At 40.1% G+C, this 72,089-nt stretch overlaps 3 protein-coding genes across 5 annotated transcripts; 2 read left to right on the top strand and 1 right to left on the bottom strand.

Annotated features, from left to right (window-relative positions):
- The first annotated feature begins 40,275 nt into the window (after window positions 1–40,275).
- On the top strand, window positions 40,276–47,214 carry LARP1A (LA RNA-binding protein). 2 transcript variants are annotated; one of them, XM_078588993.1, is made up of 17 exons: window positions 40,276–40,935; window positions 41,674–42,160; window positions 42,240–42,429; window positions 42,513–42,603; window positions 42,678–42,749; window positions 42,830–42,938; window positions 43,115–43,180; window positions 43,401–43,563; window positions 43,675–43,744; window positions 44,712–44,816; window positions 44,900–45,219; window positions 45,302–45,442; window positions 45,505–45,568; window positions 45,906–46,051; window positions 46,153–46,257; window positions 46,783–46,942; window positions 47,017–47,214. In XM_078588993.1, the coding sequence occupies exons 1-16, from the start codon at window positions 40,621–40,623 to the stop codon at window positions 46,925–46,927; spliced, it is 2,589 nt and encodes an 862-aa protein (XP_078445119.1). In that variant the 5' UTR covers window positions 40,276–40,620; the 3' UTR covers window positions 46,928–46,942; window positions 47,017–47,214. The 2 variants fall into 2 exon arrangements, with proteins under 2 accessions (XP_078445119.1, XP_078445118.1); XM_078588992.1 differs by having other exon boundaries at window positions 42,830–43,037.
- A 1,384-nt stretch (window positions 47,215–48,598) lies between these two features.
- LOC144714479 (NF-kappa-B inhibitor-like protein) lies at window positions 48,599–51,452 on the bottom strand. The gene is made up of 9 exons (XM_078589230.1): window positions 51,263–51,452; window positions 51,000–51,166; window positions 50,810–50,923; window positions 50,631–50,687; window positions 50,252–50,332; window positions 49,761–49,795; window positions 49,560–49,649; window positions 49,311–49,467; window positions 48,599–48,775 (listed from the first exon to the last, which is right to left on the bottom strand). The coding sequence occupies exons 1-9, from the start codon at window positions 51,435–51,437 to the stop codon at window positions 48,668–48,670; spliced, it is 984 nt and encodes a 327-aa protein (XP_078445356.1). The 5' UTR covers window positions 51,438–51,452; the 3' UTR covers window positions 48,599–48,667.
- A 325-nt stretch (window positions 51,453–51,777) lies between these two features.
- On the top strand, window positions 51,778–55,538 carry HIT3 (HIS triad family protein 3). Of its 2 annotated transcripts, none has more exons than XM_078589415.1 (6): window positions 51,778–51,902; window positions 53,378–53,441; window positions 54,755–54,812; window positions 54,895–54,984; window positions 55,093–55,213; window positions 55,315–55,538. In XM_078589415.1, exons 2-6 carry the CDS (start codon window positions 53,386–53,388, stop codon window positions 55,380–55,382), a joined length of 393 nt encoding a protein of 130 aa, XP_078445541.1. In that variant the 5' UTR covers window positions 51,778–51,902; window positions 53,378–53,385; the 3' UTR covers window positions 55,383–55,538. The 2 variants fall into 2 exon arrangements, with proteins under 2 accessions (XP_078445541.1, XP_078445540.1); XM_078589414.1 differs by having other exon boundaries at window positions 51,803–51,993.
- The last annotated feature ends 16,551 nt before the right edge of the window (window positions 55,539–72,089 follow it).

The following is a 72,089-nucleotide window of genomic DNA, read 5'->3' as shown; positions in this document are numbered from 1 at the left end:
AAAGGATGAAGTGAAAAGTTCACTATGACATGGTTCAATGTTAACGCACAGTCAATGAGCTGTTAGCTATTGAGGTAGCATGAACGAAGAACCTAAGGCCATGTAAGACTACATGATAATTATTTGGGTGTGGAATCCACGAGTCAATTCAAGGCTCACATGGTCAAGGGATCTTTTGTATATGAAAATATGCTGAAGATGATTGAAATGACAAGACGCTGATATCTACTAGGAGAATGGTTCTCCGTTCAGTTTATTGTTGATCTCGTCATTCAATTCCTTCATGACTCGAACTTAAATTGCTTAAGAATGTCAAAGGTGAACCTTTAGAAGGTAACATCCCAAGACACCTTATTTGGTATGACCAATTGGAAGGTGTTCCGTGTTCTTGAGAAGGACAAAGGAACAAAGCATGTTAAAGTGTCCCAATTACACAAGGATATAAGCAACAAAAAATATTTATTCCACGGTCTGAAAGGTCACTAGAAGAGTAACTATACGTAGTAACTCATTAAGATTGCTCAGAGCAAGTTGAAGCATATGGATGTTTTAATTGCTTAACATGTGGAAGAAAGTTGAGAAAAATAAAACATAAAGTTGAGGTTTCAAAGTATCGTAAAGGTTATGATGATCACTATTTGGATAGTGAACCTCAATTTTCACTTTGGAGATATGGTGTCTTTGGAAGATAATCATGTTCCTATCATGAATAAGAGCATCACATCTGTTATGAAGAGATTTGGATATTCCCTAACTATTGAGAACAATTGTTGTTCTATTTATTTCAGAAATAATTTGATCGCATTGGCAAAGATAGAAAGGGAATATTTCTAGTGAATGATTCTCAATATTATCTCAAAGTGATATTTCTCTTAACAAGAGCAAGAACTATGTGAAGAAAACTCATCTTTATGAGCATAAATAGCATTGGCAAAAGGTATAAAACTTAAGATGCATGAGATGCATAATTAACGCATTTGATTTTGAATCATATGCTAGATGCTAATCGTACCTTTTGGGTAAAGTACCCATGTCTCCTAAATTATGAAGTGGAGAACATGTCAATGATTTGTTGTAGTTGATACATGGGGATGTACGTTTCTACACACCTGAAAGAGTATAATACTTTTCGATGTGATCGAAGAGAATAGTACTTGAGTATGGAGTTCACATAGTTCATGCATGAAGATGTTACTTATCTCAACCTAGTCATCCACATATGAGATGAATGGTTCATCAAAGACATGGATTCACATTGTGTTGGACATAGTGAATTCCATGACGAGCAACTTAAGACTTTTAGTGAGCCCATGTGTACATGTAATCATTGCAATTGCATGAATACTGAACTTGTTAACCATTTAATCTGTGAATTCTATTTCATAAGAGTTGTGGAAATAGAATGAAGCCCAAGTTTACAAATGGGAAGTCTAGCCCATAAGATGAGGCTTGACTCAGATATTATGGAGTTGAGGACTATAAAATATGGTTTTTATGGATATCCAAATTGGAAATTTGGGATACTACTTTTACCATCCTAGGATTTGTTGACTAAGGATTGTCTTGTTGGAAGACACATATCTTCTACGAGAAGATAGTGGGAGCCAAAGTAGTCTCGGAAGGAATTCCTGGTCCATAAATATCATAATCTCATTGGATAAGGAGTTAGTCCTAAACTTGTTCAGAAGTGTACCTAAGAGGTTCATATGTTTGGTAGAGGTGGATAAATAACTCGATCATAATGTTGGACATTGTGATTTTGAGTTTATACTCTACCTAGAGATGGTGATCTCTAACATATGAAGAGGCTATTCTAACTTTTGGAATGAGCGATAACATATGGATTCTGGAATTTGGTTCACACATCTCAACCAAGTTGTGAACTTGGTTGACACTCTAAAGGGTATGGTACCCATTACGAGTAAGTAATCTTTTGATTAAGATTAGGTGGTGATGGAAAGATTGAAATTGTTCAAAGCAAAAGTTCATGGAGTAAGGGTTCACACTAGCTGCCATGATACAGTCCACCAGAATCGTTCTTGCCATAGATGCACACTATGATTACAAATCAAGAAAGGGATGAGGGTGTATATGATACAACCTAAAATCATACATCCAAGTGTGCAAGCTGCCAGAATCCAATTATGGATTGAAACAGACATTCTGAAATTAGAATATGAGTTTTTGATAGAGTGATCAAATCTCAGTCTTTATTGAGAATGAAGAACCAGCCATGCAAGTATACATGATGACCAGTGGGAGCACAAATACGATCATAGTTATCATATTGTTTGTGTAGAGTATATTCTATTCATTGAGAATGATGTAGGAATGTTATACTCTATAAAAGAATGACTGTCAAATATCTTCTCCGTGAAAGAATTTTGGAGAAGTAACCTATGTATTGAGAATACCGATCTATAGAGATAGGTCAATAAGGTAACTACTCTCCAAATCCATAAACATAGATGTCATCTCCAAAAGGAGTTTCGGGATGGGGAACTCTGAGAGAATTTCATTGTGTCATGATAATGAGATTAATCATGCACATTATTCTATGTGCAATGCCTGAAGTGGCATGAGTATGACGGATCATGTTTGACGCAGATCCATTTAATCAGCTGCATTCTCACGCTGATTTTTTGGCCTTCTCTTTTTCAGGGATGTGTCCAATAACAGCATTCCAATCACCGTTACAGAACTCGCAAAGTTGCTGTCTCTGGAACTGCTGTAAGCTTTAGTTATCTAAGCTCCTTATGTTTAAATTCCCTCGGTCAATCAATTGATAATAGAATATCGGATAGCTCCCGTTTTCTGTCAGGAATTTGTCCGGGCCATCATGTGTAGATTCTTTGATAGAATCAGTGTATAAGTAAAATTAATATATTCATTTCTAAATTTATAATATGTCATGTGAAGTGTAAGGGGTATTGCATTTTATTAAATGCCTAAGTGTGTGTTTTAATAAGTGTTTAAAGTTGAATTAAATCAAGTCAACTTGACTTAATAGTTTTACATTAGTCTGTACATTTTTTTGATAAAATTAATTATGCATATGAAGATAAATGACTTCTTATATTTCAAACTATGCAACTCAAATATCATCTGAATGGCTACCATCACATAACTCAAGGCATAGTGTTTGACCATCTGGTCCAACAAACAAATAATTCAGTCAGGCCTCAATACTTTTATGCCATGTTACAAATCAGATCCATAAGTGATGTTCAAATATTTATATTAATTTGACATCAGTTCAAGAATGAAGCATAATGTTCAACATTGCCCTATCCATCTTCCTTACATATGTATATCTAAATTAATGGATTACTTTATAAGAGCTTAAATATATACATGAGTAAACTTAAATATTTTTAAGATGATTTCAGATATCTAAAATTTTTTATGAATTTTAATGTTATTTTCATGAGGAAATGTGGTTATACCTTTTATGTATTATGGAGTGCATGGCAAAGTTTGAATTATACTGATTCTAATTATATCAATTTAATTTTTCTCCATCATATTGAATTGATTTGTTTTTCATAATTTTGAAATAAAAAACTTACCCCTTTCACTTTTGAAACCCATACAGGAAAATCTAACCCTAAATTCGAATTACATCCTCTCCCTCTCTCTCTTGGTGAAAAACCCCACTGCAAAGAGCAATCATCAGATATGGCCTTATGCAGAAATTTGCAATCTTGAGAAAATTTTCAACAGTAAGCTTTTTTGTTTGGTAACATCATCCCAGATGCATAGGATTTGGAATCATGATTTTGGTGCAATTTTGTAGAAGTAAAAAGGAGAAACAAGAGTATGCCTTAGAATTTGCATTGTTAATGGCGTACTCTAAAGATCATCATTTCAAGATTTCTGCTAATATTTTGAATTTTTATTGAACATAAATGCTATTTAATAACATCCATTAAAGTCCAATGGCACTAGGACCGTACCATTTGATGCAGGATTAAGTAAATTACAAGGAGAGAAATTCTATGACCCAAGAATTGTATCATGAGAAACCTTGGTCTAAAGATCATCATTTGGAGATTTATGTTAATCTCTATTTGGGTTTTATAAAATATAAGAGTTATTTCTAACATTCATTCATACCACATGATATAAATCATACAATTTGATATAAAATTGAAGAATTTAGAGGTGAATAAAGTTGAGTGCTGAAAAATCACAACGAAAAAATAACCAAATTGCAAGAAAATTTAAGGGAGGGTAACTCAAAGAATCATCACAAAATTCACTCTGATTACTTTTCATGGTATCTTGAATATGTGGATAATTTTTCATAATTTTGATGCAGTATTTTTAAAGTTACAAGCAAGAGGAGGAACATCTAGAAGTCGTCAGATGAGATGTGAAACAAAGAATTCTTAATTTCCAAACATCTTAAAGTTGTCTGCATATTTGTGAGTATTTCTGTGAACTTAGAGAAAGATTTGTGGACTGAAGAAGATAAAGCTTAAGCGATTGAGTCAAAGGAGATCAGGAATCATAACTTTGTGGAAGACTTTGGAGGTTGAGGAACACAGAGCTTCACTAATATGTAATTTAATAAATATTTTTTTTATGCTTTGTTTCCAATTTATTTTCTTGGGGGGCTAAATGCAGGGAGATGTCGTAGACGTCATCCCGAGGGTACCAAGTTGATGCTCGGATACCAGGGTGATAGCGGACGCCGTCAAAGACGTCGTTTGTCAGGCATGGATCTACGGAGATGGGATCACGTAATGCGAAGACTCCTAGGCGGATATACGTGCAGGCTCCGACTCGTGGGGTTTGCCAAGCTACGTGCTTTGGGGTGGGAGACCGATGACGGTAATGGTGACCTCCTGACCCTCATCGGAATGACGATGGTGTCTATGGCGCTGAACAGACTGAGTATGAGAGTGCTCTCACGTAACGGACGAGCTCGGCCCATAAGTAAGGGAACGCTTGGTAGGTTCTCTCGTGTCTGTTTATCCTCTCATCTATTCTATCCTGAGCGCGGTGGAGTGCAATCGAAAGATATATGACAACAGATAAATTAACTCAGCGAGCTAGGGAAGCGAGGTACCTCCTTGGTCATATCATCCCGTTGTCAAAATATTCGTCGGTGCAGTAGCCGGTGCGGGCAGGTTTGGCGGAGTCGTGCCGGGCACGGGCATGGCGTAGCTCGATCGACAGGCAGCGAAGAGGCGGCGTACAAGATGTGAAGCTGAGGAGAGAAGGCGGGTTGGGGAGCGGGGCCCGCGACTCGACACTGCAGGTGATAGCGCGGTACCGCACGAGCAGCTCGGCGCGGCGAGAGCGCGCATGCGGTGCAAGTGACCCGTTGCAACAGGCAGTGTGCGGGAAACTCAGCATGGCGGGCGGCGCGCAGGCGACTTTGCATGACGGGTAGCAGCGCGGCAGCAGGCAAAGCGTGGTGGCTTGGCGCATCAAGAATGCCCGGACAGCGCAAATGGAACGGCTTGGACATAGTTGTGCAACGGGCAGCATGCAAGCAAATCAACACGATGGTGGTGGGGATGACGACGGCGGCTAGCGGCGGTGTCGTCGCCGGAAGTGGCGGAGGCGGCAGCAGCACCAGCGGTGGCAGCGGCGAATGGCATCGGTCTCGTCGGGCGGTAGCGGAGGTAGTGGTAGCAGCGGCGGGCGGCAATGGCTGGCGGCAGCGGCAGTGGGCACCCTCCCCTCTCCCTTCTCCTGTCTTCCTCTTCTCCCTAACTCTCTTCTCTTCTTCTCCCTCTTCTTCTTCCCGATGGGGATTCTTTCCAAAAATTCAACTTGAGTTGAGTTTTAGGGCACCCATCCATCCCTTATATAGGATGGTAATAGGCCCCAACAAGCGGGGCCCAATAAACATGGGGCCCCCCTTAAAAACCAAAAACAAAGACTAAATTTAAAAACAAAAGTTCAAAAAGGGTCGTGTGAGTGGATATGGCCATACGAGTGATGAAGTGCCTTCGCCTTCCTCTTGGCATGCCGATCTGGCGGGGCTCGAGCCGGTGGTTGTCGCTGGTGACAGCATGGGCTTCGGCGTCGTCCTTAATGGAGTGGGATCTCCTGCTCCATCAGGGTCATTCACACAATCTTTGTTAGGGTCATCACCTTGAGCTGGAGACCCCAAACATCATTAAGAAATATCATAAATTGTATATAAAATTTTGAGTCTAACCTATCATTTATCTCATTTCTAGATAGATAAACCATATTTTACATTACTAGATTAGAGTGCCTAAAATTTGTAGAACATAATTTTCCCCCCTATTAGGTCATGCCTTGGCCACTTAAACTAACATAATGAGTTGAGATATATAATTTGAAGGTTAGTATTTTCTTTATATCTTGTTATATGTCAGCCATACATGGATACCCTCAAACTAATACAGAAAATATGGTATACGACAGGGGGTTATATTTTATGAAGGCTTATGATATTCGCTCATCATATCACAGGTTTCTGGTTGATTCTCATTTTTGCCAGTTTATTTTTCCCACGGATATGTTTTTACCATGACATATATCTAGATATATCTAACATTAGAAATAACACACATATTCATTTGATGAGAATGTTTTTCTGTGTAAATAAAAATGATGAGAATACGTCCCTTTAATTAATATTGAAGAACACGATATCACATTTCTTGATATCATTGTAATAAAAAATATAAAACCCTCTCATTTTTCATCAGATGATGGTGTGGATATTACATTATTATATTATAGATTGATGTACCTTCAATCGAAATCGAAATCAATTAAATGTATCATTGGTCAACATTTACCAATGATACATTTAATTTATTGAACTGAGTGCATAAAATATATTAAGGTTTAATTGACATATGTCAAGTTGGTCAACACAAAATCTTTAGCTAATGTTTAAATGATTCTTCCTTAACTAATAAGTTTTATACAGTTTTATTCATGGAGCAGATTTAATTTTTTATTGCTTAACTCAGATCAAGATGCATCTCAACTTGTAAGTACCTTAGACTTTATAAGATGAAGCATTATAAAGTATTATCTTGCAAATGATAACGAATTATAAAATAATAATGATGTTCTGTAACCTTGGAAAATAACTAATATTAGCATTTTTTATTTGCAACAACGATATCATGATTTCATCACTTCATACTAGTGGTCTTTTTTCCATAAAGTCCTCCTTTTTGATGAAGTTTTCAGCATCAAATTGTAGTGACTGAAAATATGTCTCAAGAGAGAATGGGAGAAATAGATTAAAACCATGACCATTGATTCTCAAGCATTAAAATTAATTATATTAATAAAAATAAAATATTTTTATTCTAGTATTAATAAAATACTTTCTGGTCTATTCCTTGGCTAAGAATGATAATTTTATTTGCATGTTGGATTGACTTTCAACACTTCTGCATAATTATCAAATTCCCTTAATTTCACTTAACCTATTATATATCTACATAAAATATGGTATCTTCTCTCAACTTTTTACTCAACTTTTATAATTCACAAAATATGGTATCTTCTCTCAACTTTTTACTCAACTTTTATAATTCACAAAATATGGTATCTTCTCTCGAGCATTATGTATATTATATTTCAAAAATAATATATTTGAGTAAATATATTTATTGATGCTGTATTTTATGAAAATATGGAATTAAGTTCTCCACACTGATCATAACCTGAAAGTGTCATTTTATTTGATTTATAGGCACACACATTCATGAAATTAGAGCATTTGAAGAGAATTTATTATCATGTAAAAGTTGACAAATGATTAATATACACAAAAATTCAGAGAGAGACACAAGCATCTTATATAGAAGAAAAAATATTATACTCTCCCTCTCCCTTGAGGTATTGACTGAGTCGTGTAAAACAGGCGCCATTTGTTAAAAATTTAGCAATTAAATTTCAGCAGTCTATTATCATGTCTACTTCTGAAATTACAATTGAATTCCTACTTCAAAAAAAGGGAGCCAATAATTAGATTTATTCACTGTTGGAAGCTTTGGGACTTCTCTGCATTATGTCAAAATCATTTGTTCCAAAGATAATGTGGTGAGCCCTCAAGCAATCATGTTTCTGCCACCTTCTAGGGTGAGAAATTCCCAGGCCAGCACCAGCAAGGAACGGTGATGATGGAACATGACGGGCAGGATCGTCGAGGAGGATACTTTGAAACAACTAGATTTCACTTTTGGCGTTAACTGTAATATATTTATTGAACATTTCACTTTTCAGCATTCCTCTGTTCATTTTCCATCACGGATGAATAACGGAACGGGACAGATGACAGAGTTGTGGCGATGAAGAAACCTGGACAGATGATGATTCGGACAAGAGGAATTGTCTTGGACGGACGACTGAACCTACTATCTTCAGGCGCCATCCCATATGTCTGGAAGCGTCATTTACCATCCATCCAACATCTGAATAAACACCATAAAATAGTTCGCCAAAGTTTAGTGACTAAACTATTCCACTCAAAGACCATGACTGTTTCTAAAAAGTCAGCATTATACCGTGTGACAGCGACCATCTTGTACGGTATAGCCACATTAATGTCATGTACGTCTTACTCGCTTTCGCTGACTGTTTGACTTTTAGAGAGAGATAGAGATTGATCTAGAGATAGAGGGAGATAGATCTAGAAATAGATGGAGAGAGAGAGAGAGAGAGAGAGAGAGAGAGAGTAAACGCGTTAAGGAAGAAGGGAGTTGACTGCTGATTTGGAATCTTCTCTACCCGTTGAGAAAACTTAACAAGTACGTCAGATGGGATGACCGCGTATTTCCTTGTTTTCCGACGCTGAACAACGTCCCCTTCACACGCGGTGACGCGCTTTCTCCCTCTTCTTCTTAAGCTCTCCCCACCCAACCCCCCATTCCCCAACACCGCAAAGTCAAGACAGAGATACGATAGCGAGAAGTTACAAAAAAGAAGAAGAGAGAAGAGAAGCGATAGATAGAAGAGAGAGAAGAGTGGGTAGATAGAAGAGAGGAAGATATAAGAAGAGAGAGTGGATAGAAGAAGTGAGAACAAAGGAAGACAGAAGAAGAGAGAGCAGATAGAAGAAGAGAGAAGAGAGGAAGATAGAAAAAGAGAGAAGGGAGGAAGATAGAATAAGAGAGAAGAGAGGAAGAGAGAAGAAGAGAGAAGGGAGGAGGATAGAAGAAGAGAGAAGGGAGGAAGATAGAAGAAGAGAGAAGAGAGGAAGATAGAAGAAGAGAGAAGAGAGGAAGATAGAAGAAGAGAGAAGAGAAGAAGATAGAAAAGAGAGAAGGTAGAGAGAAGAGAGAAGATAGATAGAAGGGAGAGAGAGGTGAAGAAGAGAGAAGAGAGAGAGAGAGATGGAAGGAGAGTTTAACGGGGGGGACTGTTGGTTCTACTGGCCAATAACGGGAGAAGAAGAGGAGTTGACAGCAAGCCTACCGGCGTCGTCTCTCTCCCTCGGCCACGCTCCTTCCACTTCAACGAGCTATTCCTCCTCCTCGACAGAAGCAGGGAGAGAGCTCCGCTCACCGCCGGTGAAGATAACGAAGAAAAAAACGCGGTCACCGGGGAAGAGATCAAGGGCAGCCTTCTTCACCACCGACCCACAGAACTTCGCCGAGCTGGTCCAGCAGGTGACGGGATCCCACAGCCCGCCGCCGGCGCCGCCGCCGCCGAAGGCCGGCAGACTGGCGGCGCCGCCGCCTCCGCCGCCGTTCGACTGCGTCGTCCCTACGCTCGACACGTCAGCGCTGTGGCTCGAGTCGAGGGCCCAGTCTTGGGCTGTCGACGCGGCTGAGAGGATGCTCTTCGGTGACGTGGGCTCTTGGGATAATGCTGGACGTGGCTCTCAGATTGCCCCAGGATCTGAATCGTACGGCTGGGATTGAATCAGTGGTCTGGTTTGATTTGTGTATGGATAGAGGTGATGGGTTTCTCTGGAGGGGGGAAGGGGATTTTAGGGTTTGGCTTGCCCGGATGACGAGGACGAGTGGTTGGCGTTTTGTTGATGAGGGTATCGTGATTTTTAAAACCGGTTTCGTAAAATTACTTGTTGACATTGGCGAGCGCCGTTAGACGTGATCTCTGGTATGTCAATATTGCCGTTAACTGTTACCTCGGTGAGGGTAGATGACGTTGACGTGAAAATGAGCTGGCGGTATGGATTGATGTGTGAATGGATGGATGATGGGACTTGTAGAGGTGTTGGGGTTTCTATGTGGGGGGGGTCTTTTGGGGTTTGGGTTGCTCGGATGACGATGAAGAGTGGTTGTCATTTTGTTGATGAGGGTATCAAGATTTTTTTTAACATTAGTTGTTGACATTGGCAAGCGCCGTTAGACATGATCTCTGGTATGTCAATATAGCCATTAACTGTTACCTCGGTGAGGGTAGATGAAGTTGACGTGAAAATGAGCTAGTGGTATGGATTGATGTGTGAATGGATGGATGATGGGGATGTAGAGGTGATGGGGTTTCTTTGTGGGGGGGCTTTAGGGTTTGGCTTGCCCAGATGACGATGATGAGTGGTTGTCATTTTGTTGATGAGGATATTGTGATTTTGTTAACCAGTTTAGAAAAATTAGTTGTTGACATTGAAGTGCGCCGCTAACTGTACCTTGTGATGGTCGTTGACATTGTCATCACAATTGATGTGAGTTGAACCTTGGGAGGATGTGCCATGCATAAGAAGACAGTTGTGGTGGTTGGAGGTGATGATGTAATACGATCGGCCGGGATCGATCGGCTCGTATTACGTCACAGGGATATGGTGAATGAATTCATGAGATGCAAATCGATGAATGAAAACAACGAATGAGCAGTGGAAGTACCAGCGGGTAAAGGTGCAAGCCACGCCGGTCAGTGAGAAGAGAAAATGATCCTAAGATCAAACTCCCAATGACCCGCGAAACCGACTAGACGACTACGGGATGAGGGGCTTCTGACGGCCCTCGAGTGTTCGGCGTCTAAGACGATGATTATCCTATCAACCACAAGAAATCCTATGCTCGACAATAGTGGCTAACCTATCCGATAAGTACTGAATAGTTGGCAGCGGACGCGATAGTGGACGACGAGACTGCAGAACGTAATAATACTGGATTAAACGGAGGGGAGACGAGAGGGTACCTTAATGTCGCTAGTCCACGGCGTAAGAACTTTCCCAAGAAGGCGACGGGGTGCGGACGGTGCCGTTGGAAGCAACAGCTTGGACGTGAACGGCTCCCGGGAACGACGACACCAAATGAGCAAGGTGCTAGGTGGGTGCTCAGCGCTCACGGTGTGAGAGGCGAGGGTCCGCGGCTCGTGTCAACGAGGAGATGGCAGAGGTGTTGTGCAGGGTCGGGCCGAGGGCGCGTGGCGCGTGCACAGGTAGGCGGGCGTGCGGCACGCTCGGACGGGCAGACACACCGCGCGCGCGGCGAGCGTGCGTGCGGCGCTCGCAGGCAGGCGGGCGCGCGGGCGTTTGGCAGCGGGCGCGCGTGACGGTACCTTAGGCAGCCTTGGGTGGGATTCTCAGTGACCCCGTGGAAGGTGAATGTCGATGACAGACCGGCAGCTTTCAGACGCCCTCGGAGTGATCTCGACGATGACTTCTTCTGCTCCCGATGGTGACGACTTCTTGGATCTTGACGTGGGAAACGCGGGCTCTACGCCACGGAGTGATCTCGACGTGGGTGAGGCTAGCCTACGATAAGGGAGACACAAGTTTGAAAACTCTTCAACAAATGACTCCAAAGTGTTCCTTGGGCATACCATCCCCTTATATAGTGAGGATGGGTGCCAAGTGAACGTGGGGGGAGGCCGAACCGTCGCGAGACGTGGTTCGGCCTCTCCTTACAATTTGAAAATACAAATGGAAAATCAAAGGGGAAAGACGAGGATGAGGCCCAACATTGGCCCAATCTGTAAAGTCCAGAAATACAAACAAACAGAAAATAAACGCAGGTAAAAATAAAAGTGGGGTACTTGAACCCCGGGTGGCGAGCGTCGGCGCGAGCTGCTCGGCGTGGTTGCTGTCGTCCCGTCGTGCCGTCTTCCCGATGGTCCTCCATCAGGTGAGGTCCATCAGTTTTCATGATTCATGTACCAAGCCCAGTTTTGAGCTAGGTGTGGTCTCAAGGAAACTAGGGTTTCAATTGTCAGAGAGTGTAGGGTAGCTAGTGATCTGAATTTAGAGAGGTTTTAAGGCATCGGGGGTTCAAGGTATTGGTGGCTGGAGATGTTTCACATGTAAATCTCCCGGTAATATTGTGGGGATTTAAAAGGGACAGGGTAACCTAGGCCATGGAGAACATTCACAAAATATATTAATTGGAATTTGTGTTGAGAGATTGGAATATAGCATAGTGATGGAGAGCGCCAGCATGAGATCGTCGCCACATCTTCGAAGCCATCGTCATCGTCTTCATCGACCCCTGCCAGCTCGTGCCCCGCCCAACCGGCACGCCAAAGCATCAATGAAGACGCCCAGGTTTAAAAACTCCAGATAAAGCACGTCCGCATAAGTGTTTATTGTTTTATTCATTTTTGTATGTGCATTTCATGTTTTTGTATTTGTCATGACAAGTTTGCCGTACTCATCATGTCACGTCTATATCGTCGTGTTTTTGTGTCTGTATCGTCGTATTTGTCCAGGTCGTTTTATTTTCGTGTCACTTTAAATTCCCCTCCGTTTAGTTTATTTGTTGTAAAAGGGGTCCCTTGTTGGGCCCCTTGTTGAACCAGATGTAAAGGACCCATCATGGCCCTCTAAAGCCATGATGAGCCCGACCAGATCTCAGATCTGGAAATTGTTGTGTTGCAGCTACATTCTCGTTTTCAGATCTCACCCCAAAGAAGAAGGAGAGGAAGAGGAGGAAGAAAAAGAAGGGGAGAGGAGAGGAAGGAGGAAGGGGAAGGGAGAAACTAAGAGCACACATACCCATCGCCGCGTGCCTTCCCCTCGCACTCTCCCGTTGGATGCTTCTTGAAGTGGCCGCGTCGCTGCCGTCCAAACGGATATGTCCGGCATGAATCTGTCGCATGTCATGATCAACCACCGCCCCTAAGTGCTGACGTCAAACCAGATCTGCAACCAGTCGTCGTCTTCTATTGGACAATCCGCTGGTTGAGACCCTAGCGCACGCATTTGCCGGGTCCAACGCTCACCGTCCAGGCCATGTAAACGGCCACGTGATGCGACGCATGCACCTCACAATGCAAGAGGAGATAGTACGATGTGCTTGACCGAGCGGTGCACAACGCGATCGCCCGTCCGCGCTGACCCGCAGCCAGTTTGACAGCTAATCCCCGTGGATCCACCAGGGGTTGACCATGCCTAACGGACACCTAACCTTGCTTCTCTATCAGCGGTAGGCTGGCAATCGACTTCATGATGCTACATCTCCCATGGGATGCATTGCATTCGCCCAGCCCAGGCCTCGCCGACCTTACAACCGGGCCGCACGGCCGCACAATAAGACCGCCATCCCAGCCTATCAAAGACAATGTTGATTGTGTTGTCCAAGCCACACCGCCGCTCAACCCGACAGCGCCCATCGCACTGTCGACCCGCATAACCGCGCATCCCGACCGCAGTTATGCTATCCGTAATCACGTCACTCGCCTCACCAAGCTATGCCGTTGTGCCATTAGATTACGCTGCCATGTTAGCCAAAGGATGTGTCGCCCACACCATCGAGCCGCGTCAAGACCCGCATAACCGCACAATCACACCAACTGTACCGCTTGAGCCGCACCGCTGCGCTATCCTGGGCCGTGCCGTTGTGATGCCCCACCCTTTATGACACCTTACCTCCTCCTCACCTCCGCTCCGACTACGCTCTTGTGATGAGCCATCGCCGCCAGTCGAGCTACACCGTTCCGCCCTCCAGCACGAATCCGCCGCACCTGCCCACACCACTCCATGCACCAACGACGAAGATGTCGATGACGAACACCGCCACCGACGAGGTACGCTACTCTCTTACTCATCAATTATATTACGTCTTCCAGTATATTTTCGACTGCACTCCACCGCGCTCGGGTTAGAATAGGTGAGAGTTTATCTATCAAAAACTATGAAGTTGAGTGCATTCTCTAGGTACGGGTCGAGTCTGTCCATTACAAGCGAGCGCCAATGGTGTTATACCGTTCGACGCTGTAATTGCTGTCATCGTTCTGACAAGGGTCGGAAGGTCATCATCAATGTCACTGGTTGCGTACCACACGGCTCAAAACTCAGCGAATCTCCATGAGTTGGGCCTGCACATACACTCCATCTAGGTCATTTGCATTCACGTAGTTATTTTCACCTTAGTGAATTACCCGTCGGATGACACCATGGACGACGTCCGACATCATTTTGGTATCAGAGCATCGACTCGATACATGACCAGCTGATGTCATTGATGACGTCCAGCATCATTTTGGTATCAGAGCATCAACTCGATACATGACTAGACGACGTCATTGACAACATCCGACGTCACATAGGCTAACAACCTTTTCAACTAAATTATGAATAGAAACTCAAAAACCTTATTTATTTAGTTTTCACTAGAATAGAAGGTGAGTTTTTAGGATAAATATGATATATTAACTGTAATTTGGATTTTGATTTAAAAAATTTCAGTGATAGCATTAATGTACCCTTGATTAGCTTGCTAACAACAGCCGATAGACATCAACATCTCATCTAAGGAAAAAAATGGGTGAAGTGGGCAGAAACACCATTAATACAAACATATTCTAAATAAGAATAGAAAAAAGTATTTTGCTATATAACAATATGGATCCTACATGATTTGATTGATGAAATGGAGCGTGTTTGTATATAAAAACAAGATTGATGATATTGTTTGGAAACAACATCAATAATAGAGAGAAAACAAAATAATTGAAGTTTCTCTTGGATATTTTGTTGAGACATTTGAGTACCGCGAAGACAAACAACCTTTTCAACTGAATTAAGATTAGTAACTCAAAAGCTTTATAAATTTTGTTAGATTTGCGATGGAGGGCGAGTTTTTTTAGGATAAATTGGATGTATTAATTATGTAGGGGTTGTGATGATACATCAAGAATGACATCAAATGAATTTCAACTCTCAAGTTGACAAATTCAGTGGAAGATCAAGATGATAAGAGAAAGGAATATAGATAATAGGTGTGAAAGGTACAATATAACATAATTAATATTACATTCCATATTTTGATATTTGTGTCTTCCTTCTATTCAAAATTTGGTTGTTGATAGCCGTTGAGAGGGGATCATGATAATTATTCTAGAACATTACCTGAGAAAAATAATTTGTGGAATCATCCACAAATTATTTGTATATATATGGCTGATAAAGTTTTGCTTAAACCGAGTAAATGAGCTTGAGGTGTTCTCAATCGACGAAGCCGCCAAGGTGTTCTCAATCGGTGAAGCCTCTCTAAGGGGTTCTCAATCGGCGAAGCCTCTAAAGACAAAGGTGTTCTCAATCGGCGAAGCCGCCAAGGTGTTCTCAATCGACGAAGCCTCTCTAAGGGTTCTCAATCGGCGAAGCCTCTAAAGACAAAGGTGTTCTCACTTGGCGAAGCCTCCTAGGTGTTCTCAATCGGCGAAGCCTCAAAGGTGTTCTCAAACGGAGAAGCCTCCATTGCCTTAGCTGAGGTGTTCTCAATCAGCGAAGCCTCCTTGGACTAAGCTGAGGAGTTCTCAATCGGCGAAGCCTCCAAGTACTGAGCTAAGGATTTCTCAATCGGCAAAGCCTCACAGCCAAGACTTGCTCTGTCATTTTATTTTCATTATAATTTTAAATTTTATAATATATATTACTTATTATTTTAACTTTTATAATTATATATATTAACTTTTACACTAATACTCTAACTACTATGCGCCATTCTATATATAAATGGCTGATTTTGTAAATAAATGTCTGATTTTAGACTTGCGTTTATACTATGTCTAAAATCCTGATTTTATAAATAAATGCCTAAACGAGCGGGTTGCGAAGTCGATTCAGATTCATGTTACGAATTCAATGAAGATTCAAATTCAGGACAAAAAGAAGCATTTACCTATTACAGAGATGGTGCGATTTGACTTTTTTTAGCTATCAGTCTTACTAGAAAGAAAATATTTTATGTAAATAAAATGCCTTCTGAAGGTGCAGTTAATCTTGGAGAGAAAACAATGCCTTCTGTCGTCTTTCTGTAAAATATTTGTTAAATAATTTCAGAGAGAATTTATGAAATACTTTCAATAAATATTTCATGTACAATATTATTCGGTTTTTTATCATGTTTCAGCTTGATTAAGTCATTGTATGAATCACTTGATTGGTAATTATGATGCTTATTTATATTAAATGATACATATATGGGCTTACTCTATATAAAATGTTAGTTTTTGAGTTTTTTATTGGGATTTTAAGGGGGATGACTAGGAGGAGGCATTGGAGGTCAAGGATGATATATATATATATATATGCATCATACTTTTTTAGCAATTTTTTATGCATTGGAAAGGTTGAAGTATATGATATCCTATGCAAGGATTATCTAGAAAAAATAGAGATAAAATTCAAAACAAACATTCATGAGATCACACGAACCTTGTTGCCACTTCTCCCAAAGGCCAAGGTGTGCTCTTTCTCCAAGAATATAGATCACCTTGGAACTCTCTCTCACACTCCTTGTAGAAAAAGAATGGATCAAAGAAATATGATGCACTAGGCCTCTAACAACAAGTTTGGAGCAAAGACGGGAGAAGAGAATAAATAGAAGTACCTTATATCTCCCAAACATTGGATTTAATTCCCTAGGTTTGGAGGGTTAGGATTTCTTGATTACCAGCCAGGACCCCTTTTTCCATCTTTGCAGATTTGAAAATAGGCCTTTCAGATTCAAATTGTGGGTTAGCTCCACAACTCTTATCTTTAGTTATCCTGGTCTTTAAGGAGGTTTGAACGGGCTTCAAGAGTGGGCTTCTTGTGTATTGGGCCTCTTCTTCCTATCTATTAGATGGCTTAGATTTCTCCAGGCCTCCCATTTGTATCACAAATCCACCATTATATTTACCTAAGTCATGTTTTTTCAAATAAAACTCCAAGAAGATGAGAGAAATCAACTTGACTCTAAGGAGTCAAATGGGGTTAGTCTAAAATAATCAATAATATATAGAGAGAGCTTAGGAAAATAAATCATAATTTTTTATTTTATCCTTAAATGGTGAATAATGCTAGTACAAATCTAAAAATATTTGGTAAAAGACAAGTATACAACTATAATTTATTGATGAAATTTGATGTTATCAACCATAAATGCATTTGACTTGAATTTCAATATTATAACATTTCAAAACTCACATCACTCTTGGAATCTGAATAATCACATACGACCAAAATTTAAAGATGGTACTGATTAGCCTTCAGACCTAGCACCAACTTTGTCATTTGTATAGACAAAATTATCTTCCTACTGCTCAAGGAGGCAAAGAGGATCGATTCTAGGAGTCTCAGCATGAGTCATGTTTTCGTAGTGCATGCCTTTCGGTTGGGCCGAGAGTCAAGGATGTGAACCAACAATCTTTTGGCGTGAATTAGGGAGAACCTTAGGAGCCTACAAGGGTATAAAAACCCCAAGGGAGCCTAGGGTTGGGTCAACTAGTTCTGTCATGTTTTATGAGTCAGATTGAGAGGGTTTGTCAAGTCACTTGGTAAGGTTGATCTGATAAGTCAGTTACCATGTACATATAATCTTTCATCTGTTCAGGACTCCAAAATGATTACCGTGATCAGTTAACTATCAAACCTTAACCAATCTTTTTAGTTAGCCCTAATGTCTAGAAAAGAAAATGAGAACACATTTGATATTTCTACTATCTGGTTAGGGTTTTAACTGGATCATTTTCCTTGAGTTAATCTTGTCTTATACAAGAGTGATTGATCCCATCTTGACCACAAAATCACCTTCGCCGCTTGTTGCTACATCTAAGCTTGGAAAAATTAGAATCTAATGGTTAGAGATTGGTAGGTTCCAGATGTAGAAAATGTTCCAGCTGGTTCTCGACCATCCTTGAACCAAAAATAAGTCCTTTTGAGTCATAAAGACTCAAAATATTTCTATTACAAATCTTTTATTCATTACATCACTAATAATTGATAAGTTCAAAAAATATGTGTTTATATATCGTTGTTTAAGGGTTTTATGAACTTAATCAATAAATTATATATCCCTTAGTGTTTAAGTAAGGGGTCGAACCCTAGGGAGGATATAGGGAAAATTCACTTTTTATCAACGTAGGGTTTAGATTCCAATTTTGGTGAGGATGCTATCCTTTTTACCCAAAATGAAAATTATGCTTGAAGAGGTATGCAACCTCATATTTTTAGCTCAAAACATATCAATTAACGGAGATTAATTTTATGAATTTATCTATCAATAAGCTTTGGATGTAAGGTTAGTTAACAATTTTTAGTAATAATCACTAAGTAATCTCTGAATTGTTAACTAATTAGACAGTGGAATTAATATTTTTTAGTAAATTCCAATGGAAAATGATAGTGCAATTGGTATGATTTAGTTGAAGCAATTTTAGTAAATTCAAATTGATTTATGAAATTATCTAGTACAATCCGATTCAACTTCTCACGGATTTGGCATAATAGGAGGGTTTTTTTAATTCAAAATTTGTTTTATCCTAATTACTTCAAAATTGTAGAAATGTCCTAAATTAGCAAATCGTGAATACGATTCCTGATTTGATAATTTAAGAAATATGAGATGAAATTGGATGATTTAAGGGAAGAATATAGTTTGAAATTGTCAATTACCACTCTAGGAATACTAATCGAATAAAAAACAAGGTAAGATTTACAAATAACTATGATTAAAATCGAAATTTAAGGGAAAACGACGAGCATGACTGAACTGAAAATTTGCTTAAATTGAATGTAAAATCTCGGGTAAAATCAAAGAAATAAGGGCCTAGAGATACCAGGATTGATTTTAAATTGATTGGAAAGAATACCGCACAACGAATGACTGAATTTTTCCACAAATTGATGCTTCAATTTGGGGACGAATACGCCACTGGATCTGAAAAATTCTGGTCCAATTTGAGCTCTGAATCGCTCCTGGTGGACTATTGAGACTTCAAGGGAGCTGGCTGTCTTTCCTTGAGCTTCAAATCAAGAACAAAACATGAATTTTTGTTTTCCCTCATTTATCACCACGGAATCAGAAGAACAGCTTCTTCTGATTCCGTTAGATTTTTCATCTATTGCGTGTTGTACGCAGGGTGTGCGACACAATGCAACTGGGCCACGTGGTGAACTGGAGGTCTGTGCATCATGCGCACGGTGGATCGTGCATGTGAAACACATGGGAGAAAAGAGACCATGATATTTAGATCTGTCTTCTGATTGGTCCACGACGTGCCGCACCAGATCAAATTAAGTTGATCGGGATTGGTCCACGTCACGCGGTGTGTGCTACGCATCATGCTGTGCGTGGTGCATGACACGCACGACTGTGCGTGCATGCGTGTCACACACCGATGCCGATCGCGTCTTGTAATTCGTTGGTGTTCTCCTCGGTTTGTTTCCCTGCGCACTCAACACCCTTTTAGCGATTAAACTGGCCCAATAAGGGCCATTTTCAATAAAAAAAGCATTTTATTAACAAAAAAATTAGAATAAATTCTAAAAAATGTTTATTCATGCATAAGAGTATCCATAGTCGTGGGCGTTGGCATAACACGCCATTTCAACATGATCATTGACATATCAAGCTTCACCCCAACAGGGGCAAAATGTAATAAATGATGTAGTATTAATATTTTTTAATATTAATATTGCAGGCGCCACCCAAAGTAGCAGCCAAAGCCGCAACTGCAAGGCGGCACCTGCAGCACAAGTACAGCCCATCCGACCCTCAAAGTAGCACCAAGGTATTATCGGCCAGTGCCCAAGGTAAGTGCGAGTTACGCATTCGCCACACGAGCTTCTTCTGAAGCATGTCTTGGACGTCATGAAGGCGTCTGATCCCTAGATCGCCCTCGTCCGTCGGCCGACAAGCTTCCTCCCAAGAAACCCACTGGTGGTGACTCTCTCCCTCTGGGTGACCGGACCATAAGAATCGAGCGCACAGTCGCTCCACAGAGCAGAGGACTGTGAGGGATAGTGAATGGACCGCGAGGGTATGTAGCGGAATACTCATGAGGGTGTGTCAGATAAGTTGGATGCGTCCTCCAGGGGATAGAAAACTAAGTTTCCATCCCTCAAGTTTATTTCCCAATTTGGCCAATAAGGCATCAAAATAATGATGGCAAGCCTGTCCAAGAATTTCAGGTAAATGCATTTTGGTTTGAGTCCTTTATTGTAATGTGAAAAGAAATATCATCATAACTATGATTATTCAGGTTACTATACTGATGACTCTCAATAAGTCATCAAATATTTAGACTTTTAAGTATCAAAGCATCAAGAATATGTAGTTAATTCATGTGAGTTGTCATGCATATGCATTATTTTATAAAATTACTAACCCCACTTGATTCTTCCAATCAAGTGGATTATATTTGACATTTTTTGGTTAGTAAGTTCAGAAACAGGTTAAGACAACCAAAGGAGGACGACAAGAATCAAGAGGAGTTGGCGAAAATTCAAGAAGAAGAAAATTCCGAAAATGCCCCTGGGGCATGTGTTAAGAGAAACCTATAAATACTCTCTTGAGAGTTCATTTTGAGGTTGTCCAGAATTTCTCTCAAGGAAGCTAGGGCTTGGAGAGAAAGGATTTCTACAGACCCTCCAAGGCTGATGAGCATTGGAGCTGGGAGAGAAGCAAGCTGAGGAGTAGCTGGAGCACAACGATCGTCGCCTTGCCCGAAAGGAGTGACACAAGGTGGCGTGAGCATTTCAGTTTTAGTGCAATCTTCTTCTCCCTTCTAAGACAATCAGAGTTGGGCTGAAGATCACAAGCTGTGTCTTCAGCATTTCCAATTTCTGTTGTTCCTCTGGTTATGCTTGATTTCGAATCTCATAGTTGATTGAATCGTTTTCCATTCTGTTCTAGAAAAAATTCCATCGTTCTCCACATCAGATCGTGAAATCCATCCCTGCAGAACTTCCAAGCAGCTAGCAACCCAGGCAACAGCCTAGGTTGCCAGCAATCCAAGCCGCGGGGAACAACGCCGCACGCAGCAGCGCTGCGTGCAACAGGCCCACCCGCGTGCAGCAGCGCTGCGAGCAGAGCTCGCCCGCGCGTAGCACCGCCGCGAGCAAGCTCGCCCGCGCGCAGCAGCGCTGCAGCAGGCTCACCAGCGCGTTGAGACGCCGCGAGCAGGCTTGCCTGCCCGCAGCAGCGCTCGCTGCAGCGGCTGGCAGCGTGCAAGCAAGCGCGCAAAGTAAGAGCCTGCACGCAGGGTGCTTGCTTATTTTCCCAAGGGGCAAAGATACACTGTCAGCAGATAAATTCTCTGCTAACTGACCTACTTAGTTAAATTCTATAAAGTTTACTTGTAGAAACTAACTGATAACAATTTAACTGAAATATAGAACTGAACTTAGCAGTCTGAGTTTTAATATACTTCGAATTAAAAAAAAGGAAAATACTCTGAATTTACCTGCTCCCTGTGGATCGACACCCCACTTGCCCTAAGGCTGTGAGGTTATAAATTGTGTTAGATAAGCTCAGTCCTCACACGATTAGACCAATAAATACCCCGTAAAAACACCCCAAAACTGAGATTATCATATACCGCTTTGTAAAACTCATTTCATTCCAAAATATTTTCTTTACACACATTCCAAAATATTGTATGTGATCAACTCAATATTTGGGCGTTTAAGTGTACTGATAATTGAGTGAAATAATAATAAGTATAAGATCTCAAATGCTAAAATATGATTATGCATGAATGAGGAAGGGTCTTCACCAAAGGGATTATATCTTAGGAATTAGAAATAGTGTTTAGGGAATGATAATGGATATTTAATGAAACATAGTGAGATGAGAAGTTCATAAATAGAGGTTAAATGTGAAATGTGGAAGGATGGATTAATTGGAGATCATAGAGAGATGAGGGATAAAATGATGAAATGTGATAGGATGAGAAGGATGATAAGGAAGCACGTGGATGTATGTAGTAATTAATGTACATAAATGTTATTTCTAGAATAGGGCGGAAGATGGAAAGAAGATAATGAAGGGGGTACGCTGTGGATGAAATGTTGTTGTATGGATGAATATGAATAGATCTAAATTAACGATGTTGAGAAGAAGAAGAAAATGTTGGATTTTGTGCCTTGGTTCAATCATAAAAAATATGGTTTTCCATGAATGTGGAAGCGATTAATCGATTCACAATTTTTCTTTAAAGCAATACATCACAAGTAATTTTTGGGGAATTTGTTCCACCCTTTTATTTCTCACTCTGAGATTGAAACACACAATCATGTGTCCATCTCCTATTGGCCATCGCATTTTGAAGATATTTTCGCACGTTCATTCTTGGCGCGCCACGTACCCCCTGTCCTGAAATCAAAATAAAGAAAAAAGGATCGAAAAATAATCGCAATACATCTAAAACACACTTACTTGTGAGTTGTTCCTAGTGATGCCCAATCAGAGGTGACGATGCCATTGCACGTGAACACACTTTGTATGCGCCGCCCAAAGATGATTCCTCAAAATGCCGACGGATTCTCATCCGACGGCTGCATGGCCATCCAAAATGCATATTTTGAGTTTTTTTCCTTAAGCCCCTGAAAATATTAACACGCAAAATTTGATGCCGCCCAAAACATATTCATATGCCCATCCGCTTTTTCTCCCCTCCATATTTTCCTGAAAAGACCATTAAAAAATCCTGATTAATTTCATAAAAAACCTGCAAATAATTTAATTAGATCTTTATGCCTGCAATGGGTGATCGAGAGCTGTTTTAAGGGCATAATTGTAATGCAAAAACCCCTCGAACTTTAAAACTTGTATTTTTTGTATAAATATATCCTTTTCTAGAAAATTCCCAAAAATTAATTTTTATTTCTTCCTTGAATAAATTCCCAAAAAACACAATAAAATTGCATAAAATCTAGAAATTTCATTAATTCGTCCCCACATTAATTAACATTAAAATTAATTTTTAAACCTGCCACATTCATTTAAATATAATTATTCCAAGCTTTAAAAAATTCCATAAAATTCATAAATTAACAAAAAATTAAGGAAAAATCATAATTCACTTGGAAAAATTAATGATCATGTAACATAGTATAAAAACCTTTTTTTAACTCTTTAAATGCATAAATTTGTACGCAATGCTTGAATTTAATACCAAATTTTGGGTGTTATCAAGTGACATGATAGATCCTAGATGAACTAATTTTATTAGATATCAAACCCATCAAAGATGAACCAAATTTATATCATTTTTTTGCAAATCCCTGCTCAAGCCTAACAATCATCGGTTTTCTTGAATCCAAACTTGAATGCTATATCTCCTAAAAATCATGACAGAATAACATGATAGATCCAAGATTAACTACTAGCCATTAAATATCAAACCCATGAAACAAAAACCAAATCTATATACATTTTTTCATGCAAATAATGTCCAAGACTAAGAAGCAAGGTTTTTTATTGAATTCAAACTTTAACTTTATACCTCCTACAAATCATGACAGAGTATCATGATAGATCCCATATTAACTACTAGTCATTAAATATCAAACCCATCAAAGATTGCCCAAATTTCTATCCATTTTTTTTGCAAATCCGTGCACAAGCCTAACCACCAAGGGTTTTCTTGAATCCAAATTTGGATGTTATATCTCCTAAAAATCAGGAGAGAAGTAACATGATAGATGCTAGATAAACTAGTTTTAGCTAATTATCAAACCCAGTAAAGATAAACCAAATTTCTATCCACTTTTTTTTTGTGCAAATCCGTGCCCAAGCATAACCACCAACGGTATATTTACTCAAATGTGAATGGTATATTTACTCAAATTCATGAGATAGAAACATGATGGATCCAAGATAAACTAATTTTAATTATTTATCAAACCCATCAAAGATGAACCAAATGTCTATCCACTTTTTTTGCAAATCCGTGCCCAAGCCTAACAACCAAGGGTTTCTTGAGCATAAACTTAAAGGTTATCTCTCCCAAAAATTATGGCAGAGTAACATGATTGATCCGAGGTTAACTACTAGCCATTAAATATCAAACCCATTAAAAAACCAAATATATATCTATTTTTTATGTAAATAAGTGTCCAAGCCTAACAAGCAAGATTTTTATTGAATTCAAACTTAATGTTATACCTCCTAAAAATCATGACAGAGTATCATGATAGATCTCATATTAACTACTAGCCATTAAATCTAAAACCCTTCAAAGATGAACCAAATATACATCCATATTTTTTTTCAAATCTGTGTCCAAGCCTTACCACCAAGGGTTTTCTTGAATCCAAACTTGAATGCTATATGTCCTACAAATCATGAGAGAGTATTGATAAGCCAAAAATAGGGGTAAATTTTATGCAATTTTAAACCCTTGTCGTTGTCAATTTTAGCTTATACAATACAATTTATAAAACTCTACTTAAGATCTGTAGTGATAAGTAAGAGTGTTGTCCAAGGGAAGCTAATAAGGAATCCAATTGATGTTATTCTTGAATATTTTGAACCTAATTGGGGTTAATTTAATCTTCAACAGAGATTAAATCACCCTAATTAGATGAGAAATTTGGAAAGGGGGGTAGAAGAGATGAGAGGAATAGATGAAATAAGGGGCTCTAAGTTGAATTAATTGATCCAATTGAAAGGATCAAAGAATTAAATAAGAGAGATTAAGGAGAAAATTCAGACGTGTTTTGGTTGGTTCTTTAGGTTTGACAATTCAGTAATAACTACTCTATTGGATAATGAAATGGAAAATTTAATATCCTAGAAAGTTGACCCTTTTTATAAGTTTTTTTTATAGTTTTCTTTTATATGCACTTGGAATAGCTAGGAAATCTCTCAATTTCTCCTCTAAATCCTATTCAGGGCTTGTACATTCCACTCAAGCCAAGCGTTTTAGAAGTTCATACAGGGATCAAGAAGAAAGATTAAGAAATTCAACTAACAACATCCAAAATACACCAAAAGTTCAAATACAAAGAAGAAAAAAGTACCAAATAGGTTGATCCAATCTGGAGCTCCTCTCTGTCTTGCAGCTGTGATAGAGCACCATCAAGAATGACCCCCTCCTCTCGAAATTCAGCTTTTATACCGAGGTAAAATGGTGAAAATTACCATTTTACCCCTAATTAGTAATTAATTTTTATCTATCAATGTAGGCTTGATCTCAATGATCCGGACAAGCAAATCCATAAAAAAATCATCTCAATCAAACTTCTGGATCAAAAGTTATGAATAAATGAATTTAAACCAATATTAGCCATTGGATTTAAATCATTTATTTATATTTTTTTCTTTTAACCGCTCGCTGAGGTGTCGTCCTCTCATTGGCGGCGACTTTCAACTTCTTTAGGTGGGTGCATTCTCGTTGTGCCACGTACCCCCTGGAAAAAATAAAAAAATAAAGAGAAAAGGTGAGAAAAATCAGCGCCGTTAATTTCGCCAAGCACCTAAGGTGTGTTTGTTCACTACGATATCCACTCGCAGCTCGCCACGTCACCGCCGTGCATGCGCTTTGTATGCGCCGCACGGGCGGTAAACTTACCGCCCAGTGGCCGCTATCACTACCCGCCGTCGGATTCTCATCCCACGGCTGTGATGAGGCCACGTCGTCGCCAACGATGTTCGCCCTATCATTTTACACATCAATCCTTTTTAAAATGTAAAATTGCCGCTCGACGCCGTCCAAAAATAATTGTGTACATACCCCTTGCGCATTCTCTCTCCTCTGTTTTTTTCCTAAAAATATTAAAACAAATATTATATAATTGCAATAAAACCCTAGAATAATTTAAATAATATCTTTACGCCTGCAACCATGACCGAGAGCTGTTTTTGAGGGCATCATTGCAATGAAAATTTATGAAAGCCCTTCAAAGATAAAAAATAATCTTAATACTCATTTTTTCCTTATAAATATATCTTTTTTTTCTTAAAAAAATGTTTTTGTTCCTCAAATAAATCTCAGAAAAATCCTAGAAAATCCTAAAAATCCTAGAAAATTCACTGATTCATCCCCGTACTAATAAATCTTGAAATTAAATATTAAACTTGCCATTTTCATTCAAAAATAATTATTTCAAGATCAAATAAATCCCTTAAAATTCATTGAATTAACAAAAAATTAGGGAAAAATCAGAAATCACTTGAAAACAGTATTTTTATGTAAATAGATTATAACCCCATTTTAAGCTCTTTAAATGCATAAAATTGTGCTAAAAGCATGAAATAAAGACTGTTTAGGGTGTTATCAAGTATCATGATAGATCCCATATTAACTACTAGTCAATAAATATCAAACCCATCAAAGATGAACCAAATTTCTATCCACTTTTTTTGCAAATATGTGCCCAAGCCTTACCACCAAGGATTTTCTTGAATCCTAAAAAACCTTAATGTTATATCTCCTAAAAATCATGACAAATTACTATGATACATCCGAGCCAAACTTCTAGCCATTAGACATCAAACCCATGAAAGAAAAACCAATACATATCCAGTTTTTTATTCAAATCAGGGTACGAGCCTAACAAGAAAGGGTTTTATTGAATATAAACTTTAATGTCATATCTCCTACAAATCATGACAGAGTATCATGATAGATTCCACATTAATTACTAGCCGTTAAATATCAAACCCCTTAAATATGGACCAAATTTCTACTTATTCTTTTTCCAAATATGTGTCCAAGCCTAACCACCAAGGGTTTTCTTGAATCCAAACTTGAACGTTATATCTCCTAAAAATCATGAAAGAGTATCATGATAGATCCTAGATAAACAAATTTTATTTACTTATCAAACCCAGCAAAGCTGAACCAAAATTGTATTCACAGTTTTTCCAAATTCGTGTTCAATCTAGTAAAGATAAACTAAATTTCTATCCACTTTTTTTTTGCACATCCATTCCCAAGTCTAACCACCAAGGGTTTTCTTCAATCCAAACTTGAATGTTATATCTCCTACAAATCATGACAAAGAAACATCTTGTATACTACATAAACTACTAGCCATTAAAAATTTTCAAGCCATTAAATATACTTTATAAATTTATAAAACACTTTATAAATTTACTTTAAAAATTTTCAAGCCATTAAATATACTTTATAAATTTATAAAACACTTTATAAATTTACTTTATAAATTTACTTTAGCCATTAAAAACTCTTTATAAATTGTAGAAAAAAACACTTTATAAATTTACTTTGAAATCTAATGCATGATTGTTTGCGCATGAATATTGATTAAAATGTGACACTGGCCTAAAATATATTACATTAAAGTAAATTTAATTTTATTGACTACGTGCAAACATGTAGGGTTCAACAATCCCAGTCTGGTATGAAAGTTTTTTTAAAGACCTAAACTTTACCAAATTTTTAGCAAAGTCTAAGTATTTATTAGAAAAAGTTTGTTTAAAACATTGTTAATTTCAATGAGATTAATGCTCCTTCTAGTATGTAAATCTTTGCTTTTGTACGGAGGAACTCAAAGTTGAAGAAAGAAATAAAGAGAGAGAGAGAGAGAGAGAGAGAGAGAGAGAAACATATATATAAGAAAAAAGTGGTTTTACGTGGCAGCTACTGCTGAGCCAGGATGCACCAATGCCCAAGCCAGTCATAGGTGGGCGAAAGCAGGGTGCTCAAGCCTACCTGCATTTGGCAAATGGCGCCACCCGTCACTACCCCCAACGATAAAAAAAGAGTCTGATAAGGATTCCACCACGTGGGGGGATTTGGCTTTTATTCAACAATTTTATCCTTAGCCGGTTTATATAGTCATCAGTATTCTAAAACTTTTCCAATATGGGATCATACCCAACTACTTATTTCAGCTCCGCAATGGGCTGTACCGACATCCGAGTTCATTGATCACGGCCTGATGGGATGCAGCTAGAAGAAAAATAGAACGACATTATGAATGGGCTTTGAGGCAGCCCTGCCTGGAGCTCACGTCATAATGGGGTTCTTTAAATATTTGGATATGATCTTGATCATCAAATCTTCTTAAGCAAGATCAGATGGTGATACTTATCGTGACTTTTAATTATTCATGTTTGTTCATTTCCAGGCCTTTGATTGGCCATGATGGTTGACAAGGATGGGGGGCCCTTCTATAACAAATCATAAAAGAGAAAAGGTTGATGACGGGACAACTAACATGGCTAGTGAGCATCGTGAGTAAAGGGGGTCCATGGCTATAATTTAATCACAGTTGTTGGACAACCCAAGAAGGAGATTGAAGGGCCAGGGGGAAATTTTAATTGAAATATATGTGGTTGGCAACATATTCATTCCATGTCGCACTCTGTGTTCAATAATACAACATATTCATTATAGTCCATGTGCGATGCTTATAATGAAGTCCATGAATACACGATCTGACTAAGTGAATTATGATGCGATCATATTATGGAGATCACTAGTCTTTAAGCATGCATTCTAAATATTCCTATTCAAAGAATACACGAGAAGGATATCAAAGTATCAGGATAGAATAACACTATTTAGCCTCACTCATATGATTACTATGGTCGTTCCCGTAGCCATTAGTGTGGAGAAACTAAGGATAGATAGTGGGTGGTCTTTAGTGGAAAGAGTTCACTGAATTAATCTGTACTCAACTGTCAATCAAGTTGATTCACATCACAATTGTGTAAGTGGTCCTTAGACCTGAGACACCAAAGGCGTCTTGTGGATGGACACTTGTACTATGACTATGACCTACGTGTCCCTAATCATGGGATTCTAAAGTCTTAGTTCAGGTACGAAGAAGATTGAGTGGTCAAGATGGGATCATTTATCCTAAGTATAAGAGGTGACAACTCAAGGAAGACGTTGCGATGAAGTCCTTAGCCAAGACAATGAAATATCGAAGAAAAGCTCTACAATGATCTCCAAATGTATTAGTACTAACTCTGATGACCAATTAGGGTTCGACAATTGACCATACCCTAAGTCATCCAAGGAGCATTAAGTGGATGAGGGATCATATGTACACGATAGTCTATAATGAAAATGTTCCATGAGTGAGCCGATACACACTCCTTTGTATCTTCTAGAGCACGAGGTGTAGCTTGGCACCCACATGTTGGATACTCAACCTATCAATTGGGTTAAATCGATCCAATGTTAATTAATCTATATGAATATATAATTAATTAATTTGGAAGGTCAATAAAGGTTATTGGGCTTCTAAAATCATTAACTAAACTGATACATGGGCCTATAGGGTCACACACAAATAGTAATTTGGACGTCGAAAGATATACTTATGTTTTGGGGGTTTTATGAAAAATTACCCACTTAGTATAAATAGGGGAAGGCTAGTGGCGACAACGTCAACGCAGCAACCTCGGACGCGCCGCCAACGTCATCAGCCACGCCTCGCATCCAAACTTGTCATCAACATCAACTGAAGAACTGCCAGGTTGACGACCAAATCAGCGCATCGACGACGAACGCACCATCATTGGATGTGCAACCACCGCCTCCCGAGCCGTCACGCATCATGACACGTCGTCAACGACAGATCCAGAACTGCCCTTTGGCGTGACACGACTACACATCATCCACTTTTATTTTATGTCATTTCTCGTATTTTCTCTTTCCTCCAAGGCCTATATGTAGGCCAATGTTGAAAGAAACATTTGGCAAGTTTATTTTCAAGAATTGAGTTTTCTTCTTGGAGGATTTGCCCTAACCCTTTCCTCGTCGAATCGTCGCCACCGCCACCATCACCGTCGCCTCGCGCCAACGACTGCCGCTCCTTCTCTGTGCCCGCTCGTGCCTTGTCGCCCAGCGCCTGGCCGCCAGCGCCAGGCCACCCCAACGCTAGGTCGCCCTTCGCTAGGGTCACCCAGCGCTCAGGCCGCCAAAGCGACTAGGGCCCCCCCCCCCCAGTGCACGACCGCCCAAGCGCCAGGCCGCCCTCACCAAGGCCGCCCAGCGCCCAGGCCGCCGAGCACCTAGCGCCGGCTGCCCAGCGCCTGGCCGTCCCAGCGTCCGGACCGCCTGAGCGATCGGGCCATCCAGCGCCCAGCCGCCCATGCCAGGGCCGCCCAGCGCCCGGGCCGCCCAGCGCCTAGCACCGACCGACCAGCGTCTGGCCGCCCCCGCCAAGGCCGCCCAGTGCCCACGCCGCCTAGCGCTGACCGCCCAGCGCCTGGCCACCTAGCGTCCAGGCCACCAAGGCGACCAGGCCGCCCAACGCACGGTCGCCCAGTGCCTGGTCGCCCATCGCCAGGGCCGCCCAGTGCCTAGGCTGCCAAGCGCCCAGCGCCCGGCCGCCCAGCGCTAGGCTATCAAAGCAATCTGGCTGACGAAACACCTTGGCCGTCCAGGGCCCGGCCGCCGAAGCGCTCGTGCTTCCCACTCGCCCGAGAGCCTAGTGCCAGGAATTGCCCGCCCCTTGGTCATCCTCGCTCCCCTGATTGCCACCCGCGTCCAGATCACGTCCCACGCTCGTCAGCGACACGACCAGAATTCCCCGCATCCTTGTGACGCACCCTTGGTGTAGAGGTACCCCTAAACTCTTTTGTGTCCCGTGTTCTTCGTCCAGTGTTCCTCGAGAAGTTCTTCCACCGCCGTCGGATTTCTTCGGATTTTCTGGAATTTTCAATGACTAGTGGATTAGGTATTTCTTGAGATTTCCAGCGGACGTGAATTCGATTGTATTGGTTTTGGTGCTTAGCATCATCGCAGTGGTTGAAGACAGTACTCCCGCCCTCAACGAGGAAAGGGGCTGCACCACTACTATCTCATCAGATTTAAGTCTTCGAAACCGACAGTGTGATTTGTGGTCTGTTTTATCCATTCCCACCCTAAACTAGCCCAATATCTAGCACCCCCATCGTCCTTTTTCCGTCACATCAGTCGTCCTACATCCATCACCTCCTGTTGTCCTGCATCAATTTGGTCCCGAACAAAATTCACCCAGGTCAAAGTTGTTCAGGGGCCTTCCCCTTCTTCTCTCTTCTCCCCCATGACTCTTCTCCATGCCCGATGCGATTGGGATGGCGTAACAAAGACAATAGTGGTAGAGCAGGGCTAGTCAAGAGAAGGATGAGATCCAACGTGTCGAGGACTGCATGGATATGTCTATAGGCTGCATACTTGAGCAGTTCAACTCGTCTCGCTCTGGGATCCAAGAAAGCACAGATGCAATCTGTGCAAAGGTACTTTGTTTCAACGGTTTTATCCACGCTGCTCGATTCCGCTTAAGTCTTCCACAATGAAATGTTTTAATTTCTTCATCAATTTCAAGGCCTCTAGAACCCAACAGATTTGTCCATCTTCGCCCCTAGCCATTGACATTACTAGCTGAATGGTGGATTATGGTAGAAAGGGGGGACCATCAACCATCCAACGGCCTTCAGAGGATCCCAAAGGCCAGACCAAGAGATCTACATTGATGAGAGGTCCTCCAAAGTCTTTAAAAGGGCTTGAAACCCCCAAGTTCAACATCTTCTAATCCATTGATTCGTCGGCGTCATGAGACCCATCCGATGGTGAGACGAGCAAGGGGGAGAAATGATGTCTCCCCCATTGCTTGGAACAATCAGTACGGTGCCTTAGCAGTCCTAGAACTCGTTGGATTCACTCTAGCATAAAGGAAGGCAGCAGGAGATGCACACCAAAGCTAAGAGGAGGCAATCGATGGCCCCAATCTCTAACTGCATGAATCAGGGCGATTCAGGTGAGTTTCTCAACTCTATGAGGTAGATTTCTATGATTTTACGCTCTCTGGATGCATAAATTTTCTCAAGTCAAAGTTAGAAATGGTTTTCTATCTTGTTTCCATGTTTGGCCCATTTGATGCATTTTAACAAACACTTTCTGAGCATTCAGTATTTCACAAGAATTTTACTGCTTTTACAATATTAAAAAATACAATAAGTATATCTATTAAATCTATAAACTATAAAAACCATAATATGTTATTATATAATATTTCTTAACTATGTATTGATACACATAATTACTCAATTGCTCTCTATTTTCTCCTCTCTCCTTTTATTATTTTTCCTTCCACCTAAGTTCTTCTAAAATAAAACAAAAAAATTAATCTCTCTATCTATCTATTTAACTCATTTATCTTAAATATCCTCCTTATCTAGCCACTTATTCCTCTTCTACATTGGATAATCTCTATAATCCTATCTATCTCTCTTACTCTTAAATTCTAATAATATCTATATACATGTATTCTGTCCTTCATTAATCCATAACTCAACTTCTCATACCCTCTTTCACTTATCGTTAGTTTTACTTCATTCTTCATTCTTTTCCTTACCTCATATTAAAATAAATATTCATACTACATAATTCCTTACATACTATTAAACAAATAAAATACTCTTCACAATCTAAGTCTTAACATCACCCATAACTATAATACCATTAATCCATTTCAAATATCTCCTTTATTATCTCTAATCTCTATAAAAAGATATAAATAATATCTTATATTCTCTCTCTTTATCTAGTTCTCTCCCACGTCATTAAAATTAAATATTATCTTAATCATCTAATCCGTTATATATTACCCCTCACCTACTAATTAATTATCTTCTTACTATATTCACTATCTTAATTAGTAGTATTACTTATCCTTAACTATGACTCAATTATTAATTTCAAATCTAAAGGCCATTCCATATGGAGACGACCTCGCTACTACTATACATTTGAGTGAGTTTTCTATTTTTTATCAAATTTATTTGATCTGGGAAAATTAAAATTACAATTAAACTAAATTAGATACGTAATTTGCCTCCATCTAGCAGATGATGATAACTTATATTATAGAGAACATTTGTTCTGATCGTTCATTCATCGTACAAATGGACAATGATACTATTGTAACTATGGCAAGTAAGGGGAAGTGTTTTCTTTTGAGATGCCATACAAACGAGTTGTGTAAAAACTCCCTCATTAGGCACAATTTTTGTCAGATTTGCATTAAACTCATCCATAGCTGACCTCACACAAGTTCGGGAATGAGGGACTTTGCATAGTGCTCCATAGCCAAGAATCCACTCACTTGCTTAGGATTTCATAGGTTTAATAGAACAAGCAATAACATGTGATGATAATTCACCGTGCTAGAGAGATCAGATATATGTGATTGATATCGCTTTGACCCTCTTACCAAGCATTGACCCTTTCTGGAATGTATTCATTAATGTGAGTACAGTGATTGTTTCATTTTCCCACAATAAATATTACACCAACTTACATTACACTGTCTTGCATGCAAGGGTCGTGTGATGAAGGCGAAAATGGGGTTTTAATTTGTCGTTGTTATTTTCGCTTCGATCAAATAAGAATTTGTAATAGTAAACTTACTCAGATAAGTATAGAGGTGAGTAAGGTCGTCTCCACAGGGATTGGCTCTTAGAGTTAGACTTAACTAATGAGTAGGACGGCTACCAAACTCAACTAGGTGTTAGTTTTAATCTCTAAGTGAAAGTAAGGAAGGATTTAATGGTGATTTATAAAGGAAAATATCCTTACTGATTTTATTTCGACCTCAGACTTTATAGGTAGGTATAGGAAGCAGATTAATGATTTTAGGAAGTTTTTCTAGAATTTTTCGAGGTGAATTTATAGGATAAACATAAGAGTCAAATGTGGCATATTAAGTGTTTGTAGAAATGTCTCAGTGAATATTTGAGATTTGTAGCATATTTGGCAAGGACGAGAGAATATTTTCATATATTTTATCGGAATATGATTTATTTCAGGAATTATATATCCTTTGATTTTATGGTATTTTTTTTAGAGATTTTTAATCGTGTTGAAAATATTTAAAATGATTTAAAAAGGTCGAAATTAAAGACTGCATATCATATGTTTGACGAAATGTCTGACAGAGTTTTGGAAGATTTTTTATGTTTTTACTCAAAATCGATTTCATTCGATTTCAAGGAAAAAGTTTGATGAGATTATTCCTTCTTTCTTGAAACTATGTGAATTAGGAATGGAAAGAAATCTAAATCAAAGCACTTACCGGATTTCTATGCCAATTCGGGATCGCCGGCGGCTACTGACCCTTCCCTGGCCGCGTCGTCCTTCTGGTAAGCTCTCTGCTCCTCCTTCCTCTCCTATCTCTTCCTGATCTCCCTTCAGGTCGCTGCGCTGTCACCGCCGTTGACCGAGAGATTCCAGAGAGTTGAGAAAAAGGCGGAGGATCTCCCCTCCGTCGTTAGTTTTGATTTCAAAATGGGCGTTGAGTTTGGCGGCAAAAGATAATGTTTTCAGTGATTCATGATCCTTTTATAGATCAGGAATGGTCAGATGATCTTCCTGACCGGTATGGGATTATTCCGGTGAAGTTTCCGACGGCGAATCAGCGGAAATCCGCCTTCGCGTCGCCGGATTGACTTCGCCGGCGACGGAGGAAACGATGGGATGAAGAGGACGATCGGCGGTCATTCTGACCATCCGATTTCCCTTCCAGGGGGTCCAACGGCTACGATTAAATCATAGCCATGGACCCCTTTATTTTCGGTGGACCCTTGCTCCGTCAGCATTTCCACGTCAGCGTCCACTGCTACACGGCATTTTTTGATTCATCCACAGCAGCGTGTTTGGATGAGCTGTCGACCTGAAAATAAAAGAAAAGAAATTAAAAGACGATCTTGACCGTTCGATCTTCCAAAGGAAGATCGACGATCAAGATTATAACCCATTTATTGATAAAAGCCCGAACTAACGCGGGCTTCGGGCCAGGATGGCTCGAAGCCCGGACGGGTTTTGCTTTGAATTTTTTTTAAGATCTCGGCTTGATGGGCCGCGATCATTCATTCCATTATCGGCCCAGCCCGAGTGCGTTTGAGATATGGGATTCTGTAATCCCATATTAACAGTTTAAAAAACAGCGTTTGGTATATATATTATTTTCTTTCCCTAATAACTGTAATTAAATCCACACTTACTATAGGGCATTGACAAATCTCTTCTCTTGCTCTGAGGCACGGCCGCCGGCTGTGCCTGCGCTGCGCATGTCGCCTGCGACTGCGGCCTTGGCCGCGGCTGCCGGCAGCGTGTGCGGTGCTCTTGGCCAAGGCTGCGTCTTGGCGTGGCTGCGGCCCATTTTTTTATTTTTTTATTTATGTTATTATTCATTTTTTTATATAATTTTTATTCTTTATTTAACCATCAGATTCCTTACTATGCTTATAAACGCAAAAAAACCTATTAAAATGGAACATTTTACGTAATGAACAAATATTTTCATAAATGTGGAATTTAACATAAATGCATGTTTATTTCATTTAAGATGACTTCATAACCCTTTATTATTTGTAATTTTGCAAGCATGATTAGTGACTCGTCATCGTGTTCAAGCAATCTCCTTTATGCAGATGCCTTTGTTAGAGAAAAATATTCCTTCTTGTATCTAGTTGACTACATTGTCGATGTGCTCTTGGAGACCTTCAATTATGAATATCCCATAGCATATGGCTGGAGTTACAATCCAACTAACATTATCAATGGAGACACAAAATCGCCCAAGAATGTGATAAAACTCTTTCACCAACTCCTACTTATCCTTTAACATCTTTGTAGACATCCCTATTGGGTTAAAACTCTTTAAAAAGTTTTGAAGGTCATCATGTCTATTCATCAGCATATATCATAAAATAATCGTTGTTCCAATGTGTCACGTAGTCCAACATGAACATGTTACTACCCTCAACATATGGGTTATGTTCAAACACTTTGGCATACTCCGCAAGTCACTAGGTAGAGCTTAAATTGATACATACTGACATCTCGAAAATATAGTAAAAGTCATACTCCTTCATTATCATTGGGTGTTAAAAATATATCTCCATGCAAGTTATCCTCATTACTATCAAACTGATCAGTTGTCCTCATGTCTTCTTATTTGGGGACTATTAGGCGGGTGGAGGGAATGGACAGCTTTTAATTGTCCCCTAGATGACAAGGTTGAAGATGTGAGCGACACATGGGATGTGTTGCTTGGCGTTAGACATTCGGTTGATGCTCTTTATCCCCTTCCTGATGACTACTAATATCCTCTTATTTCTAGATACGTTAAGAGTGATCAAAACATAGATGTGCCAAAACAGACGATAGCTATACAATTTTACATCTAACTTAGAATACTGAATAATCATTTTTCCATTTATACACCTCAGAATTTAGTCCAAAATCATCCATAATGTAGGCAATGATTAATATGCATTCTTGTCATTGTGCCTACCAACAAGCTCTCGAATGGTGTCTACTTGCTCCTTGAATGCCCACTTCTCGTCCACTCACTAAGGGGTGATTAGCCTCATTCTCCACCGTCCATGCATATATCATGAGTAATACGCGATGGACATTATCACATAACTTCTTCAACACTTATTTTATGCAAGTGTGCATGTGGATTGTCCATTTGTTAATAACCCTTGCGCTTGGAGGGTCAAAGTCGACTTGTGTTGCATATCACGGCAGCTCCTTACATGCTACATTCTGAGCAAAGTCCCAAGCCAAGTATGATAAGCAAATGAAACACATAATTACATATTTTTCCTCATCAGAAGTATGGTCATTTAAAGATCAACGTCGAAGTGTCCCTCCATCTTATTAACCACCCATAACATGGGTTATAGATGACTGGTGCTTGCTGATAACACCTTCAGCTCGTCATGTCATATCAGATGAAAATACATGAAACATATCAAAAATACATTAGTGATCATGTCTGATTGTCACTTGATCACTTGCTTTGTATTGTGTGTGTTCTTCTCATGACATGATAGACATGCATACAATCCATCACCAGTTGATGTGAAGTAAGTCTACGATGACCAATATGTTTGAATGTGGATGGCTTTGGGCCCAATGGGATGTTCTGACATTCCCATCCTAATGGCCTTGGGTCTCCGGCTCAAATGTGACTTGGGGTGTGACATTACTACCATATGTTGTCATAATTATGAATATCATAAGAGGATGACCGGCCTTGTATAGTTATGTGCATAATTGTTTATGTATTTACTCCAACTAAAAGAACATAAAAAACTTAATATAATCAATTAAAAACTGTTAAAAAAAATATACTACTATCAGTTAGGGAAAACCTAACACATGGAAAATTACAGTAATCATGAAAAAGAAGACTACATGATCAAAATAAATATAAATGGAATGGTGTTAATTAAATATTTGAAACAAAAACAAGAATAACTATTAAATATGGATAAAAACCCTCAGAATAAAAAAAGGAAGGAAAAGGATGAGGAGAAAGAGATGAAGGAGAAGAATGAGACAAACAATAGGAAGGATAAGAAGAAGAAGAGGAATAATAAGGAGAATAAGGATAAGAATATGAAGGAGGAGAAGAATAAGAGTAGGAATGAGAATAAGGAGAAGAAGGAGAATAAGAAGAAGAATGAGAAAATGATAAAGAACAAAGAGAAAAGAGGAAGGAGAAGAATGAGGAGATGAAGAGAAGAGGAAGAAGGAGAAGAAGAGGAAAAAGAGGAAGGAGCAGAAGAAGAATAAGGAGGAAGGAAAGGGAGAATACGAGGAATGAGGAGAAGAAGAATAAGGAAAAAGGAAGGGAGAATAAGAGGAAGGAGAATTAGAAAATAAGGAAGAAGAAAAAGGAGAAGAAGAGGAATAAGGAAGAAGGAAATGTAGAATAATACAAGGATAAGAAGAGGAATAAGTAGCAAAAGAGGACGGAGAAGAATGAGGGAACAAAGGAGAAGGAGAACAAATAGGAGAACAAGAAAAAACAAATTTCTATCCATTTTTGCATATTTGTGTCCAAGCTTAAACACTGATTGTTCATGTAATTTTGTCTTCAAATCTCTCTAAATCCAAGGATTTTCTTGAATTCAAACTTGTATGACATACCTCCTGCCTTCATATTTGAATAAAACATCGTAAAAATTCATGATAGAATATCATAGATCCCAGATAAAGTGTACTCCATTAAATATCGAACCCATCAAAGAAAAACTAAATTTATATCCACTTTTTTAGATAAGTGTCAAAGACTAAACACCAATGTGGTTTTCCTTTCGATCTCTCTAAATCATAGTATTTTCTTCAATTCAAACATGTATGCCATACCTCCTACAAATCAACCCCAAAACTTCAAATACAAAATCTATGAAAAGTTAATGACAGAGTAACGTCATAGATCCCAGATAAACTACTTGTCATGAAATATATAATCCATCAAAGAAAAACCAAATTTCTATCTTTTTTTTTTTGCAAATCAGTGTCCAAGACTAAAAGCCAAGGTTTTTCTTGAATTCAAACTCGAATGTTCTATATCCAACAAATCATGACACAGCAACATCATGGATCCCACATTATCTATTTGATCATTAAATATCAAATTCATCAAAGGGAATCCAAATTGTATTCACTTTTTATCCGAATCAGTGTCCAAGCCTAACAACCAAGGGTTTTCTTAAATTCAAACTTGAATGTTATATCTCCTACAAATCATGACAGAGTTATATCTCCTACAAATCATGACAGAGTAAAATCATGTATCCCAGATAAACTACTAGCCATTAAATATCAAACCCATCAAAGAAAAAGCAAATTTCTAACCACTTTAGTTTGAAGACCAGTGTCCATTCCTAACCACCAAGGGTTTTCTTGAATCTAAATCAGGAAAGAGTAGCATCAAGTATCCCACATAAACTGCTTGTCATTAAATATCAAACCTTATCAAAGAAAAACCGAATTTCTATCCACTTTTCTATGCAAATCAATCTCCAAGCCTAGCAACCAAGGATTTTCTTGAATCCAAACTTGAATATTATATCTCGCTCAAATCTTGATAGTAACATCGTGCGTCCCAAATAGACTTCTAGCCATTAAGAGTCAAACTGATCAAACAAATACCAAATTTCTGTCCACTTTATTTTGCAGATCAGTTTCCAAAAAAAAACACCAGGGGTTTTCTTGAATCCAAATCAGGACAGAGTAGCATCAAGGATCCTAGATAAACTACTCGTTGTTAAATATCAAACCTTATTAAAGATAAACTAAATTTATATCCATTTTTCTATGCAAATCAATCTCCAATCCTAGCAACCAAGGATTTTCCTGAATCAAGAATTGAATATCATATCTTGCACGAATAACGACAGTAACATCATGGATCCCAGATAAACTTCTAGCCATTATGAATCAAACCAATCAATTAAAAACTAAATTTCTATCCACTTTATTTTGCAGATCAGTGTACATACCTAACCACCAAGGGTTTTCATGAATCCAAACTTGAATGTTATACCTCCTACAAACCATGAGAGTAAGATCATGTATGCCAGATAAACTACCAGCCACTCAACATCAAACCCATCAATGTTCAAGCCAAACAGCTAATGTTTTTCTTGAATTCAAACATTACTATTATACCTCCTATAAACATGACAGAGTAACATCATGTATCCCAGATAAACTACTATCCATTAAACATCAAACCCATCAATATCCAAGCAAAACAACCAATGTTTTTTATTGAATTCAAACATTACTATTATACCTCCTACAAACCATGACAGAGTAACATTATGTATCCGGGATAAACTACTATCCATTAAACATCAAACCCATCAATATCCAAGCAAAACAACCAATGTTTTTCTTGAATTCAAACATTACTATTATACCTCCTGCAAACCATGACAGAGTAACATTATGTATCCGGGATAAACTACTATCCATTAAACATCAAACCCATCAATATCCAAGCAAAACAACCAATGTTTTTCTTTAATTCAAACATTACTATTATACCTCCTATAAACCATGACAGAGTAACATCATGTATCCCAGATAAACCACTATCCATTAAACATCAAACCCATCAATATCCAAGCAAAACAACCAATGTTTTTCTTTAATTCAAACATTACTATTATACCTCCTATAAACCATGACAGAGTAACATCATGTATCCCAGATAAACCACTATCCATTAAACATCAAACCCATCAATATCCAAGCAAAACAACCAATGTTTTTCTTTATTTCAAACTTTAATTTTATACCTCCTACAAATCAGCCACACACACACACACACATATATATGTATCTCCTTAGCTCCCAACCCCACCTTAGTATCTTCTATTAACAGTTCTACTCTCCCTCTCTCTCATACACACACTGTTGCGATATCTCCTTGCAATCCGTCGGCGGCAGAAGAACTAACTCGCTACACCAGTTAAGCGCCCCCAAAAACCCTAAACCCGACCTCCTCTCACCGGGAAATGTGGCGAAGGATCGCGGAGCAGCGAGATTGAAGCCCCCCAATCCCCCCCTCAAACCCTAATTGACCCGCATTTCGTCTCCAGATCGCCGCGCGGTGTATATTTTTGGGAGAATGATCACTTGGGCACTCGCAAGTCGAGTTTTTGATCGCTGGGTATCCTGAGAAATTGGTTTTTCTTGTCTCAATTCGATTCGGCGATGGAGGGCTCTAATGGGGATTGCCGATTGTTGGCGGAGATTAGGGATGATGATGGAATGGCGGAGAAGTTCAGGGAGGATTCTGGATTGAAGTCTGTTTGGAGAAAGGCGATTGGCGCTTCTTCAGAGGGATTGAAGAGGGAAACAGCAGCTGTCATGGGATCTGAGGCTTGGCCTGCTCTTAAGGATGCGGCGTTGAAAGGGCATTTGGATTCTGATTCAAAGGTTATGCCGGCGTCGAAGGCGGCGTCGGCCTCGGCGAATGGCGGCGACGATGCTGAGATTGCTTCTTTGAGATCTGATGCTTCAATGCAGGTTTATTACTCGCCTCTTTCATCGAGATTTGGAATCGTTGTTGTCATTTCTTTGTGGGTTTCATTTGTTTTTTGTTATTTTTTTGAAGTTTTCTTTGTAGTGGAGATGTGTTTTTTACTTCTAAGTTAATTGTGCCTGTGCATGTTGTTTTTTGCCCTCTGAATTAACCATTGAGATGTTTTTCTCTGATCCGGTGTTTTTGTGTTGCTTAGATGGGTGATATCTGCTTCTTATTTTTCTCATTTTTTAAGATTCATTAACAGTATTCACTGTCCCGAAGGCTTTGTACCGTGAATACTGTTTCTCTTATGATCCTGAGATCGTTTGGACTCTCTTTTAAACTGTTTCTTGCGTATCGAAGGCACTTTGTTTGGAAAATATTGCTGACATGCTCATCTTAAAGCGAATATCCGATTCGTTATCTGATTTATGGGTAAAACTGATGTTTAAACAGTTGGAAATACGTTCAATGAAATATTTCCTATGCCTGCAGTTTTCTTCACTGTTGACCAGGGTAAATTAATTCAAACTAGATTCTCGTGATACAGATCAGATCATCTTTCTGTCCGTCCATCATTTCCTCTGTGTTCTTCTCTTCCCTTTGTGTTTTAATCATCTGATATATACATATTTTCTGGGAGTAATTTTTTTCCTCTCTGAGTATATTTTTATGCCAGTTTTTACCATTGTTTTCTCTACATGAGTAACCCTCAGTAAAAGCTGTATACTTTATTCCAGGGATCTGAAGGCTCACACAAGGCAGATCTTCCGGGCAACATTAATACGTCGAAAAATCACCCACGTCAACACAAATCTACCCCTAAACATGCTCCACCTCCCAACATTATCCCTCCTTATCGTGTTCCATTGGCTTATCCTCAACCCTTTCCCCCTTTCTACCACCCCGTTGTACCAGGACCTCATCTCCCTGTTCCAGACTATGGTTACCAGGCCTACCCGCCGCCGTTCCCCAACGTTCGACCTCACATGGTAAACCCTAATTGGGAAGCTCCTATGCAGAACTTTGTTCCTCCCCATGATAGTCAGAGGCTCAACCAAGATCCCTCTGCCCGTCGGCTTAACCCCAGCTGGCGACAGCATCGTGGGTTAAACCCTAGAGATGGCATCAACACCCGGCAAGGCGTGGGTCGTAAGGGTTTTGCGAGGCCAGTTCAACCCTTTTTGGGCCCAGCTCCTGGGTACATTAATGGGCCAGTTTTTCCAGGTTAAGAGTCTTGCTCATTTGATTTGTATTGATTTTAAAAAATCTACTTTTTATTGAAATGCAAGTGTTGTAATTTCAGGTCCTGCTCCAATGTATTATGGGCCTGTCCCTTCGGAATCTTATAGAGGTCCTCCTTTTTACATGCCTGCTAGTCCTTTGCATCATGGGCAGCATCCTCCTCCTCTTCCTCCATCTACTCCTCCTACGCCTCCATCAGATGAGATGGCTTTGAAGAAAAGCATAGTTGTACAGATTGAGTATTACTTCAGGTCTGTCTATGCTTTTATTAGTACCCACATAAATCATTTCTGAGTCCTACCCAGCCATTTCATTTAATTTTGCCATCCTGCAGCGATGAAAATCTGTGCACCGATGGGTTTTTGCGTTCCTTGTTTGATGACCAAGGATTTGTCCCCGTCTCGAGAATCGCAGATTTTAAGAGGGTATTGTTTCTGTCTCTTTTTTCCTTCTACGTGAAATGATGTTGTTTTTAAACCATGCATCTGCCCTTTTAAAGGTCCGACGCATGAACACGACCAATGACTTTATTCTGGACGCTCTTCAGAGTTCTACGCTCATTGAAATTCAGGTCAATATTTGATAGCTTTTTTCCACATTTGGAGCCACAATTTGATATTTATTCTATATTTGCATCGGCTCTATCAAAAGGGAGACAAGATAAGGAGGCGTAGTGGATGGTCAAAGTGGCTGCTGTCTTCAAATGAAGGTCTGGAGAAGGCATCTCAGAGTGATCCTGACAAAGGAGAGGACTTACAAGGTTTGAATGAAGATAAGTCTGAGGTCTTAAAGGCAGAAAATGAGGGTTTAGAAAAGAGACGTGAAATTTCAGAGTCATATATAAACTTGTCTGGAAATGGTTAGGAATGGTTCATCTAGCTTAATATTTATTTTGCTGGTTTAGAATACGATGCTTACTTCATCTTAATAATGCAGCCAACAGTGAGGGTTCTAAAAAGAAGCATGGAGATTCAGAGGCAGATATAAAGTTGTCTGAAAATGGTTAGAAATGCTTCATTTGGTGTGATGTTTATTATGCTGGTTTACGATGTGATGCCTACTTTACCTTAATTTCGCGGCCATAAATGAAGGTACGAAAAAAATACATGAAATTTCAGAGGCAAATGTTAAGGTTTCTGAAAATGGTTAGAAATGTTTCATCTGGTATAATGTCTATTACACTGGTCTAAGATATGTAGCTTACTTTATCTTAACAATGCAGTATCGGTGCCCTTGCTAAGTGGAACCAAGAAGCCTGGCGGTCTCTCTAGTGTCTTTGCTGTTGATCCATCAGATTCAAGTGATCACAGCACATTTATGCTTGACGAGGAGCTCGAATTAGATAATTCAGACGTTCATAGAACTAGTGTCCCACCTTTAAAAAGGTATACCTGACGCTGAATTAGTTTGTACTTTCATCCATATTTAAACCTATACTTTATGCGTAAGTTTAGGAAATCGTCCGTCTCCTAAAGGTGCTTCTCATTTTTTTGCAGGATAGGTGATGAGGAGGATGAAATTGAGGTCACGGATCATGATGTAGATAAGTTAATTATAGTTACGCAGGTACAGCCTCTAGTCGTCCCAAATCACTGACAAGAGTGTCAAAAGTCTCCCATGATGGAATATGCGGTAGATGATGATGAAAACTATAATGTCAAAGGGATGAATCCTTTCCTCTGGCTGCTGCTATGAGCTTCTCATCTTTGTACCATCCTTTTACGAGATGATGAGATGGCAAATCATCATCGTCATTCGTCTGAGCCAGGATGATGATTCAATGAGAAATGGTCATCCTCTCACGCGCGTGCAGTGAAGATGATAATAATGAAAATTTGGGGATGATGATGACCAGTTCATCCTGGGGCAACGAACTCTAGCTATTGAAAAATGAGCCAGGACATCAAAGAGATGAAAATATTTATTCCGATATATATCCTGACTCATTTCAATAGCCAGTTGTGTTGATTGTTTGCTTTTCCGGATGAACTTGTCATCATCATCCCCCAATCACCAGTATCATTTTCTTTGCAGCAATCGTGTGAAACAATGACGATTTGTCATCGTGTCGTCATCCTGTCTCAGACTATTGAAAAAGATGATTTGACATCTTGATATTTGTACGAGGAGAAGCTCACAGCAGCAAACAGATTAATAGATTAATCCCAACGTTATCGTCATTGTTGTCCGTTGCTTATATGATGAAGATGACAAAATCATCATCTTCGTCATAACTGGGGATGACTGATGAGAATGGTTCCAACTGTTGGCAGAATCATGAAGATGTTGATTTTTTTTCTTAAAAAACTGGTTCCAACTGTCAACCTGTGGAACAGTTGGCATAATCATGATTCATCATCATTGTACCTAACTATCCTTCCATATTAATCACATTTAATCTTGATTTTAATACGACCCAAAACATGTAGCTAACTGTTTTTTAATCTTATACTTGCTGTGATATGGTAATTGGACGATCACTATTCTATCTTTTAAACTACGAAATATTACATATTTTTTTCGTGGTCTACAGGACATCAGGCTGGATGAGTATTGTAACCCAGCCGTCAAGGAATCTGAACCTATATCAAGTGAAGTTGCTACAGCAATAAATGATGGTCTTTATTTTTACGAGCAGGTATTTGAGAATTAAGCACGGCCTGACTTCCTGCTTTATTTTACCTTTTCATTACTTGCTTTGTTTCATAAATCACTTCACAGGAACTGAGGGCAAAGAGATCGTCCAATAAGAAAAATACACAAAGTGCAGAGACGAAGGATGTGGAGCTGAAATCATTTACTTCTAGTCATCCATCTGCTAATTTGAAAGTTAATTCTGAGACCCACCGACATTCTAATTCAAGAAGGTGGCAGATTAAGTCAGGTAGCAAGGTCCAGTCAGGACAAAAGCTCCGTCTCTTTCCAGGTAACTTCAAGAACATTATTGGAGGACGGAATAGTCATTTGGGTGTTGCGTCCGAAAGCCCGCCAAGCAACTCTGTTGGGTTTTTCTTTGGTTCTACACCTCCAGATAGTCATGGGTTAGTTAATTCCATTTTCTTATTATTTATATCTTTGCGTTATTATTAGGTTTTAGAGTTTTTTCTCTCTGTTGATTTTCAGTCTCATGTCCAAGTTGAGTGGATCTCCGCGTGGAATACTTTCAGCTGGGAGTCCTCCGGTGGGGTCTTTGCCCAAGTCTTTCCCACCGTTTCATCACCCAAGTCATCAGCTCTTGGAAGAAAATGGGTTCAAGCAACAGAAGTAAGAGGGGTTTTTATAGTAATCTCTGGATGAAAGAAAATATTGATCTCTATTTAATGCAGGTACCTGAAGTTCTATAAACGATGTCTTAATGAACGCAAGAAGTTGGGGATTGGCTGCAGTGAGGTGACTCATGACTTCATCCTTGAGTAATTTGTATCAAAAGCTATCCTTAATTGGAAGAGTTCATTCATCATTTTTTTTTGGAAGAAAAGGGGTTTTTGTTTCATTTTGTTTGAAAAAATTGTTGGATAACGTTTTCCGTCGTATGTTGGGTGGATAGCTAAAGCTTTTCCTACCAATTCGAAGTGGGTTTTGCGATGAATTTTTGGGGTTGCTCTTTTGAAACCACTTCCTTATGAAACCAGTCTGAGTGTTACCTTTAAATCACGTTTAACTATTATTTTCGTCATTTCACTTTTAACTATTATGTTTCTGCTCATATCTTTTGTACTTTGTGCAGGAAATGAACACTCTCTATCGATTTTGGTCATTCTTCCTGAGAGACATCTTCGTTTCTTCAATGTATGATGACTTTAAGAGACTAGCGCTGGAAGATGCAGAAGCCAAGTACAATTATGGAATCGAATGCCTTTTCAGATTTTACAGGTGAAAATGTCAAATCATTCCCATCTTACAAACTCAACTGGATAACCTTCTTTCTAAAATTGACGCCTTGTCTTGGGTTTCCTTTATTTCTTATTTTGTAGTTATGGGTTGGAAAAGCAATTCAACGAAGATATATACAAGGACTTTGAACAGCTTACTCTGCAGTTCTACAAGAAGGGCAATCTCTATGGACTCGAGAAGTACTGGTAAATCTCCTTACCTTTCCTTGTCACCCTGTCATCATGTGCGAATTACCTTCTCTATATGCAGAAAATGGATTCTTTACTTTTTCCCCTGCCCTTTTTTTCCTCTAAACCCCATTGGAGTCAAAAAATGTCTCTTCACTCTGTTGAATCTTACATCTCTCCATGTTCTCTCACAAGAGAAATTTCTTCAGAAAATACATTTCATTGAAAATGGAGTATTAAAATCTCTAAATTTAGGTTCGCCTTATTCCATTGATCTGCTGGAGAATCAGTACTTCTCTAGTGACTAATCTCATAGAAAATGATACTGTAGAATACTCTGAGATTAGTTAAATAATCTCTCGCAACAGATTTTCAGTCAACACACATTTAATTGGAACGTGAGTATTTTGTTAGATTCAAGCGTTTACCAACTGTGCTTAAAGCTATAGCTGATAGCTGGGGCGCTACTTTTCATCCTCAAGCAGGATGTTGTTCTTCAACATAACCCATGAACATACCTGCCTAATTATGAATTGATTGCAGGGCTTTCCACCATTTTCGCAAGGTGAGGGACCATAAAGAAGCTCTGGAGAAGAATTCTGAGCTGGAGAGGCTTTTGAGGGAAGAATATCGCAGCCTGGACAACTTCCGAGCCAAGGAAGCGGCAGAGAAGGCAGTAAACCTGTGAAGCTTCAGAAACGAGGTGAAATTGGATGTTTTCTTTTTTTCCTCTCTTATTTATTGATTTATTTTCTCTATTTTCCTTGTTCTTTCCAGGTTTTGGAGAAAACTGTGGACGATGCGGCAATGTGACGTGGTTAGTATGATTCTTTTTCTTTTGAGCATTCTCGAAGGGTAGGAGATGTACATAGGAAAGAGTGGTTATGATATCTTGAGTTGGTAAACCGACAATAATATCATCCATCCATTGTCGTTTATTGTCCTGATTTAATGTCCTTGGCTTAATTGCGCCGACCCTCCTCGTTGCAAGTCATTTATTTTGCTGTGGGGTTTGAAATTATGATCGAGATTAGCGATTTCGCTGTCCCCCATTTTCTTCCTAATTATTTAGACCACTAACTTCCTAATTAGCGACTGAGCATTCACAATGATGCTCAATACCGTATCATGAGAGCAGTTCTGAGAAGATAAAGAGAAGAAGAGAACGAGAGAGAAGAGAAGACGGCTGGACTAAATGGCTCGGGGTGGATGCTCGTAAATGCGAGCGAGTATCATATCATCATCATGATCTAGATTTGTTATTTGGTCACTGCTTCTTAAGTTCCCTATGATCTAGATTAGTGATTGGGCCATTGAGAATCTGATTGATGCTGATGTACCAGAATTGAGGTACCAAACCAGAAGGAAGACATCAAACCTTGTTCATCATTTTCCGGCACCTGTTCTGACACCTCTTGACTGATGCCCTCGTCATCCTTCCCAACCGAAATCGTCCCCTTCCGATCCTTGAATCATCATACAGGCGCTGATTCCTCGCCCCTCGCGGCTTATATCTTCTTTTCAAACTTTCTTCTCCTTAGTTGGCCTGTCTTAGTCCTTCGTCTTTCATGACAGACCTGTTCGTGACGACCTTCTGTAGTTTTCTACTCTGTTGAATTAGGGTAGTCCGCTGCATGAACCTCTTTCTGGCCCATGTTGACCCCTACCTTGTTTTGAGTCTGACTTTGACTACCCCTTTTTTGACCTCCTTTGTATTAGACATGGTTGTTCTGTCCTGTTTGTTTAAAACGAACAAAAAATTCGCACAAAAGAACCGTACAGGGCCTTGTTCTTTATTCTGTTCTTTTAAAAAAACGAACAAAATTCGTACATTTGCACAAAACTATAACAAAATTTGCCCAAATCAAACAAAAGAACCGCACACAGGTCTGTGCAATGTTCTGTTCGAATTTGTTTTTGATCTGTTTGGAAAACCAAACAGAATGAATCAATTCGCACAAAAAGAACAGAACAAACATGTTTACTTTTTATTCACTATATAGGACCTCTCTTGTATTAGTAATTTGGCCATTGAGAATTATCATCTAAATCAGAAATTCCCAATGATCTACACTAGAATTTGGTACATCGAGGATTATGATCTCGATTAGGAGTTTGGCAACTGAGAAGTATCATGGAAATTAGAAATCCCCATTGCTCTAAAACAGTAATTTGTCCTTTGAGGATATTATGATCTGGATAAGTGGTTTGGCCATAGTTGCCTATCTTATATATATTGATGGCATATTTCTGAATAAGTCTTTTTACCATTAATTATTTGATAAAAAATGGAATTTCTAAGACAGAAATATGGAGGGGTTGAGGGATACAAGATTGTAGGACATTCTTCTCTCCATAATTTTACAAAACTTCTCTTCAATTAAAAATATTACTTCATGCGAAAAAAATATAAGTACATGCCACGCTATCAAATATCATCTTCTGGGAGGATTAAGTTCAAGTCTTTGTTGTCTCTGTAAACTTGGACCAGTGCCGCAGCTTTATAAGCAAACAGACCAAGCATTCCAAAAAGCAGCTGAGGAGAATCAACCATCTAATTAGAAATCGTAATTCAGATGAGAAGATTAGGCTTTTGATGTTTTTTTTTAACAGAATCGATAAAGAGCTTAAATGAAAACTTTTATAACAAAATAATTTCTGCCGCTCTCCATTTTCCTTTTTATAAACTAAACTTAGGCACTAATTTCACTTGAGTAATGTACAATCATGAGATCTATCCATTGTCAAGGGAGTAAAAATACGAGCTGAAGATAAATGATCTAGAAACATAATTACATAGATCATACAGTAAACGATAAATGATCCCATAAAATTAGTGAAAAAGACATGCATAGAATTTAAAAATAACCATATTGCAAAGATCCCATATCCAGATAGACCAAAACACAGATTTTTTATAATCACGGGGGTCTATCTCTTTTCAAGGTAATAACTACATGAGTTGAAGAGAAGTGAATAAAAAAAATATCTACAGGATTAATTAGATCATTCAGTAAATGATTGACAAATCAATTTCTTCAAAAAAAAAATATTGACAAATTAAGGCCTACCTGAAAGTCGAAGTAATCATGGAAGAATTGGTTTGAAAGAGCCCATAACCCGTAGATTGCAGCCGGGAAAACAAGCCTGGGTGATGAAAGAGCGATTCCACACCCTCTGACTGTTCTCTCAAATGTGCTCTGCAGATCTTCACTTCTTATTCCGATTCTAGATCAAATAATACAAGTAATTCAACATAAAGTTTTCGAAAATAAAGGGTGGATAAAAAGAAATAAGATGTAAATCCCCGGAAAACCTACTTTTTGGACTTCTTCTGCAAGAAAATCGACGGAACTTCTTCTTTTGATAAGTTGTCCACGTGGTTAGCTAAGAGCTGAAGATACAGACAACTGTTTTGAGAGTTAACAGAATAAAACGGTGACAAATATTGAACGATCGTGATAAACCTCCGTGAGAGAGATTAATTTAACAATGGTTATTTTAATTCTGCTAAAACCAACCTTAGAAGGGCGCCAGAAACATAGCTTATGGCGGCCTGCATAAAAAAAAAATCATTCAAATATCTTTGAGAGAGATTCAAATAATATGAGTTGACACGCATTAACTAGATTTAAGGTGATGAGTTCCATCTGATACATAATCAATCGTCATTCCATATGTTTTAAGGATATCAAAATACGATCAGTTGATCACTAATTATATTTTAGCAAGGATCAAGACGTCAAAAGTACAAACTGTTGAAGTCCATTGGGATCGAGAGAGAGTGGAAACTGTAGAGGAAGAGATGGGAGATAAAAACCTAACTAAATTAACATTCTAGGTGCCTTACCCTTATATAAGGATTTTTTTCTGAAAAATCGTACCCTCGTCTAAGAATAGGAGCCCAGAAAGTGAAGATCACAGAAATAACTCTATTATAGAACGCAATCTGTAATTTGTATACTTTTTGACGACCTAAAGGTAGGATTGGAAAATATTATAATGAATTTACCTCAGGCGATATGGTTACCAAACAGTAGCAACTACATGCTGCGCCGAGCCCGATGGTTAGAAGGGTAAGCTCCTTCTTGAGCTGAAAATAATAAAATATAGGAGAAGAACTTCAATTATTTGATTCGTAATTAGGAAGATAATACTTTAAGCTATATTAAAGATAACCCGAGAAGAGGGTAAATAAGTCCCCAAATTTCCACAAAAAACTTTTGAGATTTACACATATGTAGATCTAAGTATAATTTGAAAAAGAATATGCAGACCAAAAACGATTATACTTTCTAAAGACTTAGTTTTGGGAATTTAATTTTGAAAGTAACGAGGTCAACACTGATACGGATTAGTAGACTAAAAGGTCAACAATGCAACATTCTTACAGCTGCATATCGCAAAAGGTTGAGCTTCCTCCTTTTGTCACTATCATTCTTCACATCCTGAAAATAAAATCATAAATATCATTGAGGAACCAAAACTCACTATCAAGAAATTATCAAGAATCACATTAAAATGAAAGTTCAAATGATGGATTCCCAAAAAAATTCAACTGCATTCTAACCCTTGCAATAGTCTTCCTGTTATTCGGAGCATCATCATCACCCAATACCCACTCCCTTGCTTTCGCCAACTTAAGAAATCCATCGCCATCATCAACCCCCTCAGTCTGCGCAGACTAGAAAATGAAAAGCAAACCAACTCCTCAGCCGAAATTCCATCGAAAAATCAAAATTCAACCACCGTCAACCCACCTGCGCAGAGCTCCGGAGACCTTCCATGGCAGCATTTTCTCCCTCCGCTTGTAAATTCAAAGAATCCTTTCTCCAAAGCAAATCAGAAACTTTGGAAATCAAATCCCCAGATTCAAGCCTCTCCACGAAAAATTCCCTCATCAGGTCCTCTTCAATCACATCGTAACCTGCGGAAGAATTGAAACAGAAAAAAAATCTTACCCATAAAAAAAAATTCCTTATTCTACGTCGAAATTCTTCGAATACAGCTCAAATTGCCTTACCGCGGGGGAGATAACTTCTCAAAGAAGCTACGCTCAAACATCTTCTTCTTTGAGAGCCATCAATCAACGGAGATCGCTTGAAGAAGGATGAAGATCTCTTCAAGAACAGAGAAGAACTCCCCGTTCGTAGGCACAGCGCGTTCATCTCCGCTGCTACTCCACAGGACTTGCCCATAGACGACAGCTTATCAGTGGAAAAAAAAAATCAAGATCCTATTTTTAACCCTACACCCTCTGAAACTGGACAATTGCAGAAAATCTGTATAAAGTTTTTCTTAGCTTTATATCCCTGTTTATAGCAAATACCTAAACCTCGCCTAAAGTTTGGTCCAATTCCAGTACACTAGTCAATGTCAAAGTCAAAGTAGACAAGTTATGGTTATATTGACCGTCAACGTAACCAGCTTTCGAACTTCAGGTCATGAATTGGCTGTCCTCTCTCTCTCTCTCTCTCTAAATTCTCTCTCTCTAAACTCTCTCTCTCTCTCTCTCTGTTTCTAAACTCTCTTGTTTCGTGGAGAACCGTAAAATAGAGCAGGGAGAAACGTCCAATAGAGAAAGAGCTTGCGATGGGTTCTCGCGACCCGAGAAGAGACATGAAGCTGGAGCGGGAGAAAGAGCGGGTGTGGGAGGCAGAAGTGTAAGCTGGGACGACTCTTTAAGCCTGGTCTGAATGTTTCGGTTTGACCTACGTAGCGAATCCTGATTGACAGGCCAGTCCGCCCTAAATGGTGAACCCACAGTCCTGGTTCGGTCCAGTCCGGCTGGTCCAGATCCTACACATCTAAATATATCCCTGTTGATAGTCTTAGAATCTTCTAATTTTACTTATTCACCCTAGAAAACACGAAATCGGAGAGAAAGTCTGTGTGGAGTTTGTTTTATTTTATACCCACTGATGGTAGTTCCGGAATACTTGTCAATTATACACCTAATAATACGGAATTACAGAAAGTCTGTATAATTTTTTCTTAGTTTTATCTCCACGAATGGTAGATTTGATTCTATCCCTCTAAAAATAATGAATTTCAGAAAGTTTTTTCAAAGTTTTTAGTTACTTTTATTTGGACTGATGGTAGTTTTGGAATTCTACAACCTCTTAAATGCGTAATTGCAGGCTGAATGTTTATTTTTTTTCAGTTTTATTTCCACTGATGGTAATTTTGGAATTGCAGATTTAATTGCATACAGTATGTTTAATTTTTTTAGTTTTATTTCCACTGATGGTAATTTTGGAATTCCAGACTTAATTGCATACAGTATGTTAAATTTTTTTAGTTTTATTTCCACTGATGGTAATTTTGGAATTCCAGATTTAATTGCATACAGTATGTTTAATTTTTTTAGTTTTATTTCCACTGATGGTAATTTTGGAGTATTCTTGATTTAATTCTCCAGACTCTAGAAATACGAATAGAAAGTAGGTTAAATATTTTTTAATTTTATATCAACAGACGTTTGTTTTAGAGTATTCTATATTTAATAATACAACCCCCAAAAGGCAGTTTTAGAGATTTAGCAAGTCTGTTTAAAGTTTTTTTAAATTTTATTCCAAAACTTTTAAACTTCTTTTATGAATGTTCCATATTTAAATTTGATTTACTTTTTTTTGAAATTCATATTCGTATTTCAGAAAATACGAAATTTCAGAAATTTGGTTTACTTTTTTTTAACTTTATTGATAGTTTTGGAATCCTCTAACTTTAATCAACAAATTACAGAAAGTCTGCTTAATAGTTTTTTTGAATTTCGTATTCCCTGATGGTAGTTTTGAAATCGTCTTGATCTGCTTCTACACCCTCTTAAAATTCAGAATTGCATACGAAGTTTGTTAATTTTTCTTTTAATTTTATGTCCGCTGACGGTAGTTCGAAATATTCGTTAATAATCCACTAATAATATATGGAATCGCAGAAATTTTTAAAAATGTTTCTTATTCATATGTCCACAGATGGTAGATTTGTAATGCTTCATATTTTATTCTACTCCCTCCAAATATGTGGGTTTACCGAAAGACTGTTTAAATTTTGGTTTTAGTTTTATGCCCACTTAAGGTAGTTTTGGAATGTTCCAGAGTGAGGACTTAATTGGCAGTGGTGTTGGTCATGTGAATAGGTGCAGAGATGGCTTCGGAAGAGGGGGCTGCGCGATCGGCTGTTTACTCAGATGCGCCGACGATGTAAGGATTCTGCTTGTAATTTGGATTGAAAATAGTATTTTAGATGTGTCATGGTTCTTTTTCTAGATTTTTTTTTGGATTGTTTCAAAAGAGTTGATAGATGTGGACTGTTTCTAGTTTTTGTTGTTTTAGTACGATTAATTCTAGTATTTTGGATGTGTCGCGCCTCTTTTCTAGATTTTTGTTTGGATTGTTTTACAAGAGTTGCTGGATGTGGATTGTTTCTAGTTGTTGTAGTTTTAGTGCGATTAATTCTCGTATTTTGGATGTGTCGCGGTTCTTTTCTAGATTTTCGTTTGAATTGTTTGAAAAGAGTTGATATAAGTGGATTGTTTCTAGTTGTAGTTTTAGTGCGATTAATTCTAGTATTTTGGATGTGTCGCGGTTCTTTTCTAGATTTTCGTTTGAATTGTTTCAAAAGAGTTGATATAAGTGGATTGTTTCTAGTTGTTGTAGTTTTAGTGCAATTGATTCTAGAATTTTGGAACCGTTTTGGTTTTTTTTCTAGCTTTTTGTTTGCATTGTTTCAAGATGCGTATTGTTCTTAGTTTTGTTTTTCTTGTGCGATTGATTCAACTTTTTAGACGCCTCGGGGTTCTCTTTCTGAAATTTGTTTGGATTGCTTCGAAAGAGCTGATAGATGTAGATTGCTACATTTCTGGTGTGGGTGATCTGTCATTTTCCCTATGAGAATTTTTATTTGATTGTCATTTGTTTGTTTTTGTGTTCGTGCGTGAGAGTTTATTTTTTATTTTTCGTGTTCGAAATCCAACTACGAATTTGAAATTTCCACTTATGCATTTTTTTGGGTTTTTGTAAATTGAAAAAAATTTTCCGACTTCATGAAGGATCAGTTGAATCCGCTTTGAATTTTAAATACTCGATATTTCCTTCCATGGTTTTGATACATTTAGTTGAGGCGAAATCGCATATTATCCTTCTACCCAGTATATGGTTGATACTATTAAAAACATTATTGACGACATCAATTCGTGGCATTGTGATGATTCTCTGCCCTTTGAAATGCAAAATCGTCTCTGGCAATCTCGACATTGATTTTTGTTGTTGAACGTGTCATTTTTTTGTTGATATTATAGAAACTATGGGCACATGATTTTAATGTAAATTTGTCACTAATGTTTGAGGAAGCAATCCAATAAATTTACTTCAAAATGGACAGATTTTCTCTCCAAAAGCACAAATTCCATTCAATAATGTTTAATATCACGCCATGGAACCCAGAATTTTACTCGAAGATCAAAATTCAATGCACAGTTCTTTCCAGAATTTACTAACCACTCTCTTCTTTTCAGATTTGATAAAATCATAAAAAAGGAAATTCCCGCAACTGTGGTTTATGAGGACGATAAGGTAATTTCTTTTTTTTTTTAAACTGAATCTCTCGCTTCTCTCTCATCAGACTGTTCTGACACCCATTCTCTCTCTAACTCAGGCGCTCGCATTCAGGGACATTTCTCCTCAGGCGCCGACCCACATTATAATTATCCCCAAGGTTAAGGACGGGCTGACTGGAATATCAAAGGTTAAGATCCCTAACAACGATATTATCTCCTAATCACCTCCCCATTTTATGTATTTAAGCTAATGACCCATTACTTTTTCCATGATTTTATTATATTTTTTTAATCAGGCGGAGCCGAGACACGTGGAAATTCTGGGCCACCTAATGTATGTAACCAAGCTCGTGGCTCTGCAAGAAGGGCTAGATCAGAAAGGCTACAGGATCGTGATCAACGACGGACCGAACGGCTGTGGGCACCTGACGACCTCCTCTGATCTGAATTTTTTGATTTTCGATTTTGCTTGACAGTTTATGAAATTAATTTTTTTTTTGACTGAATTTTTTCTGCAGGTCAATCTGTGTTCCACCTTCACATTCATCTTCTTGGAGGGCGACAGATGCACTGGCCCCCTGGCTAATTTACTTTCTCTCTCAAGGTTGCCAGAGTGGGAAGACATATTTTCTCTTATATTCTTGTGGATCTGGTATGTTTTCTCTCGTTTTACATTTATCTCTCTAATAATGATGACTAACGTTGGCAGGTTTATCTCTCTAAGAATGATTTATCTTTCTGAGATTTATGTGAGGATAGAGTGATAGATACCCTCCGTCATGTTAGCCCATAGGGGCATTTCAGTCATTTCAGTCATTTAGTCATTTTTTTTTGGGCAAAAATCACGGTGCCGGGTACGTCCAACCCTAGGGTTGTGCCCGTAGTCTGATCCAGCCGTGCCTTGGATGCCACCCAGGGGGTTTTTATTTATAAAGTGTAGTGTTTTTCAATGTTTGTGGGCGTGGATCGAGTATATATATCCCAATTATACTCGGATCCCACTCGTCCACGCCCATAGTTAGGGAAAAGAAAAGATACATGAGTGATACCTCGCGGACGCTCAAGGAAGTGTTCGTCGTCGGTTCTCCGGAGCGATTCCACGAGGTCATTGTAGCGCTTGGTGGCGCTCTAGTCGGGTGGTTCTTCGTCGTCGTCATGTGTGCTCGGAGTGGGCGGAGTGACGCTCTAGTCGTGGCGGGCGCGGTCCACGCCTCGTACGCCAGCGCTCCAGGCGATCCTCCAATCCCGCGGGCCTAGCGTCGCAAGGAGGCGGCGTGTGCAAAGGGAGGGCAAGCCAAGATGATCGAGCCGATGACATCCTCGGGCCATGGGCGGAAGCTCCTGCCAAGAATAGAAAAGAGTGGAGTGGGTGCGAGCGTGTACCACATGGTTGGCGAGGGCATTAGATGTTTGGTTTCCCTCTCTCAACTGATGACGAAAGCACGCGATACGCGAGTGGCATCGCATGATGTCGTTCCACGCTCGACGTAGTCGCCACTGGGAGCATGTGCCTGTACGAAACATATTAACAAATATCTGTGAGTCCGATTCCATGACGATATTATGAAGCTTCCGTTCATCACAGAGGAGGAGACCATAACGTATCGCCATAGCCTCGGCTACTGTATTAGTTTGTACGCCATAAAAAGAAGAGAAGGCAAGAAGGAGGCTCCTTGTGTGATCGCGTAGGACGTCTTCGCCCCCTGCTAGCCCTGGGTTCCCTTTCGCCGCACCATCCACATTCAATTTGAGAAAGCCTACTGGCGATGAGAGCCAATAAACTACTCGATACTGGATGCGGATGGCGAGGGGGGTCACCGGGATGCCAATAGAGCGGAGGAGGTCGCATGCAAGTAGTGATCGGCTATCTCGCGGTGTGAGGAGAGGCTGAATACGTCGAAGCCACAGCTGAACTCGACGCCTGATGTCCACAGCTCGCATAGGTGTACCTGCAAAACGAGACGAATTTCGCCATTTCCAAATCTCCCATAGAAGATAAGCTATGGTGATGGGGAGGATGGGGCTCCGTGCAGAGCAAGTCGGCGTGAGGATAAACTTGCCGAAACACTGAGACGGTGTCAAAGGACGAAGACAGTCGGTGATGAGAAGCCAATAGTCCACTGCCGTCTCGTTATGGAAGAAAAGATGATCTATCGTCTCTATGTGCGGGAGAGTGGGGCAGTAGTGGCAGCGCGAACTAAGAGAATAGTCTATCCGAGCCACTCGGTCGTCAGTCGGGAGGCCTTGGTGGGAGGAGTCTCCAAAGGAAAAAGGAGACACGTGTATGGATCGCCGGATGCCAAATGCGCTGACCCCAGTGCTGTGGGGGAGATTTCACACGGAAATGCTCCCACGAGGAACAACACGTGTATGCTCCATTGGGTGTGAGTGTCCAGATGGCACAATCAGAACTAAGGTCAAGAGGGGTAGTTTGGACCTCGGGTAAAGTGGCCAAGGGAAGGCTATGCTGCTCCCATAGGTGTGGTGTGTTGCTTCTAAGCAATTGGGCCACTGTGAGGCGCACACGGTGTGGTACGAACTGAGGATGAGAAGCGAGCGCCGCATTAGCATACCAGGTGTAGTACCAAGCGCTAATGTCGCCTCGGCCCATGTGCCAACGGGTCACGTGACTCATCTCAAGCAAGTGGCGCTGCCATGTCCGCCATCGCTTGGTGCCCCTAATATCAAGCTCGCGTCGGGCCCATTCTTTGTATTTAGCTAAGATGAAACTCCCCAATGGGGAGTGGGTGGTACGCATACGCCATACCAATTTCTTTTGAAGCATGTCTTGGACATCCAAGAGGCGTCTGATCCCTAGACCCTCTTCGGGCGTTGGCCGACATACTTTCTCCCAAGAAACCCAATGGTGACGTCGCTCCCCCTCAAAATGACCAGACCATAGGAAGCGTGCACATAGGCGTTCGACAAAGCGGAGAACTGTAAGTGATAGTGAGTGGACCGCCAAAGTGTGTAGCAGGATACTCATGAGGACATGTCGGATTAGTTGGATGCGGCCTCTAGGGGAGAGGAAACGTAGTTTCCATCCCTCCAGTTTCTTCCTTAGCTTTCCTAGCACGACATCAAAATAATGATGACGAGCAGGGCCAAGGAAGATAGGGCATCCAAGGTAGTTGAATGGAAGCTGTCCTCGTGAGTATCGTGTGGAGTGCTGAATGATCGCAGCGCGCCTCAAAGTGGTGGACGGGCTCACAATAAAGCTGCTCTTCGAAGCGTTGACGAGTTGGCCAGAGGCTTGCTCGTACGCTGTAAGGACACTCATAAATTCCTTGATGGATTTTTTAGATCCATTAAGGTACATGATGGCATCATCAGCAAATAAGGAGTGAGAAATGATCGGGCAACCCCTCTTCGTAAAGTATGGTTGGATGAGGCCTTGGTTGATCGCCCGTGTGAGCGATCGGCTAAAGACCTCCTCGATCAATATAAAGAGGGTGGGTGAGATAGGGTCACCCTGCCTGAGTCCCCCGTAGCCGTGAAAAAGCCGATGGAATTTCCATCCATCAAGAGGGAGAAGTGATTCTCCCTGATGCAAGCATCGACCACTGCGATGAACGCATCCGTGAATCCGAAGCGGCGCAACACTTCGAGGAGGAAGTTCCACTCAGCTTGATTCTCCATATCAAGCTTGATGATGACGTTAGAGCCTGGAATATGAGTGTCTATTGAATGGGTTAGCTCGTGTACTAGTGTGATGCTGTCATGGATCTGTCGACCTTTGACAAAGCCACACTGTTTTGGCGAGATAAGTCTATCAAGGAAGCGTCCAAGTCAGTTTGTAATGATCTTTGATGCAAATTTATAGCATACATTACAAAGACTGATCGGACGAAAGTCACGGAAGGAAGTGGGGGGTGTCCACTTTCGGAATAAGCGTAAAAAAATGGATTTCCAACTCTTTGCGAAGACTTTACGTTAGAACGCTTCCTTGATAGCTAGGACCAAGTCGGTGCCTACCTGTCAGAAAGAGGCAGCCAAAGGGAGCAGAGAGAGAGCAAATTGGGAGGAATGGAGGAAGAGGAGAAGGGAGAAAATGTCATTCACTAAAGCGGCTAGGGTTTGGGGCCCCTTTAAAGGGGCCCCTTTACAATCTCCCACGTGGGAAGATTTTAAGTGACCTCCCACGTGGGAGGTTCTTTAAAATAAGGTCCCACGTGGGACAGTCCTGCGCTCAGAATAAAACAGAGAAAGAGAGGGAGAAAGAGAGAGAAAGAGGGGGAGGCCTCTTGGTGGGCCACTTATAGGCTTGTGGCCCACCTACACTTAGGCCGTAGAGAGAGACAGAGAAAGAAAAAAAGAGAGAAAGAGTTAATGGTTGCTGGGCTCGGTCCAACACTACCACATCCCAGCACGCCGTACAGAATTTGGCAGAGAAGCCATCGGGTCCTGGGGCTTTGTTACGGCCCAAGGAGAACACTACCTCTTTGATCTCCGCGCGCGTCGGGGTAGCTAGCAAAAGTGCATTTTCCTGGTTGGTCACTAAGGGGGGGATGGAGGTGAGAATATCTTTGCTCATAATAGTGGGCTGCGAGGAGAGGAGGGAGTGATAGTACTCCACGCCTGCACTTGCTAGCTGGATAGGGTCCTGTCCATGCGTCTCGAGGAGGGTCGTATAGTTCGGGTGGGCTCTGTGACGGATCGAAGCGTGAAAGAAACGTGTGTTCCTATCACCCTCTCGCAGCCATTGGATACGCAATTTTTGGAGATAAAAAATCTCCTGTCGTCGCATAGCATCCTCCAGCTGCTCTCTAAGTCGTAGCTGTCGCTACCCCATGTCATCTGTCCAGCACTCCTGTAGGTGACGGTCGACATTAACCAATTTCCGTTTAAGCTCCTCTACCGGAGAATGGACGTCTCCAAAGACATGGCGGTTCCACCATTTGAGGTGGAACTTGAGGTTGCGCAGACGGTAACTAAAGTTTTCTATAGGCGACGTAGAAATGGAACCGTGCCAATGACTACGTACATATCTATGGAAATCACTATGCTCCAACCACATGGTTTGGAAGCGGAATGGGGGGCGGCGGATCCGATGGCTCGAATCCGAGAGGAAGAGAATCGGTGTGTGGTCCGAGTAAAGTCTCAGAAAGAGCTCTATCGTGAGAGTGCACTGCATCAGTACGGAGCTATTCGTGAAACAGCGGTCAAGCCGTTCGTATATATGCGCATCCGCTTGGCGTTCATTGCACCAAGTCCACTTCTCCCCGGTGGTAGGTGGTTCCACTAACGAAGTGATGTGAATAAAATCATTGAAGGCTTGCATAGAGCGTAGCCGAAGTGGGTGGCCCCCTTTGTGCTCGCTAATGTCTCGTATGCAGTTGAAATCTCCGGCTATAAACCAAGGGGGTTCAACTAGCTGCGATTGAGAGTGAATATGGTGGGCGAGTTCTTCCCAGAGGGCCTCCTGCTCAGTTTGTCTATGCATAGCATACACAATGATAAGTAGATAAGGCTTTGGGGAGCACAGCACGTCAAAGGTGACGTATTGTGTTCCTTCGGCCAAGAATGTGATCGAATAATCTCGCTTCCAAAGAAGCCATAGTTTATTTGATGGATGGCAGTAAGCATGATCCATCCCAAGTTTCCTCGCGATGGTTGGGGACTGATCCGATGGAAGCATCGGCTCGAGTAGCCCCACGATGCCTAATCTATGCCTAGTAATAAGGGTAAGTAGATGGGTTTGGGTGAGAGGGTTACCTATCCCTCTATAGTTCCAAAAAAGACTTGGAATCATAAGTCTATCGGCTCGCATGACGCACCCGAGATCGGGTGTAGTACGTGCGGCGTGAAGGTGGGGGTGATGCATGTGAACGGCGTCTCGAGCCAGGAGGGGTATCCACATTTGAGTCCTCGGAGAGGGAGATATCATCCTCCGCGCCGGTGGAATCCCAACCGCTAGTACTGCTAGCACTGTCCTTCGAGCTAGTGAAAGGGGCTTGACAGTTTGTCAAGCGTTCCACTTGTTCAGAAGGAATATGCAATGGATGGAGGGCGGGTGTGGGGGCGGGGGAAGGACGTGAAGGGTGTGGAGGGGTGAGGGAGGGGACGTGAAGTCATTTAGTCATTTAGCCCACTAGTCTTTATCTTTATTCTATTTCTATATCAATGTCTATCTCTACCACTATATCTATCTCTTATTCTATCCCTTCCTCTTTCGCTATGTCTATATCTATCTCTATCAGTATCTCTTTCTCCAGCTCTAATTTTGTCTTTATCTCTGTCTATATCTCTATCTCTATCTCTATCTCTATCTGTATCTCTATATCTATGTCTACATCTATCTCTATCTCTCTCTCTATCTGCATCTCTATATCTATGTCTACATCTATCTCTATCTCTCTCTCTATATGCATCTCCATATCTATGTCTACATCTATCTCTATCCCTCTCTCTATCTGCATCTCTATATCTATGTCTACATCTATCTCTATCTCTCTCTCTCTCTATCTCTATCGCTATTCCTATCTCGATCTCTATCTCTATCTTTATATCTACCTCTATCTCTATCTCTATCTTTATCTCTATCACTATCTCTATCTTTATTTCTATCTGTATTTCTACCTCTATTACTATCTCTATCCCTTTCTCTATGCTATCTTTATATCTATTTTTATCTATCGCCTAGGTCTGGTGTCCCTCTCTCCCTTGATAATCCCCAACCCTCGTGATCATCTCTACCTCGCCGCGTCCGCAGACGGCTCGTCCAAGGACGATCCCTGCCCCTTCTGCTCGGCCTCCTCTCTGATCCTTCCTGTTTCACCTCTCTACCCGGGGAACTTCTACCCCACCTCGTCCTTACCCTCCTTCCGATACGAGCCTAGATCCAGGACTGTATCACGTTGACGGTCGTCGTTGTTGTCCTCGCCATTCATCGTTGTGCAGCGCTCATTGTTGTTGTGGCCACCACCTTACATGGCATTGAGTGTCATCATTGTTCTCGTCATCATCCATCTTATTGACCGGCATTGTTGTCATTAAAAAATGGCATACATGGCATTAACTGTCATCATACATGGCACTGATCGTAATTGTTGACATAGATGTCATTGACTGTCATTATTGTCGTCGTTGTCATACATGGCATTGACCGTCATCATTATCAGTGGAAAGTCGGCATACATGGCATTGACCGTTTTCGCCATGGCTGTTATCATACATGGCACTGGGGTTTGACGGTCTTGGTCCAGGTTTCTAGCGAGGACCTGAATGTTATCAAAACTTCGGTCTGGTCTGGTACCGGTCCAGTTGTGTTGACTAGTCAATGTCAAGGAATAAAAGTAAAAAATGGCAATGAAAAGGAAGTGAAAATAAGAGTAAGAGAAGATAAAAAAAGGAAAGAGGAAAGAATGAATAAAAGAAGAATAGAGGAGTAAGAGAGGAAGAATAGCAGAAGAAGAAAATAAGACAAATAAAAGAATAGTGAAAAAGATAAGGAAAAATAAGAGACAAATATGAAAATACAAAGAAAGGAGGATTAAAATATTAATAACAAAGAAGAAGGAGAAAATAAGAAGAAAGAAAAATGAACAGATGAGGAAGAATAGAAGAAGAATAGAAGATGAAAATATTAATAAAAGAATAAGAAAGGAAGAATCAAAGTGAAAGAAGAAAAAAGAAACAAGGATGAAAGGAAAGGTGGTTTGACCACATCTGATCCTGGTCCGGTTAGAGTACTAACCAAAAATGTAGTAAAAAGATGATACTATAAGCAAAACAATGGATGATATTTTTTAAATGGCCATGAAAAATTAATCCCACTTTATTTGCTTGTGGTGGTTAATGTTTCTAAGGATTTTTCTATGGCAAAACATGATGGAGAATATGATTGACTCTAGGCTCAGGTTAGTTGACTAATCCAGCCTGGCCTTGGACCCCACCCGGGGGGGTGGGGGTTTAATATGTAGGCATGGTGTGAGCACAAATATGTCGATTTACACATGGGCCCACTTATTCACACCCACAACAAAAAGAAAAGATATATGACAGTCATATCGTGGCAGGTCATAGAGTAGGCCTGAGATGCCAAAAGCATATTAATATACATGATGATGTAAATGATTAATTTGAAAGACAAATAAATGTTATTGGGCTAGTTAGAGTCATTAACTAGATTGGTATTTAGGCCTAGATGATTAGAAGGAAATGGTCTTTTGGATGTTGGAAAATATACTTAATGTTTAGGCGTTTCTATGACAAATTGATGCTTATTATAAATAGGGGAAGGCCCTGAACAAAATTCACCCACACCAGAAATTTTTAGGCGACTGACCCTTCTTCTCCCTTCTCCCCTTTGTTCCTCTTCATTCCTGATGAAATCAGGATGCCGTAACAATGATGATGCATGAATAATAAGGTTCATTAAGATGGAGTAAGATATTTGACGTGCCATTAATTGCATAGATACATCTAGAGGTTGGAAACAAATAACCATACCCATCTTACTCAAGGGATCATGAAGTCATGGAGCCAATTTGATGTAATACGACCTGTCGAGATCAGTCGGCTCGTATTACGCCATAGGAATCGATGAGTAGGTTCGTGAGTATATGGATGGATGCCGATAAATGAAATCATTGAATGAGCAATGAGTTGGTCGTCTACAGATGGGGAAGAAGGTCCTCGTCAATCAAAGGGAAGATATTGATCCTAGATCAGACTCCCAATGACCCTATTGACCAGCTAGACGTCTAAGATGAGAGGGGCGTTTGACGGCTCGAAAGGAGTTCATCGTCTAAGTCGGTAATTAACCCTTTACCACAAAGGAGATCCTACCTCTCGACGAAGGTGGCTATCCTACCAACGAGAAGATACGAATTGGCAGAGGACAAGATAGTGGGCGACGAGACTGGAACATGTAATAATACTGGGTATTGATGGAGGAGAGACGAGTGGGTACCTGATTGGTCGATAGTCCACGGCACAAGTCGCGTCCCAAATCAATGACGAAGCTAGGACCGGCGACGAATGGCAGGAAAGGGCGGCTGCTCAATGTGTGGGCAAGGTGGATGCGCAGGTGCGGGCAGGCACATGGATGCTGACGGGCGCAGGGCGTGCGAGTGTGGCCGGGCACGAGCGGCGTGAGCGGGAGCGGGCGGTATGTGAGAGCAAGCGGGTGGAGCGGCGCGTCGGAGTGGACGGGCGCGAGAGCGTGCCGCGCATGGGCGCGAGGTGGGCGGCGGCGAGGGCACGGCGCTGGCGGCGCACAGCGGCGCGCAGTGCGGCGCGCGGGCCCGAGCGACGCACGAAGTCGTGAGGGCACGCGGGCGCACGAGCGCTGGCAGGAGCCGAGGTAGGCGGCGATGGAGGGCAACAATGGCGGAGGCGGCGGCGGCAGAACGGATCTTGAGCCCAAGAATGGGTTTCTTGAGCTGTAATCGCCCCAAGAAACCTTCAAGAGATGGGTTCCTTGAGCGTTCTTGAGGGCTTTGGGGTGAGATCTTGGGGATCCTGTGGAAGGCGAGTGTCAGCGACGAATCTTCGGCCTCGGGCACCTTCAGAGTGATCTCGACGAAGGATTCTTCAGCTCTAGGCGACGGCGACTTCTTGGAATCCTTGCTCGTTTCAGAGTAGTCTCGACGAAACGCTTGAACAAGTCGTCACGGAGTGATCTCGACATGATGACGAGGGCTCTAACCACCGAGTGGTCTCGACGAGGGCGAGGCAAGCCGGACCTCTCTACTCTCTACTCTCTACGATAATGGAGACACAAGTTTGAATTTTCTTTTAAACAAATGACTCAAATGTTCTCTTGGGCATGCTATCCCCTTATATAGTGAGGATAGGTGCCAAGTGAACGTGGGGGGAGGCCGAACCGTCGTGAGACGTGGTTTGCCCTCTCCTTACAATTTGAAAATAAGACGAAAACTAAAGAAACGAGAAAAGGGACAAGGCCCAACACCGTCCCAGCCCAGAAACCCAAGAACAAAACACATAAAATAAAACAAACAAGTAGAGATACGGATGCTTACGCGGGGTACTTAAACCCCGGGTGGCGAGCATCGGCGCGAGCAGCTCGGCGAGGCTGATGGTCCCCCATCACAATTCATGCACATGTGATTTGATCCTCATTTTTAAGTGTTGTCACATTTATGTTACATCTTTTGTTTCATAAATCAATTTATTTTCATCTTAATCTTTTTTTTAATTGGTAAAATCACGGGGCCAGGTATGTCCAACCCTGAGGTTGTGCACGTAGACTGATTCATCCATGTCCTAGATGTCATCCAAGGGGTGTTTATTGATAAAATGCAGTGTTTTTCATCATTTTTGGGCGTGGAGCGAGTATACATGTCCCAATTACACACGGACCCTACTCGGCCATGCCCATGCTATAGGAAGGTAAAGGTACATAGGTGCTACCTAGTGAAGGCCGAGAGGTGGTCACTCGTGCCAGCAGGAGTTGGGGGAGGCCTCATCGCGATGCAAAAGTGTGAAGTGCGAAGTCCGCCTCGTCGTTCACAAATGTCATCGTGGAGGTGGGTGACTTGAAAAACTATCAGGCGAGAGGGTGAGCTCTCCCGCCTCAAGCTCTCCATGCTATCTGCCACTTCCGCATGCCTTTCTTCGATAGTGTGCAATGCATAAGAAGGGTCGGCAAGCCGAGGCGTTCAACGTAATAGCATCCACGAACTATTGGAGGGAGTGCATACCAAGAAAGGAAAAGGGAGGAGGGGGTTTGTGTGTGTACTGCATGGTTGGCAAGGGTATCTTCTGTCTGATTTCCCTCGCGCAGCTGGTGACGGATACTACTTTTGCAGGGGTGGCACCACATGATGTCCTTCCATATGCGTTGCAGTCGCCAATGGGAGCACTCTCTTGCACGAAACATGTCAACTAATACCTGTGAGTCCGATTCTACGATAATATGGTGAAGGTTTCGTTCCTCTCATTGGAGTAAACCATCATGTATCGCCATGGCCGCAGCTACTATATTAGTTTGTATGTTGTAAAAAGAGGAGAAACAAAAAAATAATACTTCAGGTATGATCCCGTAGGATACCACCTCCCCCTACTCGCCCCGGGTTCCCTTTGGCCGCATCATCCACATTTGGCTTGAGGATGGCGATTGACGGTGGGTGCCAACGAACAATCTGTAGCCAAATGTGGATGGGGGCGAGGGTCACCAGGAGATTCCAAGATCAAAGGAGGTCGCATGCTAGGGCTGAGCTGCGGGCACGAGGTGGTAAAAGGTGATGTGTACACCGTATTCATCTTAATCAAGGCCATATAACCCAATATATATAAGATCATGAACAATGGAAAATAGTGAGGAATGGTAGAACATGATGAATGATAGATGATTAGCAATATCAGATCATGAGCAATAGCAGATGGGAGTAATGGACCATGAGTGAAATTAGAGTCTAACTATCAGAAGGAATAACATAGTAGCTTATTGTTGAAGAAAGAGAGCGTGTAACAGATCATAAAAGCAAAAATGAATAACACATGATAATATAATAATGCCTGAGATAAAGTGTAAAAGTGTTGAGAGAAATCCAAAAAAGGAGTATTCAATTTTCAAAAAGTAGTTATTTTTATTTATTTTAAACGGTCCTTCACACATAATCGGACGTTCACTTATTAAAAGAAAATATCTTTGTATTAATTCATAAATAAAAATCTGAATTATTATAAATTCAACTGGTTTAACAATCCTTAAAAAAACTCATAATTACCTTTCTCATAATGTGGCTTTTCAAAATTTTGTGAAAATCAACCTAGACATCTCAAAATGATGTTTATAATTAACCAAATAATATCATCAAAATTTAAGCATTAACATTTTCAACATCTATGAATACTGAAATAATAAAAATATACTCATTTAAAATATATTATGACCTTTATAATTATATTTTTTAGGAAATAAATTTTGGAATAAAAAATAGTAGATAATCATAATCTCATTTCCTGCTTCATTTACATGCATATTTTTCCTAATTAGAAAGAAATCATACAACAAAATAAGAAAAAGCCATACATGGTTTTTATAAATACTAATACGATAATTGATCAAATAAATTATTTTGGTCAGTGCATAAATCCATATTATGTACTGTTATCAATGAGCTTAAGAAATAAGAATGGAGAAGAACATAACTGGGAACCTAAACCTCGTCGGGTTTGAAGGAGAAACTTTTTTGCTACTACAATACATCATCATAGACAATTTTCTGCTGATACTTATTCATTAAGTACATTGTGTGATGTTATTTCACATTAATCTGCACATTTCATGATTATATATCCAAGTCATTGATTCCCCTAGGTTCATTAAACTCAAATTTTATTTTATATTTTTATGATTCATATGTTTCATGAACAAGTAAAATATTGGATGAATTTTGAAGCCATTTTTGATCCAACTGATTATTGGACTGACATGGCTGTATTGTCTCCAATGGGGGCACATGGGATGGAACCAGGGGTCAGACTCATGGATAAAACTCTTCTTAGACCTAGAAGGATACTCGTCGGATGAAGATATAACCACATGGAGGCCACCTGGTTATATTGCATCTCAAGACTCACATGGCCTTTCCAATAGATAGGGAAGAAAAAGAGAATGGATAGAATTAAATAGTATTAGAGAATGGCAGAAAAAATAATTCTTTCCATTGTGGGATATCTTCAAAACCAAATTTCGTCCCTGTAAAGAATCTAAATAAATTTATATAGAATAAAGGTAGATATTCAGTATATTTATTGATTTTGGTTTCTTTAATCAGTAGACATTGAAAGAGAATAAAGGAGAATAAGTTTGAATCAGAAATTTCTTGAGTGCTGCACTTTAAACGACCATTCAAATGGTTCAAGTGATGTCCAGGTCCATTTTACGTTAGATTGGGGTAGAATGTCTTTGTTTTTTTGCAAAATCTTAGAATAACTGTTAGGAAGTTAGTTGTAGTGATATTGATCACTAAATTCACATCCGATGCCCATTTTAAACTTCCAACCACATTTTGGGGATCATCATGTGTTACAATTCTATCTCCCTAATTGATGGATATTATGTGGCCATCAAGCCAATCACACTACCATGCTTATTTAAGTTCATTGAATAAAATATTTACATTCATTATTATTTTGTGTGATATTTATAATCAAGTCCATGAATACTTGCAATGACTTAGTGAAGTATGATGAGATCATAATATAGTGATTGCTAGTCTTTGAACATGTATTCTAAATATTCCTATTCGATGGATAGTCAGACAAACATCGAATTATTCTGATAGAATAACACTAGCTGATCCTACTTATACGATAAGTATAGTGGGATCCTATGGCTATTAGTATAGCAACACTAAGGACAGATAGTGGGTGCTCTTTAGAGAAATAGTTCACTGAATTGATCTGTACGAATCCCTGGATGGTATTATACCTAAACGTCAATCAGGTTGATTCAAGTCACAGTTGTATAAGTGTTCCATTGACTTGAGACACCCAGGACATCTTGTGAGTGGGTGACTACATTTTGACTATGACTTACAAGCCTCTACTCATGGGATTCAAATAAGTTATAGATCGGATGTAGTAAGAAGCTTACGGAGATGATTGACTAGTCAAGGGGGGATCATCCGCCCTCGGTATAAGAGGAGATTGACTCAAGGAAGACGATGCAGAAAAATCCATGCTCAGGGTAGAGAGGATATTGAAGAAGGTGTTCTCCAATGATCCCCGTTACGCATCAGTACTAATCAAATGGCATATTAGGGGTTTGACGATAAACCATAACCTAAGTTGTTTGTGATGGAAATATATATGGCCGGCAAGCCAATCACACATTCCACGTCTCATTCCATGTTTATTAATACGACATATTCATTATAATGCACGTGTGATGCTTATAATGAAGTCCATAAATACATGATCGGACTTAGCAAATTATGATGAGATCGTAATACGGAGATCACTAGTCTTTAAGCATGTGTTCTAAACATTCCTATTCAAAGGATACGCGAGAAGGACATTGAAGTATCCAGATAGAATAACACTGTCTAGCCTCACTCATATGATAAGTATGGCCGGTCCCGTAGCCATTAGTATGGAGACACTAAGGATAGATAGTGGGTGCTCTTTAGTGGAAAGAGTTCATTGAATTGATCCGTACGAATTTCTGAATGGTATTATACCGAACTGTCAATTAGGTCGATTTAAGTCATGGTTGTGTAAGTGGTCCTTAGACCTGAGACACCAAAGACGTCTTGTGGACAAAGGGTTGTACTTTGACTATGGCCAACAAGTCTCTAATCATGGGATTCTAAACGGTCTCAATTCAGGTACATCAAGAAGTTCATGAAGATAATTACGTGCTCAAGATGAGATCCTCCACCCTCGATATAAGAGATGACAGCTCAAGGAAGATGATGCGATGAAGTCCTTAGCCAAGGCAATGAAATATCAGAGAAGAGTTCTCCGATGATTTTCTAATGCATCAGTACTAACTCGAATAACCAATTAGGGTTTGACATTTGACCATACCGTAAGTCGTCCAAGGAGCGTCAAGTAGATGAGGGATTATATGTACACTATAACCGATGACGAACAGGTTCCATGAGTGAGTCGATACACACTCCTTTATATCTTCTAAAACACGGGGTGTAGCTAGGCACCCCACGTGTTGGAGTCTCGACCTATCGATTGGATTAAATTGATCCAACATTAATTAATCTATATGATGATATAATTAATTAATTTGGAAGGCCAGTAAAGCTTATTGGCTGCTAGAGTCGTTAAGTAGAATGATACATGGGCCTAGAAGGTCACACACAAATGGTTTTTTGGACGTCGGAAGATATACTTAAGTTTTGGGGGTTTTTTATAAAAAAATCCCCTTAGTATAAAAGGGGAAGGCCTTGAACAAAATTCAACCAAACCAGAACTGTTCAAGGGCCTTCCCCTTCTTCTCCCCTCTCCAACACCCCTCTCCATGCATGATGCGATCGGAATGGTGTAACGACGACGGTGGAGGCAAAACGAAGATAGTCAAGGAGAAGGAGGATATTTAACGTGTTGAGGATCGCGTCGATATGTCTAGAGTTTGCACACTTGAGTAGCTTGACTTGGCTTGCTCCAGGATCCAATAAATCACGAATGTAATAAGTGTAAAGGTATTCTGTTTCATGGTTTCATCAATGCCGTTATGATTCTGTTCAAGTCTTCTGCTACGGAATTTTTTGATTTATTCATCAATGTCGAGGCCTCTAGAACCCAACAGTTTGAGACTCTCACGCGGAGGATGGATTACACATATACAGTAATCGATGACAATAAAGGTTCCATGAGAAAGATCAATAGTACAGTGTCTTCCAAAGCACGAGGTGTAGTTTGGCACCCCACGGGCTGGAAACTTAACCTATCGATTAGGGTTTTTGAGAAAAACCTTAAGTGAAATATAAAGATGGAAAGATGACTCATTTTAAGCACTCATGCAAGCCTGATTTGAGAGCCCCTCCCTTTCTCCACTCTCTTCTCCACTCATCCAAGGAAGAGTGTCTTCACGGTGAGGAGATCTTCTAGATTTTCAAGAAGAGTTGAAGAACAAGATGTGGAGATCGCAGTGTCGAGTGATCGCGTAGATACTTCTAGAGGTCGAACGTGTGAACGGCTTCAGAATGATCTTAGAGCGGCAAAGTCAAGGGTGGAACAAGTTCCCCAAAAGGTACATTCAATATGTTGTATTTAAAGATTGATTGTGAATCGATCTACATGCTTTCGCATCCATGGAATGTGTTTTCCATGGACGAACCAAGGCACCGAACCCAACACTAACTTGAATCCTCTCTAATCGTTTATTATCTCATTTAGTTCAATCCTTTAATCAGGCATCTTTTAATGTCCCTTCTAGAAGATCTCAACCCTTTTAAAGGGTCTCTTGGAGCTCCTTCTTGGGTCTTCTCTCAAGAGGGAGCCCCATTAACCCAATGAGCTCTCCTTTGTATTTATGAGAATCCCTTGGTTCTTTCAATTTTCTTAGTCCTGAAAAAGGTCAAAATTCTCCAAAAGAAGAGGTTAGATTTAGCCCACTCGGCTGATTGGCCAAGTGGGTAACATTAAGTACAAAAAACTAAACTGTTATACTATTTCAAAGATAAATATATGTGGAGAGTTCTAACATGATATTTCACTAAATGCACATGCTCCAAGTTAGGATTTAATAAGAAATGTGAATAGAATGTGCCTTAATGAACTCTTATTTAATACCTTTACATAGACTTATCACTAGGCTTAATAGAATATAGGAGTATGGAGAGATGAGAAGGGATGAAGAGCATGATGTGGGACAAGTATATCGAGGTAGTTAAAATGGCGTAGAAAGAGTTAGAATATCTTGAACAAGTATGGAGGAAATACATTATGTGATCATGATGGCATAGGTGATACGTGAAATAGATGAGAGGAGATGATAGATAAGGATGATAAGGGGTGAAGATGAGTGTTGATGATGGATAGAAGTGGTGATGTTGATGATAAATGAACTATCTAAATGTGTTGACACCCAATCAATGTAAGGACAAAGGCTAACCTTAGATCCCCATATTCTGTCAGGATCAAGGTGTCTTCCTGATCCAGATCAACCTCCCCACTTCTCTATTCACCTTCTCCAAGCACTAAAGACACTAGGATACCCTTAATGGACCTTCAAAACTTCACTTTCTTTCAATCTGCATCAACACCACTTCACTTTCTTTCACTTTCTAAGAGGAAATGAGCTTAAAGATGTTTTCTATGAAGATTGGGAGCTTAATTTACAGATCCAAAAATATGGATAGATGGAGGACATAAATACAAAACTGCCCTCAAAATTTCAGCTCAATCTGAGTTCTAGATCATTAGATATCAATTTGAGTTTGAAGATTCCTACTTGTTGATTTAATCAAAAAAAATTTCTCCCCTTGTCCTTGTCAACGTTATCACGTCATTTGGTTAGGGTTTGTCTAATCATGTCATTTAATGCTATGATTGGCTCAGATTCTTCCTCATCATTTGGGAACAACAGTTCTAGTTGTGCCACATGTCAGCAAGAAAATAAATAAACAACTAAAAATGTGTGTGATGTGGCGGTGCGTCAACACACAACAAGTCATTGCATTCTCTTTAACGGATGCTTAAAAAATGACATATGTGCATACACCTGTGTGCCACATGTACACAAGCACCATGTGTCGATGGCACGTTAGTAAAGCCGCCATTTTTTACTAGTCAAAAAGAAAAAAAAGCCAATATTTCAAATCTTTGAGCCTCAATCCCCATGCTGCATTTATTACCA

The sequence above is a fragment of the Wolffia australiana genome, chromosome 17, assembly GCF_029677425.1.
Source record: "Wolffia australiana isolate 7733 chromosome 17, ASM2967742v1".
Classification (NCBI taxonomy): Eukaryota; Viridiplantae; Streptophyta; class Magnoliopsida; order Alismatales; family Araceae; genus Wolffia; species Wolffia australiana.
The sequence above is the reverse complement of the archived record's forward strand: the minus strand, read 5'-3'. Positions and strand labels throughout refer to the sequence as shown.

Excerpts from the sequence above, each read along its gene's own strand:
- LARP1A (XM_078588992.1), top strand. The coding sequence starts at position 40,621 with ATGGAGGGCTCTAATGGGGATTGCCGATTGTTGGCGGAGATTAGGGAT. Across the intron at positions 42,430-42,512 it reads CAGATTGAGTATTACTTCAG|CGATGAAAATCTGTGCACCG; the intron begins GTCTGTCTATGC and ends GCCATCCTGCAG. Across the intron at positions 43,038-43,114 it reads TATAAACTTGTCTGGAAATG|CCAACAGTGAGGGTTCTAAA; the intron begins GTTAGGAATGGT and ends TTAATAATGCAG.
- LOC144714479 (XM_078589230.1), bottom strand. The coding sequence starts at position 51,437 with ATGGGCAAGTCCTGTGGAGTAGCAGCGGAGATGAACGCGCTGTGCCTA. Across the intron at positions 51,167-51,262 it reads GAGAAGTTATCTCCCCCGCG|GTTACGATGTGATTGAAGAG; the intron begins GTAAGGCAATTT and ends ATTCTTCCGCAG. Across the intron at positions 50,333-50,630 it reads ACCTTTTGCGATATGCAGCT|CTCAAGAAGGAGCTTACCCT; the intron begins GTAAGAATGTTG and ends TATTATTTTCAG.
- HIT3 (XM_078589415.1), top strand. The coding sequence starts at position 53,386 with ATGGCTTCGGAAGAGGGGGCTGCGCGATCGGCTGTTTACTCAGATGCG. Across the intron at positions 53,442-54,754 it reads TACTCAGATGCGCCGACGAT|ATTTGATAAAATCATAAAAA; the intron begins GTAAGGATTCTG and ends TCTTCTTTTCAG. Across the intron at positions 54,985-55,092 it reads GGCTGACTGGAATATCAAAG|GCGGAGCCGAGACACGTGGA; the intron begins GTTAAGATCCCT and ends TTTTTTAATCAG.